Genomic DNA, 58981 nt, shown 5'->3' on the forward strand with positions numbered 1-58981 from the left:
ATTACCTTTATATAGTGATTGATAAATTTTTCAGGACAAAAATTCTGTAAAGTTATTTCTTCAAGTTGTTTGTTGTCTGGTGGAGGTTAATTCGTGTAATAGACATGTTTGACGTAGATGAACTTGTTTAGTGCAGATAAATTTGGTAGAGATATACTTTGTTGGAGATGGAGATGATTTTGTTTAGTGGAGATAACTCGTTGGGTGGTATTGAATTTTTTGATGGAGATAAACCTGTTGACGACTTGATTAGTGTATTTCAACTTTTTTCTCGAATGTCTGTCACTTTAAACAAATGTTGATGTGTCGGTTTAGATGACTTTGTCGATAATTAGTTTCGATGAAAATAAGATTGTCAAAAATATATCGTTGAATTAACCTATTTAATTAAAATGAATCGCATCATTGATTGTGTGGTACCAGGAATTCTTGTGAAATATTGACTGTCACAGCATGAACTTGACGTCTCACGAAGATATGATTTTTACACTTCTGATTTCATTACAAACTGCTCACAAATCTGGGTTCACATTATGAGTTATCACCTTTTGGTTCGGGAAGTCACAGCATGATACCTGAGGATCCTAGTTCTTCGGAATGTCACACTGAAACTTGTGTAAGTATTTCTTTTTCACTATTACAATGTCACAAATTACACTGTATGTGTGCGACTCATTTGAAGGCAAACACTAAAATACTGTGGCACTCGGCCTTAAAAGGGAAAACATAAACAGAAACCTCAAAAATGTTGTTTCACCACTACATCGGAAATTTTTGTTTCGGGAAAATATTCAATAAAGATGTTTTACTTAATGGAATAGGCGACGATTCTGAATTATGATATTGAATTAATTATTTTAACTTTATAAAATATTATCTTGATTCCGTAGTTTGGATAGAACTAATATTTTATAAGGTACACTTTGGCAAATGTATGGCAAAGTCGCTTGTATGTGCATTTCCTAAATAGATAAGTATTTTTTTATATACGTCTCGAGATCGAAATCATGACAGCGCGCGTGATGTTAGTCATGACTAAGTATGAGGTATGGCAGGTGTTCAAAACAATATAATTTAGTCAATTATTTTCGCGGATATTTGCTATTTCGCGGTACATTAATTGACCGTGAAAATAAAACCAGTAAGATAATGAGACGCGTGTGTATTAGATGTCCTTTTACACCTAGATCGCGAAATTTTCATTTATTTTTATAAATCGACAGTTTATTAGCAATCGCGACAACTATGACACGTAAAATTACCAATTATATGGTATATAGAATTAAATTGTGTCTTCGTTGAAGGAATGTTTCGGTCCTTTTCATAGAACTCGTCATGTTCGAAGGTGAAATTCTTTGTCCATGTTGATATTCAAATCAGCAGCTTCGTTTATTTTAAGATACGCGATAAAATATTGCAACATTATAAATAACTAAAATTTGGATGTTGTTCCAATTTTGAAAATGTTTATGTTCTTAAATATTTGATATCTTATTGAAAGATTACGTACTTAAAATGTCCTCGTAACACTGAACTAATGTTTTTTTGTTTTGTTTTACAGGTCACCAAGCGTGAATTCATATCTTACTACGCCGGCGTTAGTGCCTCGATTGACAACGATGCCTATTTCGACTTATTGATGCGAAATTCGTACGGGCTTAACTAATTGGAATACATCACTCATAAGATGGTAGTGGTGGCTATCTTATCACACTAAAACGTTATTGCGGACATCCTGACTCTATAACTCTTTCTTAATCGTTGTGTTTAAGATTGCATATGCTACATTTGCGGTCGTTGTTCTTGAATGGTTGTTTTGTCGGACCCATTGTTGAAATCTTTATGGTAAAAAAAGTACAAAAACAAAGAAATGTAGCCTTTAATGTTGACAATAGCTGAATAAACCTGGTCTGGATAACAAGTTGGTTACATAAAACAGCGTTATGACACTAACGACTGTTTTAAAACGCTTCCAAATTTTGCTTTAAAAACTACAAAGTAATTTCTCTTTCAAAATAACAGAGTAGTAATGGAGTACGATGTTTTATTCAATATATTCTACATATGTGTTCGACATTGACTGGAGATTACCGTCACAGCCATGATCAGAGACATTATGATATCGAATGCTTATCTAAGTGTATTGTAGATGGAACATCATTCTGAATTGATTGTTTAACTGCTTATAGTTGTATTGTTGTAGTTCTCAGGTATGTGACCTGTTGATTGTACACCAAACAATATTTCATGTTAATCAAAATCGCATTGTTAGGGTTGCTAGTGCTTTCCTAGACCCAATTGATATGTAATAAGAAATGTTCTATAACAATGAGTTCCTAGCATTAAAATTGTGATAACATGAAGGAATTTTTTTTATTATTATTTTTCTTTCCACATTTTCAGTGTTTTTAAAGAGCACAATCGTGCTTGGATATATGTAGTTTCGTCGGTTCCATATCAATTTTTCGAAAACATTTTTGCCAAGATGAAAGATCCAGAAGATCACAAGAGCCAAGGAAAATCAAATCAACCTCTTTCATTATATGGAAGTATGGAATAAAATGGATCTTTAGAAAGTTTATTTGCAAACCATAATATTCTCTTCCTACAAATTACCAACATGAATGATTCTGCATTTGACAAAAGTTCGCTCAAATCAGACGGTTTCATGTTAAATGCAAGTATGCATTTAGACTCGGAGTAACCGGTCAGTTGTGCTTAGCTAAAGTGACTAACTGAAACTAGATTACGAAAATTGCAGTTGGCCAGGTATCGGAATTTATTCTTGGAAGAGCATCTACTCCAGTCAATATGGTTGCTTTCATGATGTTCACCGTTTACACAAGTGGTCTTCGTTTCATCAAATCTGTAATTAAACAAATAGAATATATGCGATAATTTTAACAACTTTTAAAATCTGTATAAAAAAAACCTGTGGACGGCGATAAGGAAAGTAAATAAATAAAAAAGACCCATTGGCTTCAACTGTTACATGACAATCGAATAATTCCTTTCAGAAATTATTGACGTTTCAAACCAAATTTGGCATTTAAATCGGCATTGGAATTTCAGCTAAATTTCTCGCCACCAAGTCCCTACGAGTAAAATGAAAATGTTTTGAAACTAAGGCCAATGATTGCCCACTCCGAATGAGACAAACTTGTTTTAAACATATTCCTACGCTAGGGATGTTTAGCGTTCAAAGCAAAATATCAGCCAATTCCCCATTCTGGTCCCTGTTCCAAAATCCCCTTGGTTTGAATCAACTTTCTGCATTCATGAAATCACTGTCTATCCCTAGTGATATTGCAGACAAAATCTGGTTGTAATATGTTCGGGCGTTAAGGAAGAGCATGAGTTTTAAAGCAAAATCTTAGCCAAAATCTCCATTTCCACGTTAGAATTAGGTACTTCCAGTATAGTGATCGTGGATGACGTCGATGTAGCAATTGATTCTTTTCTAGGTTTCTGAAGTCGATTTCTGGCCAATAATTCGAAACAAGAATATTTTCTTATTCTGCTAATTCAATTCTGTGCTTACTTAGTGTGACACAATCAACTCGACTTGTTCGCATGGTAGATGATGGCAATATTCACCCACTAGGAGAACATGTCTCTTGGTCAATGCTTAAAATTACTTGTACATGTTTTTCGGTCTTGCAATTTATCAATTTTCAATCATACGCAAGTTATCAGATAGCAAATTGTAGACTTTCGTTATTCTCATGACTAAATCCAATAGTGTAGATATGTATGTATATGGAGAGCATTGCCTTTACGATTCAAAATGAGAAACAGGAAATTTCAAAATGAATTTGATGAACTTCATAATTTACCTCGGAGTTTAGTGTAATTTCTTTTGCATTCTTTGAGGGCAAAGTAAAGCTTTCTAATTGTAGCCTCGTCTCTAAACTTCTCCATCCAATATTCAAGTAGAAACCGAATTAAATCCAAGGCTTTGTTGTGATCCATTTCTGCTAGCTCTATTGCTTCTATGGTAACATTAAGTTCTATGAATACTATGAAATACCCTTTTAGGATGATCATACATATATCGGATAGTTCATCGTCGAATGGACGTGAATTCTGAATGCTAGCAGGAATTCCAAGATCTACAACAGAAAAGAAAATGTCTTTTTGTAAACGACGTAGAAATGTTCCTATACTTGTCCTACATGTAATTGATCATTTTACAACTAGTTGAAAATGAGATTATCATTTTCATTAGTATGTCATTCCTAGTGCGTCATATCCAAGCGAAAAAAATCAAGATAAGAACCTTATGAACCAAAACATTTTGTGTTAAATAAAAATATTGTTCATACTATTTTAGCAATCTAGAAGAAATATGTTTAGTTTCATTTTTTTTCAATTTATCAAACTGCATGAAGGGTGTGCTTGGTCTTAATAACGTGAATGTAAAATGTATACCATCGAATGTTCTTCTATTGCTTGTAAGTTGCGCAATCTCTTCCATAAATCCAGTCAGGTCAAGTCCACAGTACTCAAATGCATTTTTCACTAGCATAAAGTTTGCTTTATCTCCAAATTCATCTTCCCATGCGAACGTTATTCTTGCTATCACAGAAAGAAAATCCAGTCGTTGTCCATGCTCAAATTGTTCCCGGAGTTGTTGAACTCTAACTTCGTTCATTCCCATGATGCCAAAAAAAAGAGTGTAAGTATTCCCAACATACTTTGCAATTCGAATTATCTCCCTTGGCACTGGACATCTTCTCAGAAAGGTACGCTCAGATTGTGAAACTGGTAAACAATAAATACATTTCTTTAACCCACACGAGTTAAGAATTGCTCTAGTACAGCAGTTTTACAGCCACACATTTAAAGTCAATTGCATTGTACATCCTGTTATTATTATTTTCATCATTATTTAGTCACACGATTATGCTGTTTTTCATTGCCTCGTTAATAAAATTTTCATGTCAGAAAAATAAGATCATGCCAAGTTAAGACTGATTATTGAATCTCGTGCTCGTGATTTTTAGAAAGTTATGTAATTTATTTTATTATTCTTATTTTTTTTTAAATCTGTTTAAGTCTAATTTTGTATGTTTCAGTAAAAAATGTAAGTCGCCAGTCCTGCTTATTAAAAATACTGTAACATAAATTTACTAACCTGGTAACGAAGTCAATTTAGTTTTGTTTTGAACGAAGAATCAATTTAGTTTTTCTTTCAATATGCCTTATAATCTTTAAAATGTTTCCAGTACGTTGTATTATGTCTACATGTAAATATTTGATAAAATATTGATCACTGCATGATTTGCGTATGAAAATGTACCTGATAGAGAGGGCTTCACCATCTGTAACAGAAAAAGGATGAAAATATTAAGTGTACTAGTATTATCAAATTGATAAATAAGAAAACGGAAAGCACGGATGGAAACTGGAGTACAAATGTAAATTGGAAAATAACCATTGATAGTTTTACGTCTGTCCTTTTAAACAAATATGCATGTATTACCAGTGTTTATTTCTTAGTATCATTAATAGAAGTAATTGTTTTTGTCTGAAAAAGTCTAACATTTGATATTCGGGGTTGCCGGTAAAACTTTTTTCACTTTTTACACTGATGTCTTCAACTCCTTATACCTGTTTTCGTTCAGTAAACCAAACAGCTCTTTCCAGTGACCGTCGGGACCTCGTTTTCGTCATCTGTGTCGTCAGTAAAACTTTTACCATAATCTCGTCATTTTTCACCTGAAAGTGATCACTCACGTAATAATCAAACTTTAGGTGACCCTGCTGAGATCTTTTCATTGTAGCTTGAACAATACTTTCCAAAATGATTCGAACCATATACCCATCTCCTTCCTCTGCCTTCTTAACAACACTGGAAAATAAAGTAATCTTCATTTGGGAGTCTCTGCAGTGTAGTACCATATTCCATCGCCCACTTATTGCAAAACACGCCAACCCCTGCTGCAGATACAATTTATCGTCTTGGTTTGGCATTCGAAGAACTTCGAATCGATGTATGCAAGAAGCCAAAATCTTGTTGTACACGGCTGGAGGTATGAAACGTCCAAGGAATTCGAAACAAAGTGTTGGTGATTTGATTGTTCCTTTCTGTTCTAACAATGGTCTTATCTGATCGGGATTTGGTTCATCTAACAAACACGGCACTATATAGTAGTCGACGGATGCCTCACCTTCTTTTGGAAGTGGTTTCACGATCAGCTCAAGACGGTCTAAGTAAAATAAAATTGTATCTCGGAACTCCATGAATCCGTCTACACTCCCATGTGTCCATACAGCATCGACAAAGGGTAAGGTCAATCTTCTAGTTTTTTCGTATTTCGTAATCAGATCAATGTCTAATCCCTCCTGGCGGAATTTCACAGTGGTCACAATCATTCTGAAAGCCTTTATCAACCATTGTGGGTCCAATATTAAGCGCGAATCCGGATTTTCTAATTGAAAACTTAAAATGCTCCGTATGACATGAAGATACCTACAAAAGGAGAAAAAGTACAAACTTGATAATGTTGTATTGTCATTTTCGTTTAATGACTGGAAATAATAGTTATGGTATGAAATGCCGAAAAGAAGAGTTAAGTGTAAATAAATTGTGGTAACACTGGAGTGTTTCATCTCTTTATACATACACAAATGTTCAAAACCTGATTGAGGTTTGGATCTCCATCGTAATTACAACGTATAGAATTAAAACTACTCACTCGAGCATAGCAAGAACATCGCGTTCATCCAACGGTACCACCAGATTCTTCGCTCTGGTCTTGACTTCATCCAAAGTTACTACTTTTACTCCTTGACCTTTCAGGAGCATCAGGTCCCGTTCCAGTGTGATCCAAGAAGCTGGTAGTAGCTGCCCCCATTGCGACTGATGCACAGCCGCCTCCAGTACGAGGTTCCAGAGACCATCATACGCTGACCGTACATTTTGTGTGCTGTCGATCACCACAAACTCGACTACATGTCTGTCGAAAGCTCGAGCTATCTTCGGGTCGCTCTTGATTTTTCTCCTGACCTCTTTCCTGATCGTTGTTCTCTGGCTCTGGTAACGTCAAGGTTAAGACTAAAATGCATTTTGCTTGCGCCTTTGTATTTGCTGTACTCATTTCAAGACATCTATTTGCTTGCTCCATTTTTACTTTCACTTTCAGCGAGTATATTATTTTGTATAGTGTTCTTAAAACTGCCTTAATATCAAATGTCCATGAAAATCAGTTTTACATAAATCGTCGTAATGGTAATAAATTATAGGTTGGAACTTTTACTCGATAAATAGTAAAATATCCTAATTTAATAATCTTAAGATTTCTTTTTTTATAGAAAGACAATTGACAATTCATCAAAATCGTGTATGTGCATTTCCATATATTCTTAAATGTTCTTAAAAGGTGTATACTATCAGACGAATAACAAAGCGGAAATGGTAAATTCAGTTGACACTAGAGGATGTAGTAGGTTTTGCTATCCTCGTCGCCATTATCATAACCTTATCTCTTTCGTACCTCCTCCACCATGTCTAAATGAGTTCCAACGAGAAGCACTGGTGGTTGATATCTGCAATTTCCATCCGAAAATGTAGACAAGAATTTCAGCCAGAAGTAAACACGTTCTGAAATTATAGTATCATTGTACTGTTATTAAACCCCATGGTATCATACCATCTTAAGCTAATTTTGTGCCATAGACTTTGACAGAAAGTATATATATAAATATATGCAATTGATAAGATTTTTTCAAAGATTTCCGTTCTTCTCGTAGCAAAATCTGTTGTAACCAAATTATAAAGATAGATTGTACACATTCATGAAGTCGATCTCATCGAATTAATGGAATTCAAAGTAATTTGTACATCCTACTTACCCAAAATCGCGTCGTTCTCGAAACAGTTATGTAAACTAAAGCAAAGAAGTATCACTGCATTAGTGTTCAGGAAAATGTGTTGGAAAGTAGAAAACATCATTTCCCCACCAAAATCGAAGACGCTGACGTAAGTTTTGTGTCCTCGCTGTCCAAAATCCTCTGTTGGTCCAGTCGTCATGACAATGGCTGCTTCTGTGTGGGCTGGTGGGGTAACTGTAGGAAGGCCAGCAAAGACTGTATCCGGTGATAAAGGTGAGACTGGTGTGATCGGCAGAAAGGTAACATCAGAGGGCGTGGTTGGGGTCACGATGGAGGATGTCTGGCTTTCAACAGAAGAGGAACCACGGCTGGCTACGATATCAACATTAAGTGTACCCAATGTCTTCGCTTTATCATCCGATGTTTTGAAGTCTACAAAATAAAAACGTCATAAACATGCATTTATATTATAACTGACAGTACATTTGAGTCGGATACAGGTATGCATTTATTTTTGAGAAAATAAATGATGAATTAGTATGTACAAGGCTTTTCATATAAAATATAATGAAATTCCCAACGTCGATATCGTAATGAAACACAAAGATCGGAATAAAAAAGGCATAACCACGTAACCGTAGCATTCCATACATTAAAATTGTATGGTAACGTTTTCTTTAACTTGTTCAGTGTCTTGTTTAGATGATATTTTTTCTCTACTTACACAAACTTTTATATAGAATCTTACAGGGGTTTTCATATTATAGTTTTGAAATGCAATGGAGAGGAGACGTTTTACTAATACCAAGGATCTGGAGAGGTATAAAGAAACGTTCGCGATGAGAAATGGAAACGAATATAAGATTCTGTTTATCACAAACCTTCATTATTGAAAATATTATTTTATAAGACTAACAATAGGCGATGTTATCATTCCAAATGGCTTTCTTTGGTGACATCACGATGGTAACGACTAAAACCTTCAGCTAACCACAGCCCGGTTGACAGAACAAGAGGCCCATGGGCCTTAACGGTCATCTGACAAAAAGCAAGCCAAACCTAGAAAGTGGGTTGAGGTCATTCATTTGAACAAACTTGGTAGCCTCTCCTCCAAGCATCTTACAGGCCCAATATCAGCACTCATGGACTTTTGCTTGTTGAGAAGAAGTCGTTTGTATATTTTAACATATTTGACCCCTGTGACCTTGAAAGTGGGTTGAGGTCATTCATTTGAATAAACTTGGTAGCCTTTCCTCCCAGCATGCTACAGACCCAATATCGGCACTCATAGACTTTTGCTTATTGAGATGAAGTCCTTTGTATATTTTAACATATTTGACCCCTGTGACCTTGAAAGTGGGCCAAGGTCATTCATTTGAACAAACTTTGTAGGGCTCCATGCCAGCATGCTATGGGCCAAGTATTAGCCCCCTAGGCCTTCTAGTATTTGAGAAGAAGTTATTTAAAGATTTTGACATATTTGACCCCTGCGACCTTGAAAGTTGTTCAAGGTCATTCATTTAAATAAACTTGGTAGCCTTTCCTCCCAGCATGCTACAGACCCAATATCGGCACTCATAGACTTTTGCTTATTGAGATGAAGTCCTTTGTATATTTTAACATATTTGACCCCTGTGACCTTGAAAGTGGGCCAAGGTCATTCATTTGAACAAACTTTGTAGGGCTCCATGCCAGCATGCTATGGGCCAAGTATTAGCCCCCTAGGCCTTCTAGTATTTGAGAAGAAGTTATTTAAAGATTTTGACATATTTGACCCCTGTGACCTTGAAAGATGTTCAAGGTCATTCATTTAAACAAACTTGATAGCCCTTCATCCCAGCATGCCACAGGCACAATATCAGCAATCTGAGCCTTTTAGTTATTGAGAAGAAGTTGTTTAAAGATTTTAACATATTTGACCTTTAAAGTGGGTCAAGGTCATTCATTTGAACAAACTTGGTAGTCCTTCATCCCAGCATGCTACAGGCCTTATTTTAGTTGCCTGGGCCTTTTGATTACTGAGAAGTCCTTTGAAGATTTAAAGACATTTGACCCCTGTGACCTTGAATGAAGGTCAAGGTCATTCATTTGAACAAACTTGGTAGGGTTTCATCAAAGCAAGCTACAGGCTAAATATTAGTTGCCTGGGCCCTCCAGTTATTGAGAAGAAGTCGTTTGAATGAAAAGTTTACGGACGGCGCACGGCGGACGGCGGACGGCGCACGGCGGACGACGACGGACGAAGCATGATGACTATAGGTCATCGGACCCTTCGGGTCAGATGACCTAAAAATAATACAATGGGCGCTATTGCACCTAGTAGTTATGTGATAAAACCTATATATCGCTAAGAACTTAACATATAAGTGGTTACATACATTCCTGAATGTATCATTAAGATAATAATTGTATCTCTTCACAACAAGTCATGTATAATACCTTCAGTTTCCGATAAAGACTCGGACAGAAATGAATCGACAATAACATCTCTGAGCCTCTGGCGTGTAACTTCTTGTTCCATTCCTGGCTGCAGAAGTTTGCGTTGATTGCTTATACGATCAATGATCAGCAGATTGAGGAGGACGTCGAGCTGATTAGTGGGTTTCAATTTAGATACGTCCTGGTCAGTCATCCGCAACATCAATGTTGTTTTCCCTACACCTTCGTGCCCAAGGAAGACCAGACGGATACAGTAGGAGGTTTCTGTCCTTCCTTGGATGGCTTGTTTATATCTCTGGGCGGATTCACTCCCCATGCTGCCAAACGTTTGTATGTATTGGTGAATTGAACGATTGTCTAGACGCCGTATCTCGGGAGGTAAACCTGCAAAGATTAAAAACAGAAGTGACACTAACACATTTATATAAAGACCATCTGTGTTTCATTTACTTATCTTTAAGATATGATAACAAAATTATTTTAATCGATAATTTGATGATTGGGCTGCACAAAATGCATTTTGTTCAGTAAAGGGAATATCTAAGGATCACCATCACTGACAAGTCTTGGAAGGACGGATCAGCTCTAATTCATAATTTGACTCTTTTGTATCTAAATCTAATTTTCTATCAAAAACTGATGTTAAGATAAACTCGGAATATAAAAGTCCAAGTAACATATTTTATACTTGTATCATTTCTTGTACACATCATAATTATCAGATGTTTGTTATCTTCGCGGCTTTTCAAACATCAAACATCAAATTATTCACTGACGAGAAAAAAATAATCAACATACGGGCTATCTTAAAGACACATTCGTGACAAGCACCTTTCAATTCAAATTTGGTAAGAAATAGAAACATGTCGGGTAATGAATTAAATTGCATCCCACAGCTTTTTCGTTTTAAATTAACATGAAACTACACAAAAGTTCTGTAAAATAAAAGTGTAAAAATAGAGATACTTAAAAATAGGAGCATAGAAAGATGACAGCAATTCGAGAACCTGTTGTGTTATATCTTCTCCATGTAATATATTCCTTTAGATTTTCGTCCTCGCTTGCCCAGTCCGTCCAAGTAACCACATCTTCGTCTCCTGTACCAAATATTGCTGCTCCTGGTCCGGCTGCAGTGCAGAGTGCGTCTAGAATTCCGACACTGTGGCTCCTGTCTTCCTTACCGTTGGCACTAACACAACACCAGTGAAGGCTGGTCACAGCAACATCTTTACTACCGCGCAGAATCAGATGGGTTGTGGAAGGATGCCTTCGAACTAGCTCTTCTATAAACTCAACGCTTCCGCATTGTGAAGCAATGTGATATATAGTCATATGGTGGTCATCAAAAAGGTCACGCCCCTCACTGACCCAGGTGTCTATTTGGGCCATATCGTGAAAACGAACAGCATCCCATAGTTCTTGGTAGGTCAAGTGAAAACGGGCGTTCTTCTCAGCACACCTAAATGGAACGCATGCTGATCAGCGATTGATTACTGATGTCAAACTATAGATAAACATTCTAATGGCAGATCCCAAGTATATAAAATAGCTTCAAAGCTTAAAATAGGTTCAAAAGTAATTAGACTGTTAAGAAATGCGGGGATGTAATCGACATGTTTGAAACTAGGATTGAGGTCGTTCATCCGTCTAATACAACACGTAATAATATAATTTGATAATTATGTGTTAAAACTTAATCAAATTAAAAAGAAATAAATTTAATCTATTTTATTCGTAATACTTACATTTTTTTTATTAAACAGTTATTTCTTTGAAACTGCAAAGCAAATAGAAAATCAAAATAGTGTAATATCGACATAGAAGTTACACAATTGACGACTTCAAAAGTCAAACAGAAACAAGTTGTTAAAGCTGTCGAAACTTTAATAAAATTGTACTGAACAGTTGTGTTCGTATATACACAGCTATGTTCAGGTCCTGCTGGGCCTACCTCAGTTGTTTGAAAGTATTGTTATCTTACCAAATTTATAGAACAAAGTGATAAGAAATAAAAAACACATAATGCCAAGAAAAACAACAGAGAGCATGATGTCCGGCGATACCAGAAAGGTGCAATCATCAAAATAATTTATATATATATATTTTGATGTTCAACAAACCTTGTTAAGTTACACTGGGAATTGTGAACAAGATAACTAGTATAAAGCCTAGGGTATGTACTTAATGGCTGTTACTCGACCTGCTTGGACGGATATTTAAAATTCTGCCAATGCTTACATACAAGACATTACAGACGATATCCATGTGTCTGTGATTTACCTTTGCAAGAAATATGAGACATTTTCAAGGTAAAAAGTATACCGAAGTAAGCGTGTTTCTGTGGCTTTTAACTAGCGTGTGCGTGGTGTTCAGAAACATTAAGTTTATACCATTTGCATGAAGAAGATAATAAGTTATTAAGAAGTTGATAGACACTTCTCTGGAACAAACTAATACTACTGGTTATATATCATATATAATAGATCTATTGAATAGTTAGGACTTTTCATAATAATTCGAGAATTTTTTTAGCTTGTACAACATATAGATACTACTGACAAAAGCACACAAAGCTGCATGCCATAAATGGATTCTAAAACATTTGTCAACAAATGTCCATTATAATTCTCTACATATATCTGTATGTTTATCAATACTTAAATGAACGGCAATTAAAACAATATATTTAAAGATCGTCTTGATTTTTGGTTTTATTCAATATCTCTAACACCGAAACAACCCCACCCCCATCCGGTAGCTCAACAGAGACTTACCTTATTTGGTTATTACATGGTCAGTATGTCCAGTCCATTTCTTGTTTATATTTACAGTTCATGTTGAAACAAGTGTAGTCACCTAGCGGAATGTACAGATGAGAAGTGGAGACAACTCGGAACCTTGTATATGTTAAAATAATACTGAAGCTTATATGGAATGAAATCTGAAAACACTTTTACATGATGAAATATGGTTATTTAGAATTCAATCAGACCTTTATCATATCACTGTATATGAAAACCAAAGCGTAACACAGTAAAACTGTCTATAGCGACTGCCCAGAGGTCAGTCAAAATCGATCGCTGTACAACTGGGGATCAATATAAACAGGAGCGATAGGGGGAGTAGAAATTGTGATTATGTATATACTTATAAAATTCTTTGAGGAAGGTAGACAGTTTGAATTAAAAATTTTGAAACACCTTCCTCGTATATAAAGCGCAACGTATATCATTCCTGACGTCATATATCAGCACCAGGAAGTGATAGTCTTAAATATGTGACCTTATATTACAATAACATAAGTAATATTGTTTTCCGAACATGTTTGTCCTAGTATATGTTTCTAGTCACTTTTACTTCAAAAAATGCCAAGTTAAGTGAATAAAATGAATGAAACGTTGATAACTACATTGGCATATTTTGTGAATCATTTTTTCTTAAGTGACGAGATTTGTTTTTGAGATCACTGTGTTACGCTATTAACATTCTCATTTCCAGTATTCAAAATTCCCCCATCACCATACCTGAGTATATGACGATATTTCTAACCACTGCCTTCAATAGCTCACAACTAATGTTGCCCGTTATGAAATGTTCGAATAACACTGGCTACGTTTTAAGCCATTATAACAAAAATGGAGACGACTACTACAGTGTAGTTTACAATCACCCTTCAGTCTTTATGAACCTTAATTGGACAGCTACCGACATATTGCATGGAAATAACGACACTGTGATCAAGCACTAAAATATCGACACGACATAAATATATATAAACACCGTAAGTTCGGGAATCAGAAAAGGTGTTACCATCTAGAAATGGAAAAACAAGAGATTAGGGAAACTCAGATTATCATGGATCTCATATACCTTAATGGAAAGGTGTATCTGTTGGTTTCATTGTAATGAAATATCAAGATAAGTAAGCTGATGTAGAAAAGTGAGGAAGTTAGAAATTATTTATTAAAAAAATATGCAAAAACATCAATTAATGAATTTTCGGTACAAGTGATCACTAATAAATCTCGAGTGATTATATACAAAATAAATCCGATGTAGGACGCAATCTTGTGGCGTTACAAGCACGTCCATGGTACTGAACGTTTTGAGGTAGGCTGCTGACATGGACACCATGATACAGCATTAGCTTGAGGATACTCATGATTACTCGATTCGCACACATGTAGAAGATTAATTTTTCGCACTTTCCTTCCTTTTACATTAACAATCGATGATTCAACCCCTTCTACGAATATCGTCGGTTGTGATAATTGATTTGATGTCTTAAATCTTGTTGGTGATGCATTCAGAATAAACAAACCCAAGTTTAGTGAGACTTTATCAGTATAACTGATGTTTTGGTGAGAGAGCATCAGTATGCCTGTTGTTTTGGTGAGAGAGCATCAGTATGCCTGTTGTTCTGGTGAGAGAGCATCAGTATACCTGTTGTTCTGGTGAGAGAGCATCAGTATGCCTGTTGTTCTGGTGAGAGAGCATCAGTATACCTGATGTTTTGGTGAGAGAGCATCAGTATACCTGATGTTTTGGTGAGAGAGCATCAGTATACCTGATGTTTTGGTGAGAGAGCATCAGTATACCTAATGTTTTGGTGAGAGAGCATCAGTATACCTGATGTTTTGATGAGACTTCATCAGTATACCTGATGTTTTGGTGAGACAGCATCAGTATACCTGATGTTTTGGTGAGAGAGCATCAGTATACCTGATGTTTGGTGAGACTTCATCAGTATACCTGATGTTTTGGTGAGACTTCATCAGTATACCTGATGTTTGGTGAGACTTCATCAGTATACCTGATGTTTTGGTGAGAGAGCATCAGTATACCTGATGTTTTGGTGAGAGAGCATCAGTATACCTGATGTTTTGGTGAGAGAGCATCAGTATACCTGATGTTTTGGTGAGAGAGCATCAGTATACCTGATGTTTGGTGAGAGAGCATCAGTATACCTGATGTTTGGTGAGACTTCATCAGTATACCTGATGTTTTGGTGAGAGAGCATCAGTATACCTGATGTTTTGGTGAGAGAGCATCAGTATACCTGATGTTTTGGTGAGAGAGCATCAGTATACCTGATGTTTTGGTGAGAGAGCATCAGTATACCTGATGTTTTGGTGAGAGAGCATCAGTATACCTGATGTTTTGGTGAGACTTCATCAGTATACCTGATGTTTTGGTGAGAGAGCATCAGTATACCTGATGTTTTGGTGAGAGAGCATCAGTATACCTGATGTTTTGGTGAGGCTTCATCAGTATACCTGATGTTTTGGTGAGACTTCATCAGTATACCTGATGTTTTGGTGAGACTTCATCAGTATACCTGATGTTTTGGTGAGAGAGCATCAGTATACCTGATGTTTTGGTGAGACTTCATCAGTATACCTGATGTTTTGGTGAGAGAGCATCAGTATACCTGATGTTTTGGTGAGGCTTCATCAGTATACCTGATGTTTGGTGAGACTTCATCAGTATACCTGATGTTTGGTGAGACTTCATCAGTATACCTGATGTTTTGGTTTCATATTACGGTCTGCCATTTGATGGATAGGTCAAAACCATGAAAAGTACACAACAAATCCTTATTCATGTAACATAGCATAGTATTTTGTGTGAGCAGATGACGATGAATGAAAGTGGAAATGTAGAAATGGCGAGACATAAAAACTACAGACAACAAGCTTACAGTTAGTGTTGTAAGCAACACATGTCCCCTGCCGTGCCATAATTAGATTTTAAAGCAACTCTTCAAATACCTTGATTGGAACATGACATGGGAATCTGAAGTAGTATATAGCCCATTATCATGTACATGTCAATTTCTTTAACAAGTGTTTGTATCAAATTGTATTGTAATAGATAAATGATACAAGCACATTCTTCTTTGCAGGTGTTATCATGGAGACGATTGTGTGTTACAAATGTCTATTTTCAGGAATTGTCAATGAACATATTGTAACTAACAAGAATCAAGTCTCAACCTAATTGATCATCCCAAACTCAAGTAATCATCTGGAAACCAAACTTTTATTTTTAGCACGTTACCTTCATGGTTGACCTTTAGAAAACACAATCCCACACTTGTCTCCTACTAACCTAGCACTGTATCAAGTTTCGTCCATTAATCAAGTTATCGTCTGGAAACCAGACAGACAGACAGACAGACAGGCAGACAGACAGACATACATACATTCAAGTCTCCTTCTGTTGCCCCAGCAAGGGACTAACAATGGATGATGTGAAGGTCAGTTTATTGAGAAATGGTTTTTAAAAGCAGGTACATGTTATAATATACACTTCATTTAGACAGATGTATGAGAAAACCAATAACAGTCAACAACAGTTTTTTTTATATATATTTGTTTATACAGTATATGTACACCTCATTATCAAACATACCTAGCAACAATATGTTCAAGTTATATCAAATCTGTTCATGTCATGCTAATATCGTTTCTGAAAAGACATGATCTGTGAAAGTTAACATGTGTATGCATGAACAAATATATACACATCTCACAAATCAAAGTTATGCTATATAATGATAAGGTCAGGGCTTATGCATACCATCATTGGAACAAGAAGACACAAATGGAATGGAGTTGGCCTAACACTCATATATGTACTTGCACTTGAAAAATAAAATAAATGAATATTACTTTTTAAGTATTATTGAGTATATCAATACACATGATTTTTATGTGAGAGAAAAGAAATCCAGAGTGATAAAATTTTGATTTATATGAGAAGACTGGTTATGAATTTGATGATAAATAATGACAATCTACAAAATAATGATACATACACAACTCTGTAAGAATCTAATTCACCTGAAGAATAAATTAAAAGCCATCGTAACAAACATGATTTTAATGTCCAAAGTGTGAAATGGATAATGTCATGTATGGCAGCAATTACCTGAAACAAACATTAAAGAATATTATTTCAAACAACTTCCTGTCAATCCGACACCGTTTTATTAACATAAGAAGTAAATAGTGATCTCAAAATTTGCACAAAAGACACAAATTCTGTTACATTATTAATAAAAAGTTGATGTGTACCATTTGATATTAAAAGGAAAACAATGGTACACAGAGAATCCATCCACACTGCGAGAAGCTATTGTTTCTTCTTCTGTTTGGCCTGTAATGTAAGAATTCCATACAAATAATATCTGTGTAGAGAAAGCCACATTAGAACCGTATAGTTGATACTTTCAAGTTTCCCTAATGTTAGGAACTCCATGTATGTCAACTCTGGCTGATATCCTCTTAAACTAGTGTAAGGCTGATATCCTGTTATGACAGTGTACGCCTGATATCCTGTTAGGACAGTCTCCGGCTGATATCCTGTTAGGATAGTGTCCACCTGATATCCTTTAAGGACATGGTATGTTAAAAATTTCACCTTTTCATGCATCACTTTCATCAAAGGATTCCTTTAAAACTGTGTAGGAAAGTTTTGCCTCTTCTGAGCGAAGATTTTTCATACTGTATGCGTTTCCTGATGAAAAAGAATTTACAAAATATATAAAACCACCAACAAATATACACAGATAGTAGTTATTTCATGGGACTTTCCATACACACATATGCCACGAAAATCACTCGACAACAGTACAATTCTTTCCCGATTTTATTCTGAAGTGGTATAAAGAATTTGTAACCAGTGTCACAGAAATTAGTCAAGAAGTTGCATTATGTCTATCCACAGATAAACTCACAGGATAGACAGAGGGACAATCCTACTCCAAGCATGGAATAAAATCTTTAGGATTGGCAATAGCTTTGGCCTGCCTTTACATCAAACAAATTAAAAGGAGATGTACAGAGTAATTGATCATGTGAATAAACAGTAAAATTGGCAGGGTTATTTGTGAGTATCTAAATAACTTCAAAACATTAAATATGCCATAGTAAAAGTTTATTTTTGGAAACATTCTCTTGGTCAAGAAATTTGTAAATGACCAAAAAAAAAAGTTTTACTGACCTCTGGGGACAAAGGCTGAATCACCTGCCTCCATGACAACAGAAGTTTTGTGTACTGTCATTGTTATCACACCCCGATCCAACAGGAAAATCTGCAATGATAAATGGACAGCAGTTGTAAAATGTTTCACAGTTACAAAAACTTCTAGATCTCAGACTGCTACACTGAAATTCTTTCTTGATAGCACAATTTATCTCATCCATTGTTTGGCAATGGTATTATTTTGCAATGATAACTTCTCTGATTTTTAAAATATGTGATATTTGGAAAGGCATACAAGTGGTCTCCTATAAAAAGCAACTAAAATCAAAAGTGTACTATATGATTTGTTTGGGTGTCGTGGCCAGGTAATCAAGTCATTTAGAATTAAACAATTTGTGAAGTATAAGCTATGATAACCTTCTGGTAGTCAGTATTTTTTCAAGGATGGTCAATTGATCTTTTTAGGTAATTTCAACACTATCTCATGTGAAAAAAAGACTTACCAATTAAATAAATGTTAACCTACTTCATGAGATTTGGATTAAAAAAAAATTTAATTCTTAAAACCTGATACTTATTTAGCAAAAAACACAAACACAAGAATTGTTACATTAACATTGAGTTTATAAGATATTAAATGCAACATTTATATTTTACACCCCCACCCCTATTTTGACCCCAAAATATTCTATGAAGAGCCTCCACAAAATCTGAAGCTGATCTAAAAAATAGTCTTCCTGGAGAAAAAGACAACATGGAATGGTTATAGAATGAAAAAAAATGACCCTAATATAGGAAGAAATGTTAATCCTGGTGTTAATGTTACCACCTACCAGAGTGCCTCTGCTGACCATCTGAATTGTCTTTTCTTGTAGGGGGCGTAACAATAACACTCCAGTACCAAACCCTCTCTGGTCCAGGACACGAGACATCACAAATGGGTCTTCTGGTGTGGGCTGCTTCCCAGATGGACCAACAAATACTCCACTATCTTTACTGGCAAAACACTCTGTAAAACATCTCATCATTACTTTCCTCATCTAAGTTGAAGTCAATGCTGATATGACTTTCTGTGGCACATTGTTAACATCCCCAGTGCAAGGGATAGAACTCACATATACTCATAGCATGTATAATGATATATTATTACATTCACCAAAAGGGAGGAGGAAGAGATCAAAGACCTTTTTAAAAGTGCATCAAGGTTAAGAAAATAATAAATGTTTCTTGCAGATGTTAAACCATAACTCTCCCCCCACTCTCCAAAAAAACTAGGGTCATCACATTCATATCACCACTACCACTTACTGACACAGACTTTCTCTGTCTTAGGTTCAATCACAGAAATCATATCATTGTTGCTTACCCACAAGGACTTCTTCCTCTGTCTCCGGATTTATCACAGGAATCTCATCCGATACTGTTAGGTTCAAGTCTGATGGAATATCAACATGCATAGACAAGTTCCGAGGTGGTGACCCAACATTCTTTCTCTTCTCTGTAGGATAATGACATTGTAAAACCACTACTGTGTCATCACAACTTTTCATTTCCAAATCAAACATTCATGGATTTGTTTTACACACTTTTGTCTTTTGTAGTTGTAGAATATCTTAATAACAATCAACACCTAACATTCTTCTCAGGATTTTTGTCACATCAATATATATATATATATATATATATATATACAAATTCTGTTGGACACGACAGCTATATGATCTTTAGTTATTGTATCATGGATATAGGTCTGTTCCTGTAATCAACATCAAATTTGGTTCAAACATCATGCTATGGTATTTTTTAAAAAGTTTAGACAGATATAAGACCTGAAATATATCAGAGAATGAGTATTAAAAAGATACCTACTGTTTTGTTTCTTGTGGCCTTTTCGTAAATTTTTTCTCTTTTTCTGTTCAAGTTCCAAGATTTTAGCTTCTTGTGAGGGAATGATTCCCCCAATAACAAATCCTCCTGTAATGTCAATAACACAGAATAAAATCTACACTGGTACTGCACATAAAACAAGAGGTCTAAAGGGCAAGCATCAATAATTTGTCTTCTGATATCTTAACTACCGTACTTAAACTGACAGGAAGGCAAGATAGCCATTTCAGATTTCATATTCATCCACATAATTGATAAAGAAAGACAAAGTAAGGACAATGCCATTCACCAGATAAAATGAAAAACTTGTATAAATTACAACTAAGAGTTATTTTGGGCCTCAGTCTACAACTAACAAATGGAAACAACCAAAAATTGCATACCTGACTTTCTGTATTTATAATCAACTCGTTCATTCTTGTACCATTCCAGAGTCTGCACTCGTGTCCTCTGTGACCGCCTTAGGCCGTTAGGAGGCGATGGGTCTGGTAATACTAACAATACAGCAAATATGAAATCTTGATTTTCTACTATTTACTGGGGTTCAGGAGTTAACACTCTGAAGTTAATTGCCTCCTAACCTTCAAAAGATAAGACAGAATCCAACTTGACCCTTGACGTTTCTGATGCTTTTTCTGTTATGACTTCAGTGAATACAAGAACCAAGTAAGAAGTGTTTCCTTTTTGCCTTCAAACACTTGTTTGTCTCATTGAAGACATTGAACAAGCCTTAAGAAATTGTTAATAGCTGTGAAATCCACCTTAAATGTTTTTTACATAGTAAGTATGAAGTCTCATCATCTATTTATAATTTTTGAGAAGAAATAAAAACTTTAAACTTAGGCAGAGTGGAAAGAATAAACACCTTAATTTTAAAATGGGAGGACTAGCATGACAATATAAAACACTACAACTTACTGATCTTGGATTTCTCTGGTTTCTGGAAAGGCTGTGGTGTTTCTGTTGTTGTCCTCTCACAGGCATGTATAGGTGTAGACGACATCGAGATGTATGTTGTTTGGTCACCACCTGAATATAGACACATTGACTAAGTAACCCTTACACTAGAGTTTATGTCACTAATAGGTACATCTATATATACTGGACCTTCTTGTTGAGCATTAGACAAAATAAAAATCATTCACATTGAAATATCAAAACCAAACACTGCTATAAAAAGAAAATGAATAGATTTAACGTTATGACAATACTCTCTCTGAAATTATTCAGTAAACATACCTAATTTGGCAGTCCAATTTCAGCACCTTGTTTAGTTTTCAACAAATTAGCATCAAGATATAATGACAAATTCAAAACAGTTACTACATAAAACTTATGGCAGATCATTAAAAAAAAATTTTTTTCATGAGAATATAACTTGGTGTTGTTGAAATGTTTAACAATAAGTGAATACTTATACAACTGGTCATACCAGGGATACTGGAGCGTCGCCTATTCTTGGAGGAGACAGGTGTGTCAGATGCTGAAACCAGAAAAGTATGACATGTTCTTAAATCTAAATACGATAGCTTTCTCTCATACCAACGACCTTGAATTTGACCTAATTCCTCTCCCCCAGACAAAAGTCATATAGAAACTTCTTTTTCAGAAATATGTATCGCACATCAAAGCAAAAAAAGCTACAGGTTGTTCCTTCTAACATATTATCTGGTGGTGGCTTGGCAATGACTAAAAAATTTCAATATTCTCCTTATAATTGCTAATCATTTTAATTAAATTGTAAAGCCACTCACATGACAAGTCAGATGGGACATCATACACAGCCTCTGTCACTTGGTGGTTGATGGTGACTCGGCGGCCTTTACTTGCACTCTTTCTACCAGGGGTAACCAAGCATGGGGTCAGGTTTTCTGGAGAAAGAGAAGATTTCGGTGAGGCACCTGATATTGGAGTCGGTCTAAACCCTGTGCCTGATGATTGTTGCCTGGTTGAGGTATTTTGATAACCAACAGAAACCTCTTGTACTTCCCTAGATTCATTGTCAGTCAATTCTTGGGCAATGTCATCTTCCTTCTCATCTTCATAATCACCCTCATCATGCACATCCTGATCATCAACAATATCACTTTCATCATCTTTGTCATCATCTATGTCATCATCTTTATCATCTAATGATATCCTGCTACCTGAAATGATAACACAAAAACTCCATGGATTAATCACATGTCGTGCTGCTCCTGCTTCTGACAATCAAAAGCAAATAAAAAGTCTTGGGAAAAAAATGTAAATTGAATGCACCAAAAACCAATTCCATATGTTTGAGAAAAGTGTTTTTGGAAGATATCTTCAAAATTTCAAGTGAATTTGAAAGTGGTTGAGCAAGTCCTTGCATATTCTCTAATTCTGTTCTATTTTTGGATTTTTGTACTGTACAATGTATTGCCAATATATCCAAAAATTTAAATAATCCAAACTTGGCTGCCGTTGAACTAATATTTTTCTAACAATATGTTCTAAATATAACTTAAGAGTGTTGATTGGATGCTGATGGAGAATCAACACATTTTTCACACTTTGGAAATAATCTCCCAATTTATCTAATAGTGATCATATTTCTTTGAAACAGCTATTACTGTTACAGTAAACATTAACTCACTGATGCAAAAAATTGATACATAAATGAAATTAATACAAAGTATACTTGAATTTACCTGAAACAACATATTTGACAAATCACTATTTCAAAACCTACTTTTCTTTGATGTAGATTTCTTTGCTGATCGTTCAACTTTCAACTGACGAAATGATACACCACTGCGAAACATTTCTTCCCTTCTAGTTAAGGTGACTGCAAAAAAAGCAAAACTGACTGTGAGCAATTTATACCTAAGTAACAACTTAGTAGTTTGACTACCAAAATGTAATACAGTATATATGGTTTTTCACAAGTTCCTAATTTTCACCAGATGATTGCAAACTGAAATTTGAACTGTTAAAACTTTACCAATAAAGAGTTACAGTATGATTTTAATTCCTGTTGTTAAATGGTAAAAATATGACAAATTAAATAATAAGATTATGATATTAATTGGCAAACTTTGTCGAAACAAATCTATTATACCGTAAATATTCGCGTATAGTGCGCACTCGCGTATAGTGTGCAGGTACTTTTTGGAGATCAGATTTTAAAAAAAAAAAAAACCTACAGAAAAATTAATTGACTGGTCACTGCGACGAAACATTTGATGTGGCCTGATCCATTGATAATTAGGAAACCACAATGAGCGTGACCCTAACACATGTAATTACCTTAAGTAAACAAATTTACCCAGGTGACCTAACAAGCATTTTAATTCCTGTTGTTAAATGGTAAAAATATGACAAATTAAATAATAAGATTATGATATTAATTGGCAAACTTTGTCGAAACAAATCTATTATATATATATTTGTGATGCCTTTATTAATTTTTGTAAAATTCTGAATAGTTTTTTTTTCAATCTCTTTTATACATGTACTTTGAAAGTATAGAACATTTCACAGGAAAAACTGTTGCGGCATAGTCCAGGTAACATCTTTCTGGTATACAAGTAGAAAAGACCATCATGTTTATAAGTATATCATGAATAGGATTTTAGGGTATCATGAATCCAAAGTAAAAGGCAATTTTAATTTGATGTTGTTACAAGTGGTTACTTACTATATAGAGAATAATTCATACTATGAACAGAACCTCACACAAAAAGTCATGTATCCACTCAATACAACAACTAATTACAAAGTAGCCAAGGACAAAGGCATTCCATCAAATTAAACATTGTTGATATATAAACAGTCACATGTACTTACATTCCGATCCAGGTGTGGCAGAAAATGGTGTATAAGAACCTACAATTAAATGAAATAATTCACATAAATTTGCATAAATATATATTATACCATATATGCTATAAAAAAATCAAAAGGATTATTATACAGAAATTGTGAAAAAAAATAATAATGGACTTCTTAGAACTTCTTATTCTGGTGTTTTTCTCTTTAATTTGTTGAAAAATTTAACAATCTTAAAATGGTGGTTTAAAAGCAAATGGAAAAATTTCTATTTATATAACTGAACTTACAAAATATCTAAAACAGGTGAATGAAGCAATGTAAACAATGACTAGCCTACCTTGAGGGGACTGCACGGTGCTGGCTAGAAGGCCGAGACCTGACTTTTTAGAAAGAGAGAGCATGGGTATATCATTATCAGGAGGCACTGAATCTATATCTTTGACATCAGAATCTTCCACCTCACTTTTTCTATCTTTTCCACTTTTTCGTTTGTTTGATTTTTTATTGGACATACTTCTTTTCCTTGATGACAATTTGTTTTTTTGTGATGACTGTACAGTTGAAACATTTTCTTCAGTGTCCAAACGGTTCACTTCCTGTTCTTCAAAATCATCTGCCATCGGTGAGTTGCTATTTTGGTTGATTCCATCCGATGCCTCTACTACAATTTTTGAACAAGTGGAAGAAGTTTGAGAAATGTTTAGAGAACATTTCAATGAATCTGTGTCAACACACCCAATGCTGATTTTTTGCTTCCTTCTACCTTTAGCTTTAGAAACATTGGATTCAGACACATCATTTGTTTCATTTGCTGCCTCCTTTTTTTCCTGAATTTTGCTCTTCACTTTGGAACCTTTCTTTGACTCAGATTTTCCTGATTTCAACACATTGTTTTTCCTTGCGACTCCTTTCTTAGACTTTGCCTTTGACAGCGTTTGCTTTAATAAACCTTGGCCTTTCGTTTTCTGGTCTAGTTTCTTATTGGATGACACAGCTGAAATATCAGTTACCAGTAAATCACTGACAGTTGTTTAGTTTTTACAGATACATATTTTTTAGTTAATTTAAGGTAAAATGTTTCTACATTTTACGTAACACATTACACTGTTCTAATGGTGGATTTAGATTTTGTGTAGTAGCTTATTTCCATGCTAAGAAGGTCAAATACGACAGACCTTACAATATAGTTTTATTAATGAAAGAAGAAAATTCACAGCAGCATGAATGAAAGAGTAATTTGAACTGCAAGCCACCTTAAACTGATGACTGGGCTTCATATTTAAGTACAAAAAACATATCCCATATTCTCCTCTCCACTCCTTGTTAACCTTTGATGCAAAGGGAGCTTGAGCATCCTGTTACTTCTTCTTTGACAACTGTAATAATTATCACTTATTTCTGTATGAGATTTAAAAGATAAAAGATATGAAAAAAAATGTAAAAGATATAGTGGAGTCCCTAGATTTGAATGAGGCCCACAGGAAACCAATGAGCCATGGACTCAAACATCTGAGTCCCCAAAATCACTAGAGTATATAGATGGGCTTATCAAGGTAAATATCATACAATACATAATTACCTCTCTTTCCTCTTTTTTTTTCTCTCCTGTTTTCCTCCTGTTTCTCAAGTGCGTTTGCATCAGATATGTCTTGGTCAGATAAATATTCAAAAGGTACATCCCCATCAGCTTCAGCAGCATTGTCTACCATAAAAGAAAATTCATTTGCAAAAGTTCAAATTTTCTAGGGATCATATTGTCAGTAGATCAACCATCTATTTAAAGATTGATGGTGCCTTCAATCCTATATCTTAAGGATAAGTTAAACTAATGAAAGGCTAAGTCTGGATATTACATTTCTGAAGATTACCTATATAGATAGACAACACATTAATCTTCTACATGAAACATTTGAAAAAAAGAATAAAGCAACAGGTCCCAGCACTTTTTTAAAGAAGCAAATTTAATCCATTTCCTTACAAGAGCATTGTGATAGTAAAACCAGAGCACATACAATCTTTATTAGACCATAGGTAAAATTTTATTTTGGGTTGCATTTGTCTAAACTCAGACATAAGCAATTTTAATAATCTTATGAAATATATGTATAATAATGCATAACGCAAAGTAATCTTATCTAGAGCCTGTCAGGTAATAACAATGATCTCATAATAGATTCAAACAATGTGGACAGAATCAATATCACTTCCACAAAAACATGTACTTCATCCCAATGGTTTCAGCAGCCGTACATATATCTTACCTGTATCTAGAAAGCTATTGTTTCTAAGGTCATCCTTTGATAGACGAGTTGGTACAGATATAGATTTCTTGCTGTGCTTGTCTTGCTTTTTACCAACACGTCTGTTACCCGTGACATTTAAAACAGGAGATGAAGTAGATCTAACCTGAGGACTATACTTTCTACTATTCCTACCAATCCTTTTAAGAGGCTTTTTAATAACACTTCCTTCAGTTTCAACCAAATTATCCTCTAAAGCATTGTCAGAAGTATTTCCATCCCTATTGATATCCACACTGCAAGACGTTTTCCCTGGAAGAGACTTACAGGATCGTCCTCTCTTCTTGGCAATTTTATTCCCCGAGTTGGTAACCACAGGTAGATTTGTCACATTTGGATCATTATCACTTTTAGCATTATCCATTTGGCTCCTTTCTAATGTTTCATTTGTTTCCATATCATCATCACCTAACACAAATGTCCTTCGTTTTTTTATAATATTTCCATCTGAAGGCAAATTCTGATCACCTCCTGGAGATTTTGTATGTTTCCCTAACATCATGATAGACTTGCTTGATTTTGTTCTAGATTTCATTTTCTTTTCAATTTCTTTTTCATATTCATTGATAATCAAACTGCTATTGTCAGAATCGTATAAATATTCCACTTTTTCAGGTTCATTTATCTGTGACACAACTCTCTTTCTGGAAGATGCTGATTTTCCCTTTTTGGACTTTGTTTGTTTATCACCCAAGTCTTCAGATCCTTCATTCTCCTTGTCTATCACAACACTTTGATTTGAAGTTTTACTTGGGAATGAACTTTTTCGTTTTAAGGTTTTTAGTTTTGATGTCCTTCTTGGTTTCTGAGATGATTCTTCACAGCTCTCATTAACTTTTGTAGCAACTGTTGATGAAATTTGTGATTTCCGCTTCTCAACTGATTTTACAATTTGTTCCTTCTTTGTCTTTAAGCCATCACCAACAGATTTTCGCTTTAAGCCATCACCAACAGATTTACGCCTAAGACTTTTCCGTATGGATGTTCCATCTGCATATTGAGAATTTTTCTCAATGCTTTCCTCCATTTCTTTGAGCGATACAGTTGGTCCAATTTGTGACTTCCGTTTCACTCCTGATTTTGCCGTTTCCACTTTCTCTGTAACTTCACTCTCACCAACAGTGTTTTCCTCTTCCCTAGCTTTCGATGTACGCTTCTTATTTGACTTTCTCTGCTGTGAATGAGATTTCTCTGCTACTTTCACACCTCCCTTAGATTGCTGTTTAGTTTTCCCACATTTTGATAAAGAATTGTCATTTACTTTTCCGAACTCTTCTTCAACAGCTACATCATACGTTGAATTAAGAGAATCTTGAACACTGCTCTCTTCCCCCACTACAGAACTCCTTGTTGACTTGGTCCCTGACTTGTTAAAGGGATTACTATTGACCACAGGGGATACCTTACTACCCCTCCTGTAAATAACCAAAGGTTTAAATTGAGAAAATCTTTTGTCTTGAGCTTTAAAGGAAACCCGTTTTCAACATTTAAATTCAAACACCAGCCAACCAGCATTTCAAAATTCCTTGATATTCTGATTTCAACATTTTTAATGGAATTCATAGAAATCTTAGAAATGCATTTACACTAGCTTTTTCTCTATTCTAATTTTTATGTGAGGCTAAAAATAACAGAAAAAACAGGATAGTTAAAATCTGTCTTTTCTATTGTGACAGCAGTGCATCTTGATACATTGTATGTAGGACTTGAACTTTTCCTTCATGTAGATGGTGGTTAAGTGAACTTATTATAAAGGAAATAAATGTATCATGTTTTTACCTTTTATTTTTCTGTACCTCTTTCTTCAGAAAGCTCTTCTCTAATGCCGAGAACGATAACCTGCCACGTAAAATATAAACAAATATAGTTGTATCTGGAGTACCTGGGTAAAATAGATGTTGTACTGGTGTAAGAGTCCAATACATTCAGGTGTTAATGCAATGTGTAAATGCACTAGATCATATATATCTAGGGTTAGGTTATACTATGATCAGATTAAAAGGACATTGATCATACCCATACAAGGACTGTATTATAGCAAATTAAGGCAACCCACGAGATATCACATGCTGCAAAAACAAACCTCCAGGACAGATCACATATTCAAACATTCACAGAGAAATCAACTGGGTCGTGACACATTTGACCCTACATTTGAATTTTAGAAACTGTCAGCTTCACTTTCTAGACTTTGTGTGACACTTACGTTATCAACAATCAGTTTAATGTAGTATTTGTATAACAAAAAACTGGCAAAATGAAATCTATTTTTATCTAGATCAAGATTTTTTTTTAACAAACCGTAAACAACAAAATATAGATTTAGTCCAGGGCCGTTTACATTTCTGTTTGACCCAGCTTGTTTGTATTTGAAATAAGGGAAGACCTACTGGTTTTTTTCTTTCTTTCTAACGAACTTCGATTAAGCCTTTTGAGGCCTGTATTATGTCCAGATGCCTGAAATGCTACATTTTAAGTAAGGATGATCTGATTTTTGCTGCATTAAAGAACAGACCCTAGGTAAATGTGAAAACAAAACACTATAATTTACTCACTTTTTACGTGTTTTGAAGCTTGGAATTGGCCCTGTTGAATCCAGACTTGGTTCATTAGTCTTGGTTAGAGAGCCCGTCACATTTCCCCCTATGTTAATAGTACTACTGACATAACTCTTTGTTGACTTTTCTGTTAAAGCTGTGACTTCAGATGTTTTGCTCATGACTGTGGTTGTCTCTGTCAACTTTTCAGTGATAGCAGTAACTGTTGTTAGTTTGTCAGAAACAGGTATGTCTTTGGATATTATATCTGCAACAGCAGGCTTTTCTATCTGTTCTGACAGCATTGTATTATTCCTGGATTTTTCTGTACTTTTTGTTTTAAACTGAATTTCTTCATCAGAAGACATTTCCTGGTTTTCCAGACTATCATTGCTTGGACCTTTGACCTCCTGGTCAAATAATGTTTGACTGTCTGGTCTACACAAGGATTCTGTGTTGACACAGCTATCAAGCATCTTGTTTGTAGGTGTGTCGCCTTCTCCATCAGAAGACTCTGTGAAAGAAAATAAAATCAAATTAAATCCAATCATAACCTAAATACTATAAGACAGGTACATGTCTGAAACTAACTTACCGAATATCATAAGTTTTCAGAATTTCAGCATTAAGTACGAGTGAAATTTTAATTGCTTTATACTTGACAAGAAATTCCTGCAATGACATACCAATTGAAATATTACGGTATTCAAATTTAGAAGACTAGAAAAACGTTCTGAGTGGACATCTACATATTCACATGAAAACACATGTGAAACTTCCTCAGCATCTTACAGCAGGTTTTGAGAAAAATAAAACCAACAAAAAAATGCTGAACTAAATGGCAGAGACAAAACAATGCAACAAAAGTTATTAGTCCTGTAATAACAATTTATCAAAAATGATTATCGTCAAAACCATCACAAATACTTTCAAAGAATTAACAGCCTCACTGTTATTTTACATATTTCAGTTGATAAAAAACTGATACTGAGATCCACTACACTGTCATTCAAAAGAAAATCTCCATACAAAAGAGTTTCACATTTCATGTAAAAAAGCAGTTTTACAAACTCATTCAATTTGAAATCTTTTCCTTATTTCATTGAATGGAAGAGATTTACAGCTTTCCTTACCACAGGTAGGTGTAGCTAGACTGGCAGCTGAAGGAGTGCTGTTTGTCTTGTAAATGGATTCACTACTGCAATGAATCAATTAACTAATAAATCTATTGCTGAAGATAAGACAGATTTCTGGAATCGATTCACAGAGGAAAACTGATATTGTCATCATCATCAACCACAAAATTTATAAAAGCAGGCAGGCATTGCTGTATGACTATATGGATGGTTTCATACTTGTGCTAGTACTAAACCGATATCTGACCCAACAAAAATGTTTTCATATTAAAAGACAAAAAATTCAATTAATCAAGAACCGAAAAACGGTTTACATGTGCACAAAAATTATAAACTGTGATACTCAATCGCTTAAGAATATTAAAAATAAACATGTTTAAGAATATCAACTTCATTAAGTCTTTATATTGAATTTGCCAAACTACAATTAGGTTTTATAATGCATTACTTGGATGAAGAAGATGGAAAATAAGTTTTACCTGTTGTAAGAGACTTGATCATCTGACACAGTTGAAGGTATCTACAAAGATAATATGTAGGAAAATGAGACTAATACTGTTATATGCTGTCAGATATATTTGTACATGACAAATAAAACTGTGCACAAGACAGTAAAAAACATCCGTGAAAGGGAAAAAATCACAATATCAATTAGGGCTGTAACGAGTACCCGGGTCACGCTGTTTCAATCCTGACCCAGGCTGGAAAATGTGTGCCTGGTTACCCAAGTTAGTATTACATAGTACCATGGTAAAGTTCAATATAAAATGCTTTCAAGTACCTCTGTACTCTTGTAGGCTGTCTGTTGATACGAAACAATGTTTAATATGCATGTAAACATATATTTCTACTGTATGAATTGCTACATTATTGCAATGTAAGTTGACACTTCCTTCAGGCCGAGAAATGCACAACAGACTTGACCTGACACTCGGAATTCCTTGGTCATGTGCACAAACTAACCATCGTCAGTTTAACAATAAGGCTTCCCTGATCGAAGTGTATGATAATTGTAACTCTACAAAGTCTGAAAACACATTGTAGTAGTCATTTTCTTGATATAGTCGATAATATCCGGACTACCATGTTAAGTCTAAATCATGTTAGTTAGCCAAAAATACTTGAAAAATCAGCGTTTATCACTAGTGCCATACTTTCTTGAAGTTGTGGTGATCATGTTACGTAAAGGAGTAGATGCATTAAGGGTCAATTTTGGCCCCAGCATAGATTTTCTTAATTTTTATATCATGCAAACATGGACATATGACTTTCTTGAAGTTGTGGTGATCATGATAAAAAAACAAGATTTTCTTAATTTTTATATCATGCAAACATGGACATATGACATTGATAAAAAAACAAGACAATTCGTTGCCTAGCAACGGGCCTGGAAACCAACCTACTCTTTACCGTCTATTTGCACATTTTAGTGATATTTCACTGTTTTTTTTTTATTATTTGGTGAAAATATTTAATCAATTTTTACATATCAATGGTATGATTTAAAAATCATATCATATTTGTGATCAACCATCATATATTACATGTTTAAGATTTCCTAGCAACACAATAGCAACCAAACTCTCTCCATAGCAACGGATTGTAATAAATACAATAATGGACACAGAAAATTGATGATAATACTCAAGGGCTGTTTAGATTATGATACATCTTAAAAATGTAAATATGATGATACAATAGAGCATATAGGTGGTATTCCACAGTAACCATGTCTTACCATAGCAACTAAATCTTTCACCATAGCAACGGTACATGCAATAATCAGTACATCAATTTGTCAATACTTCCGTACACGGTTATCTTTATATTCTTGGTTAATTTGAAAAGGATATGAAATCAAACATGTTACAGTTAATGATTCTTACAAAAGTTAAAAGTTATTTCAAATAAACATTATGCACTAACAAAATACATTGTCATTCGAGATTAAAGCCAATTCCTCAGTCGATCAAGTGACCATCGTGCATTTGTATTTACATTTTTGGAGATTCCGAAATTTATATGTAATTTACATGGCTACATCGGTAAAGCTGTGCTGTTTTATTCCTCCGTGTTACCTTCATCATCACTCTCATCAATACTGATTGGGTCTGGTGTATAACTGGCATCTTGTAAATATTGTGTCCAGTCCTTACTAAAGTCAAAGGACTTGTCTAAATGACGTGCAAATCCCATATACCATAAGATGGATGCAACATGGGAGCAAGTCCCAACCACCCTCGCCCCAGCACGGCATGTACAGTACCATCCTTGCACATTACAATCATCAAATGATACCCACAATTGGTAAAGTTTTGAGGAAAAATGTCGGCTCTGTATCTTGGCATTGATCAGATTAGCATCTACTTTACAGATAGATACTTCATATCCTCCCGTTTCGCTCATATGTTCCTGTGTGTAGGACCGTGCCAGTTTGAGCTGATACACTCCCAGTGTCAAATTCCGCAGGTCTTCTTCTGTCAGAACAGGAAATATGATATCAGTTGTGGTCTCCATCTTCTGCCACTTACTAGGTCGATTGAAAAGGCCTTCTCGTTCAATTCTCTCCCAAAGAGAATTCTGCTTCCGTGACAAATGCAACATTTTCGATCCTAGCAGTTGATCTTGCTCTGCATCCCCCGTGCTTATTGGTGTACCGAACTTGTTGAAGATTGCACACACAATCCTGACAATATCGCCTATGTATGGAATCTGTGAGTTTGGCAACACACGATCCAAATATTTCCAGGTTTTTAACCGTCCATTCACAGCCTCAACGACCCATCTGAAAAATAGTAAATAGATGCATTTTGAATGTGAATAAATGCAGTATTCAAATGCATATGATGGTAACTATATCAAATAAATTTTGTTTTCAATTTCGACATCTTCTAAATGGACAGGTTTATGCAGTTCAACTTATAAAATCGAAAGTATCTAATTCTCACTGGGAATTACCTTTAACCATTTTAATGATATATTAATACAAATAAGTTATAAATATGTTGTAAAAGCAATTGGTAAAGTTAGTAAAATGTTACTCAGAACAAAGAGAGACCTTACCTTATTTTAGTAACAAGCCTGGAAGCGTTGCTTTCTCCGGTAGTGTGCTGTTTCCTTTGCTTGGAAAAAGAAGGCATCTCTGTTTGTATTCCTAGCTGTTGTAGGAGGTCCATGGAATCTCTAAAGCCTCTGTCAACCACAAACACATCATTTTCCTGAATCCACTCCTTGATTTCTTGAATGTTGGAATTTAAAATCTGATTCAGGATGCTGGCATCATTGTTTTTGGAATCGGCAAAATAGGGACCTAACACGGACACTATGTAACCTGTTGTGGTGACAAACATCATAGGTTTTACCAACGGCCGGTGCTTATGCATGCTGTAACTCCTCCTTTGGAACATAAATTGGCCACTCTTTTGTATATAAATGTAGGTGCCATCAATTACAAGAATGGCTGGTTCCATAAGTCCTCCAAACAATGTTTGGGCGAGTGGTCTTGTGTGTTTCAGTATAACATCTTGTCGACTAACATGCTGAAATCCCAAATTTGATGGAACAAAGTCTTTCGCTAGTGCAACTCTTGCCGATGTTACTGCACGTCGAATAGAATCTTTTCCAATGTTAAAAACTGTTGATAGGACTTTATTTGACATGCCACTTTTTAGTTTAGTAAGAAAGATGCCGACACAAGATTTAATGCTCCTATTCTTTGAAGATCGCACAGAACCAGCACAGTGAGTACACAAATCGTTAAAATGCTGTGTACATAGTCCAGTTAGTGTAATGAAATCTTCATTCGAAAGGGCATGCGGTGAGTCAAAGTCAATGCGTTTGCTTTGCTGTGTATTTGCTACATCTCTAATCTTAGAAATCAATGCCACTATTTCAGTACGATTAAGAGAAGATAGGTCACTTTTTATAGCAATGTTTTCACAAGCATCATTTTGCAATAGACCATCCTCGATATGATGACTACAACATCTTGCTCCGAACGGAACTAAAACCCCTTTTCGCAGGAAGAGGTCGTATTTCGCGTCACGAGATATTACCACCAGTTTCTTTGGGTAAGTATTGCATACAAAACATTTTTTGTGGCTACTTCCAGTGGATGGGATTGAAAGTGTAATATTCCGCGGCGATGAAAGGATGTTCTTTGTTGATTTATTACAAGGGGCTTCAACTGAAGAGTGGTGTTGAGCGATGTGTGTACGACGCTGTAGTATTGAGCGATGACATGACATACGACACTTTCCACAAATGACATCTTCTTCTTTTGTTTGTATCATATATGTTTTCAACAAATATTTTCTTAGTGAAGAGTTTTCCTTGCCTTTAGTGAAGCGCCTGTCCCCAGGTTTTGTTCTCTTAGAACAAACAACACACCGAAATTCTCCCTTTCCAGGCATCCTAAACAAATAGATACTAACTATATTAAAATATGTCCCAAACATCAGAAACTAAAGGGCGTCTGGGCATTTACTTATTGTATGTTGAATAAATATGAAACATTGTATCCATCACTTGTTGTTTATACAGTGTATCATGCAATACTGATCTTCATAATGTTATTACAATGATTTATCAAACATGTAAATTGATGTGTTAACAGGGACCCGAGTCAGATATGAGCATTGCTTTGACTGGGTGTTAAATATTTGTATTACTTTACTAGAAGTCAATAATTGCTTTATTATACAGTATATACTGTATGAAATAATAAAATAATAGCTATTTTAGAAGCTGGTAGCTGGACTCATATGAAGTAATCGAAAATGTTTATCATTGTTCTTCATAAATAGCCAACAAGGAAAGACTGGACAAACAATTGGTGGGAGACAGACAGTGACAATTACATTAAACACATGTATAATAGAAAAAAACCTGTTTTTATTACAATACATATATCAGTCACCTTTTTAAAAATAAAATATTGTAGTAGAAACGGAAATAAACATGATAATGAGAGAATTCTCCTCCAAGTATTTCAGATTTCTGTTACTTAACAATTTGAAGCATAGAAATAAGATTAATTCAGGAACTTCCTAAAACACTTACATGTAACTTCAAGAATCTCCAGGCATTTTCTCGCTACTCTCTGTCTCCTATTACGTCACTAGTAAACCTTAAAGAATGAAAATAATGAAAATAAATAATCTATTAATTCTTAAGTTCGGTGAAAAATCTGATTTTTACAAAACTTTATTTTAAAGAGTAGCTAATGTATATTATGCCAGTGTCAATCTGTTTTAAAAAAATATATATCAAGCCAGTGTTTCGTATGTTTCCCGTAATTTGTTTTTGGTAACAGTACATGTAGCATTGATACTGGCTATACAGTATATCTGGAGCATATAATCACGTTTATATATACATGTAAGCATGTACATGTATATACTTCATTTAGTTATTCAGGGATGTGCCATTATAACAAGAGTTCTCCCGAAATATACAAGCCAATAAACTAACTGCAGCCAAAAATGAAGCTAGGTCAAAAATATCAAATAGCCACAATATAATAATGTTCGATTCATTGTGCTGACGAAACTTACAAAGCAGAAGACTTACGTTTAATTTCTGAATCAAATGTATCCATAAAAATATTTGAATTCAGGTCCTCAGGATCGTTATGTTACTGGGATTCTTCAAAAGAAAATATGCATGGTAAGATTTTTCATCGTATTAATTTTATAATAGCATAAATGAGAGAAATTATACCTTAGCCCATAAGATTAACACTTTAGTTTCTGCACGTATATGCTGATTATTTGATGCTAGCAAAAGTAAGTCCGACGCAAAACATATATATAGAAAAAAAACTACCCCTGGTCGATAACAATTCAGCAAAATGACGCGATGTAAGAGTTACAATATCTCCAAAAGAAATATTTGTAACACCAAGACTATCGATGCAAATATAATTGTTTGTATTAGAATGCAAGGATATTTATATGGAAAAATACATGTAGCAACATGATATAACGTCCTGAAAATATTCTAATATTTATAATTATTAATTCTATCAGTACATTATTGATGAATATAACTAATAAAATCGAGAATAATTGAGGTGAAAGTTATAGAAAAAAAATAAGAATAAAGAATAATATGTTGTGTGCCCGCGATTTGAACTCGCCCCGGCAAAACTACACCTTCAGAGCATCGCACCTTCACCATTACACTACAGCGGCTGATTACGTCACAGAGATGATTTTGTTAGTAATATAAATCAAAACCAACACACTTCGGATGTACACTGATTTTATTATGGGTGTGTGAATTGACACTTTAGTTTATATCTCGTATATAGGAACACTTTCTCATTTTTATATGTTAGTGTATGTTTTGAAAACAACACTGTAGCAAATACAGTTTTGCCATTATGTTTTTTCTGACGATAAATCCCTGCATTTTGTTTGGTTGCAAAATTCTATTTTTAGACGCAGACTCAGACAACGTTATTATGGAAAATACCGTTTACTAACAAAAAAAGAAAAGGTTTTATTTTATTTTTTATACTTGTTATTGTATTTTTACTTACTGCATACTTATCAAAACACTAGGAATATCTACAATGACTATTTTTTCGAAGTCAGATCTGACGTCTGCTCATATGCACAAACGTAAACAAATCACGACAATGTCGCGAATACACAACATGGATATCTTCTACATAATATTGTTACATACCTGTTAAAGAAGTAGACAACTTCTACAAGATGTGCAGATGTGTTGACAGCTCTTCTACGTATACATACTTCAAATGTAGGCTGAAACTTGCAAGATCTTCTATGCGAGTTTAGACTAACGTACAATGTAGCGCATGAGACTCGGGCCTAGGAGATTGCAAAATCTAGGAGTTGTTACCATGGATATTTTTGTCATTTTTCAAAATACATTTTTTTTCATTATTATTATCTAATTTTATTAACAAACATAAGTCAAGTCATTTTTCATGTTTTTGTCTTTTATTTCAGCATCCATTTACTTCCGCAATCTTGTAGTCGGTCTCGACGCTAACGTTACGCTGGGCAACGTCAAAATCTCACCAAAATCGTGAAATGTGGTTACAAATTCAGAAGATATTTGTTATTTTAAATACCTCCCCAGGCATGTACCAAAAAAATATTTGAGCATCGCAAACATAATGTGGAAATTGTTCTCAATGATAAATATAAAATTGGTACACCCTTGGGGAGGTAGTTAATTTTTCGTTCAAAGTCATAAAATATCGAAAAAAATCGTGACTTTTTGTAAACGTGACGTTTTCCCGCGAAATTTGTGACGTCATCACACGCGTTATGAACCTATCTTTATCTGCATTTCAACTGATAAGTTGTTAAATAACACAAATGGGTACATGATTAAAGAATTTTCTAACAATTAAAAAAAAGATTTTTTGAGGCCAATTTTGAGCCAAAGTGCATCTACTCCTTTGTGGGTAACTGGGTACAGGTCAGGTTTCAATGATCGAGTACACAGGGCAAACACTGTGTACCTAAGACACCCTAATATCAATGGGATTATTTAAACTTAAACATCACTGCTTAAGAAAACCTTTTAATATATAAGATTTCCAAAAAGAATAATGATAAAAAGAAAGTCAATCAAAAGTACAAGGTTATCTTTTTTAAAATTAAACAATTCATTATTGTCTGAGTTGTGGTATAATGATGAAAAGACAGGTTAAAAACTTATGTGTGATATTCAAATAATCCAAATTGCAAGATTTTGATTCTCAAACAGATTTAAGAAGAGGCAGCTTTACCTGTTTGATCATGTGATTTTTCTTCATTTTCTTTAAGTTTCCACTCACACTAAGACCCATTGCACATTACCATTTAGACTAACAAGTGATTTGTGGAACTTATTAAATAGTTCATACTACAAATTCAGAGAAAACTTACACAGCTATCAGGATGGGCTGAGTTCTCCATGGCAACATCAGTGCTATCTAATCCTACACTTATACGACTCTTAGACATAAACATACTCTCCGCATCTGAAAACAAAGAAAGACAAAATATTCCACAAACCTGACACCAACAGTCTGACATCAATAAATGATAACTGACAATTTTTTTTCTAAATAACTTGATACCATTTGGTACATATATCCTACAAATGCAAAGATATCAGTTTTGTTTTCATTTCTACCTAATATCATTGTCTCTATATGTCGGTATGATAAACTTGGATTCTTTTACACAAATTTAGTTACTGAAAGATAATTTCTGTAACCTGGAAATAATCAACCAGCTCTACCAACTGAGCCAAAGAATATAGCTCTAACAGCTGAGTAACCAAGACTGTAATTAACACTATATAAAAGCCACACCAACCCCCTCCTTTTACATTGCGAATCTTCTTTCAAAAACTCTAATTGACCAATTATTCAGTTTCTTGATAAGAATACATAGATAACATAATTGTCTTTGTTGAATAATTCAATGATCATTTTGAATATGTGCTTTTTCAGTTCAAAATGAACTTAAATTTAGTATACTTCAAACAAAAAAGCATATAATGAATTAGAAATTGTTATATGAATGTACTGGCTATATAATACTTGTGTTTTCTGTCTAAAGATACAAAATATGTTACATTCTAAACAATTGGTTTCTCTCTTTAATGGTATATCCAACACAAGATCTACAGTTTTATCTGTTATTATCTTTACTGAGGAAACTGTGAAATTACTGCTACACAAATTACTACAAAATCTTAAAGAGAGTTCATGTATTATTCTTAACATTTATACTTCAAACACAAAAAAAAAGGAGAGAGAAAAAAAAGAGATACTGACCTGAGGATTCTGAGAAGTAATCTTCAATGTTATCAAAGCCATGACTGTTTTTAGTGATCACCTTCCCTGCTAGAACATCCTTCCCTGTCCTCCTGTTGATAAGATAGCAATGTTAGTGCATGTACCAGGAAGTCTCATTAATATTCCAGGAACCACATAAGTATTTAATCTCTCTATCAAAGACTGTTATATTTTTTGTTACACATGTAGGTAAAGCCAATAAGTCTGTATTGAAATTTTTATACAACTGTACATACCTTCCAATGTTTTTGTTCTTGAGCCATGCAAACATATTGGAGGACTGACTTGATCCAAGTTGCTGAGTGAGAAAGAAATATGTGACATTTGTGCTTGATGAAAACTTTTTCATGAGAGGTCAGTCTTTGTCATCTTATTTCATTTTTTTGGACAGTTTTGGAAATTCTTAAAGTTATGGATGAGATATAGTGCATCAAGACATTAAAATACTTTTTAGAGAGTAGGATTTCCATAGGTTCTACAAATGTTTGTATTAAAGCAAATGAATCAAAGGAAAGAAAGTAATTAAAACTGTGTTGACAAATTAGAGTAAATTATCAATGAAATGTATACCTCTTCATAATCTTAATCATGTAAACTACTTTCAGCTACAAACAAATAAATTCAGGAAGTAAATGATTCTTTCCATAACTATATATTTAAGTCTGTGATCATGTAAAAAAGTAAACATTCACTTTAATAGTTTTATATATCTGTATCCAGAAAAAAAAACTTTATACAATAAGGTATTTGATGTCAATGTGTATACATGCTTTAATACCTGGTATTACTGGGTAATATGCCTATCACTTTGGCAAGATTTTTCTTTTGTTTATTTTGTTTAACAAGGAGCTGGATTATAATAATATTGATATTTTGCTCTTATTGCTTGTCTTTATTCCTTATTTTACAACTGACCCCTGACTGGCTTGACTCAAACTTTGTACTCTGAGACTGAGCTTCATTTTCTGGATCTTTGTTCTCATCGATAGACTTATACTTAAACTCCTTAGAACTTCTGGTCATCCGAGAATTATTAACTGTCAAATCTTGTGTGAAATCTGCATCTGCAAGATGAACAAACCTAATCTAAGCATTTCTATCTAATACAGTACATTATTATATCAATCATCAAATAGTCTGAAATTCTACATAAATATTCAGATGAAGAAATACATCTTCAAGTAATTTTAAGTAGTAATGAGCCAATAGAAAATAATTGCAGTATTAAGTGTTGTTTAATTATTGAAATTGATCATCAGTTAAAATCAGATATGCTTCCTGATGTAATTAATTACATTATCAACTGATTGTGTGTTCAATATTCATAGAAAGTGAATGCATTCTCCACTGCAGTGATATTTTCTTTTTTTTTGTGACTTAAGCTGAAATAACTCTCTTAACTAAAATTTGCATAAGGATAATTATTATTGTCAATTAGCATCTTTATGCTGCATTACATGAAGTTTGTTCTTGCTAAAACACAAGAAAATATAAATATCATGGTACTTATGATTGATTATCAGGTATGAAAAATTACAATCAATCATTGCCTCCGATGAGGTTAAATAATTAGATATTCAATTAAATTTGACCACTGTCCCATCACTAATACCCATGTCATGAAGCACTGAGTATTGAAGCAAGAATATGTGTTTACATGTCACAATGTTCAACTTTTGAAATAGTAATTCAAACATCTTTGTTTGAACTAACATTTTTCGCTTCATGTATAGATCTTTAACAAGACTTTAATTTACAGTCAAGTGTGATTTAGTTTTGTCTTGTTATGGTTAATGAATTATTGATGAAATCCTAATGATCATTTCTAATGGAGTGAAATAGACTGAATTACTGCAAAATGATAGTCAATCTCCAACTGAGTGTTCAACCTATAACAATTTGCCACTTATACCTGATTCTGAATAGTAATCCTCCAGATTTTCAACTCCTTGCTCATTAACTCTGATAATTTTTCCTGCAAGAAGGTCTTTTCCTGTTCGCCTACAAGGAACACAAAGTAAAACAGAAAAAATTACAGCAGAAAACCAATAACTGTTGTACCTGGCCAGTCATGATCAGAAGCTACAACTGCTCAAGGTAACCATGCAGTTAAGACAGGACTTCTGTAGAATTTTATGAAAGAAATTTACTCTTAAGAATGTTAACTTTGACAACTCATAATGCACCTAAAATCAAACACTTGCATGTCATATTTCTTTTTCAATTCTCCTTGATTCAATTGATTCTTGATACAGCTTACTAACACTAACAACTGACATTTCATCATATCTATGGGTATGACAAGAGGATTAATACATATCTGTATGCATTTCACAACATTTTTGTAATCTGTACATACCATCCTATATTTTTGTTCTTCAGTGGATTGACAAAGAAATCTTTCTTCTTCTTCTGAAAAATAATTTTCAACTGAATTAAGAGAACAATATGTACAACATTTTTTGAAATACATTTATTTTTTGAAAATATTACAATCAATTCAATTTATCTTAAGGAGGTACTGCAATGAAGTAAAATAAGGTTGATACAGACAGGGGAGAAATTCAGTAAAATATTATTTCAAAAATTTCTCCTATATGTATCATGACAAGGGCAGTTTTCTTTGTATTAAACAGAACAGAATACCTACCTTAGGCACATTACAATTAGAAAAAAAATGCATGAAAACCATGTATCTTTTATATATAGACTCTGGTCTATTTTACACAAAATCCTATTTGTAGTGTGTCTCTTTGCCTTTGATGACAGGACTTTTTCTGCGGGCACCGTGGGGGTGGATATGGGCTCAATCCCCAAATGTATTTATCTCATATGGTTAAATTTCTCAAATATATAAGATATCATAAGATGTGTCATCTCCAGTTCAGGACTTATATATATGCAAGTCCTGTATACCAGACTCAAAAATACATTTTAGATATTACAATTATTATGCATAGTCCTCTTGCAAATATACATTAATTACACAATTTGATAAGTATGTGATTGCAATTCTGTAAGTAAAGGAGATTTTCCATTGTTTGTCTAATTGATTTTAAAATTTGGTTATATTATTTGCTGAAATGACATGTTCATGGTATTTATTCCCAAATGGTTGTTGATTAAACTGAAGACGAGTGGGAGACAATCCTAGGTAGAAAAACCAAAAATAATGAGTTTAGGACTCCATGTATGCAGCTTACAGTGAAAACATATCCCAAGACATTCATATTGATTATTGATGCAACATCACCAGTGCTTTGGACAAATCCAATACTAACAGACTGAAATTCAATGAATAAATTGTGAGCAATCTGTAAACCTGGGCCCGTATTCATGAAACCGTTCTCATGCTTAAGCATGAATTTTGTGCTCAAGCCTTATGTCTTGTTAAAGTTAAAAATTGATAAATAAGACTGATTTTGCCAAAGATTTAAAATAAATTTTGAAGGGACTTCAAATCAAAGTTTAATTCAATGTTTATATTTGACATTTGTATTATTTTATATGATTTAGGCGAATTATGAAAAAGTCTGCTTGAGCACAAAATCTATGCTTGAGCATGAGAACGGTTTCATGAATACGGGCCCTGGTTTCTCGCGATTTCAATTTATTTCGTAAACTTTGGTCTGTTATAAATGTCGTCAGAAAAATATTCTCAGATGTTGACAACTTGACATAACAATATCCCACATTTTCGAATCGACGAGAGTTTCCGAAATAAATGCATGAATCAGGAACATTTCTAGTTAAAACCAGGAAACAATAACATGAAGATTTTACCGGTTTCCCCATAGCTAGAACATGTAGTTGAATCCTCAGAGAATTACACTTGTTTTCGTCTTTTGATTATACCGCCTTTTTCATTTTGACCCATTTTTCAAATGAACGGAAGTGGCTTTTGTATCAAAATTTTAGAGTTTATTAGTATGTCATTATCCGGAACTGGGACTAAACTGTTTAAAAAAGTTCGGACTCAAAACGTATACTACGGTATGTTATCTGCATACAAAAGATATGATTTTTACCGCTAAAGCATTGCGAGGTACATCAAATGATTATATTGAAAAAAAAAGAAATCAAAATAGTTCCGTTTATGGTGACCAATCATATTCGTTGAAAAAGAACTTCCGCGGGAGCATCAAATGCAAGATCTGGCATAGTGGTAAATCAACTTCAACGTCAAATGTTTAATGTAATCTTAGGATCTCCATATAAAAGAGCATTTTTGTGATCCAGCAAAGTTGTTTAAATAGTAATATAACCGGAATCTACCGGTCAAATCGGGGACTGAGGTTAGTGGTATTTACTGACCATTTGACAGAAAACATTTTACCATGGAGGCACAGTGTTAGACTTCCAAACTTCTGTAACACACTATGAAAATAGGTCAGTGCAAGAGCAAACGGATCTGTTATAGGTTCCTAATGAGTAAAATATTTCAGAGATTGCTAGGATCTTTACTGCAACATTTCAGGCATATTCTAAATTAGTTTCATTAATCTTAGAAACTTTGGTGATATACTTTCAGAAAAGTCCAGTTATGAACACCTTTAAGACAAAATCATGAGTGGACGACAGTTTGTGGATACACTGATTCAACTTGGCTACCCCAAGGCTGAGAGCCTGGACCCCCAAAGCTTTGAGTGGATGTTTGAGGGGGATGGGGTAGCGCCATTTCTGGACTGGTTTTGTAATAACGTAGGCAACACCAATGTACTTCATCCCAAAGATATTCAGGAGTAAGTCTGATTTTTGTTCAGGAAATTACTAATAAATTACTGTCAGCATGTTCATAAATTTTGTGTAGATTTTAATTTATTTTTTATTGTATTGAAGCTTACATATTTATGTATACATGTGCATTGTACTAAATCCAAATTGTTGGTCTCTATATGACATGTTATATATATGTCATATATGTAGGAAAATGAATTGCAACTTATAATCTGTAATTAAGGACATCAAAGTATGATTCACCAGATGAAAAGAACAAGTGGTCAATGCTTAAAATATTCTTAGTCAAAGTTGGAATGGGTTTAAAGATGTATCATTAGCTTGAAAATGTACTGAACAGTTATATCAGGGCAGGATTGTTACCAGATTGATGCAGCATATACTAAGTCTTCATAAAAATGATATATCATTTAGTATTGACAAATTTAGGAAAGACTTACCATCCACTCTGAAATCTGCATTGATGTGTCACTGAAATTTGATTACTCATGCAGGTATGAGAAGCTTAGAGATTCAGAGGAGGGTATTTTACAAGGAAGTCAGCTGGAGGAAGCTTTACGATCTGTCACTGTCGGCGAGGAGGATAATCTCACTGATGACCAGCTCAGGTCAGTAACCAGCCATGCCCCAACATTTTTATCAAAGTTTATAGAATTAGTACTTTCAACTAATTACATGAAATCAAACTTTAAATGAGTTAAAAGTAAGGACTGGTTAGCCTATTGTCAGTATGATGCAGTCCAGATGGGTGTCATTGTGCCCTGTCCTGGTTATTACATTTCAGAGTGATGGACAGTATCGTCATATGAACTTGGCTTTTGTGAAATCCAAAGCACAAACAATCTACATAAAAAACTGCTTATAAAACTCCTACCAAAGCGAAATGAACCTGAATAGATTGGATATGAATTCAGAAGAGATTCTTGTTTGATCTGACTTAATCATAAGACTCATAGGGAAGAAATGCATCATTTTATGAGTTTGCACTGCTAAAATGGGTATTGATCAGTGAACACACACTTGATGAAAACTTGAAAAATGTTTCAAAACGGTTGCTGGTTTTCATTTCTTATTTGGTGAAATTTGGATATGTTACATTAATACTAAAGTATAACACCTTCCCATCCTACTGTCGTAATTTTGAAATTAATCCCAAATATTTTTTGCCTACCTATAGAAAGGCCATTAATCAGACTGAGCATGACCTTAGGATAAAGAAGAAGAGAAAGCAGGTTCTAATTCAAAAGAGGAATAAGCTGAGGTGAGTATGATAAAAAAAATTATCATATGTACACCAGCTGCTTATTTAGTACATATGATTTTGAATATTTTTCCCTTGATTTTTTTAACTGATGCAAACATTTTGTTGATCAAGACGAGACATATATAACACTAAAATGTGTCCACACACAGGAGAGTCCTCATACTTATACGTCATCCACATTTTGAATAATATCTAGCCATAGTTGTGTTGAACAGATTCTTCAAATTCATTACAATTTTATCCAGAATTTGAATTAATTACTCTCTAACTTTTGCATATTAAAGTTGATATCTATCTATGAAGAGCAAGTAATCATTTATAACCAGTATTTTGCATCATCAGTTTACATCAGACAAGTCTTAGTCATCGATTGTCCAAGGTCAAGAGCACAGAGGCCAAAGTCAAATCTCAGTTTAAACACTGTAAGGAGCAATGCCGAACGGACAGCACACAGGTATTTATACTCTTGAACCTGTCTATAAAAACCATTCAAGGGAGGTGAGAAATGTAATCTTTATATAGTGGCTTCAGTTAATGTGAATTTCATTACATTTGTACTCGGACCAGTAGCCATTATAAACAGGTAGTTATTGTAATTGTGTGGTCTTAAAGGCAGACTTGGCTGTACTTATTTATACGTAAGTATACTGGTATGTATGTATGTGTTAATGGAAGTTTAAGAATATTTCAGAATAGTAGATTTTTTTTATGTAAGTGTCTTTATTTCTAACTTAATGTCATAGATATGTATGGATTTATATACCTTGAAACTACAGTCCTTTAAGATGATTGATACTAATATTTCTTATTTTGTAATTTACTGTCACTTGATTGTAATTATATGATTAAAGATATAAAAATACCCAGCATCTTAACAAATGAAGTATAATTGAACTTTAAATAATGTACTTCATGTCCAGATGAATGCCAATGTGGAAAACTTGGTCCGGTCTGTTGAGGATCTTCACAACCTGTACAAGTCTGACAATGGAAATAACTCGCCCAATTTCCTGTCCCAGATATCACTTGGTGAATATGCAAATGCAGAGGAGAAATTTTCACAGGAACTGACAGCTTTCACAAAGAAACAGTTCTTTGAGGTATAGAGATAATTGTTCAAAGATACTAGAATATACAGTTGACTTTCTTTGAATGAAGTTGCTGGTATCTCCTCCCGTACATTACATAATTTAAGATTATATGAAGAAGGATATCTTTCTGGATTATTCAATAAACATTAAACATTCTAACTTATAAAATGGACAGTAATATCATAATGGTCTCAAGAATTCCCTAAAAACTCAAAAAATAAGACACAGTGTATGTAAAGCAAATGCACTTAAGTTTATGTAAGAAACTACAGACTTCAAGATAGGCTTAACTTTGACATCCACTTATTAACAAGTTTTTAAGAGTAATTTTCACAAGGTTCAAGAAAAAGGAGGCAAGTTAGGATTATAATGACAGAATTTAAAAAATTATGGTTTTGTAATCAGTGTCTTGCTAAAGACAGACCACTGTGTTAGAATAAGTATACAAGATGTGATGTCTATACAGGGTATATCTGAGATAGCTGGTGAAGAAGAAGAGGTCTCACGATACCAGATCTTGGAAATCAGTGATCCAGACAGTTTGCTCATCCGTGGGGAGCGACAAGAAGTCAACCTCAGTGAATGTAAAGAGCTTGCAAGGATACAGGATCTGTAAGTTACTGGAGCTTTTACAGAAATGAAGTTACCAGAAAATCTTCGTACAAATTTCCTCAAACTTGGCTGGAGTTTCTAAAATTACAGATCTTTTTCATGACCCTCTTTTATCAAGGACATTTAAAGTCCAGTAAGAAATTTATTTGTTTTGGCCAGAGTAAATATAGCTTTTTTGGCAATTGAAAAATTAGATTTGAGAATCTGGATATTTCTAAAATGTAGTTGCTATAAAAACTTCATGTTAAAGTTAAATATGTTCTTGTCCAATACTTTGCACATCAGGTCCCATTACTTGTGTGCTGAATGATCAAATGATTAAAATACATCTCATTTTATAAAGACTTCGATACATGACAGGTATCCCAAGAGTGAGTCTAAAAGAATTGATGCCTTAATGAAGAACACAGTAGCAAGTCAGTGTCTAAAATGTGCAGAGAATTTACTACATTCAATCCAAGCTGGACAGTTTGGAACCAACATACAGGATATAAAGTAAGAGACACACCCCTCCTCACATTCATATTCATGGTGATTATATCAGAAATGCTAGATAGTAGTTATGATAGTTCAATGACAGTTTTACCAAATATTGGTCCAAACATACATAATACTTGCATGATAATGCTGTGCTCTTGGTTACTTTGCTTGAATAAAGGTATGAATAAGCTCACCGTTATCTGGTGCTGCTCAGTAAAATACCAATAAATGTAATATTATTTCATTATTGGGGATGAATGATAATGAAGTTTACAATGAATATAAATTATTTTATATTTCATTGAACCATGCAATGCACGATTTACTACAATAAGAAGTTGACAAACATGTATTCCAGCCCTATTATTGCTATTAAACAACTATAATTTTGCATTACATATTATCTTTCTGAGACACAGGTTGTTTACCATAGATACCCTTTCATGGCTTGTCAATTTGTTGGTATAAAGTAGATGTCTTAAATACCATATCACATACCATTTCCTAATTTTGTATGCAAGAACTTCTTGTCATATTGATCGATAGATGGGTAATTAAATGAGGTTGTATTCCCCATGATATACAATGTTATGGCTTTGGTTAATTTTTAGTTCAAAACTTTTGACAGAATTTCTGAATAATTCCTACTGATTGATGAGTAATGTGTCCTGTTTGATATGGCATTGATGATGCATTGTATGGCATTTAGCCAATGGATATATTTCAGAAGTTTAAGCGGTATGATTTTCTAGTTTTGCAGACTGTATTGAGTTACTTGATGTAGATGTATCATAACATCAGGTTCTACACCTGATCAAATTCTAGTTTGCGTAGGAGTAGTGGGTACATGTCTTCTAGTCTACATATTTTATGGTTCTGTTTCTATTCCAGTAAGCAGTGTCAGGAGAGACATGAAAATGTGAGTCAGGTTAATCGAGACCTTTACAAGCTACGAGAGACTGACATTCCCTCCCTTATCATGGAGAGCACATCCTCCCAGGTAGCAAGGATACTGACAGGAGACTACAACCTGAAGCTGAGTCGGCAAGACTACTTTGTATGCAACCAGGATCAGGTAAGTCTACAGAAAGTTTTAGATAAACTTACTGCTAATTGATACTGGGACTAGGTTTAACGGATAGATTATGAATAAACCAGTTGTGTATACTTGTGTATTATCTTCTAGTATAGGTGTGAAGGATGAGGGAATGATATATGCAATTATACTTTTTGTTGTTTTTTTATACTAAATACAAATGGTCACATGTGGGCATGCAATAAAACATTTTAAATGCTCTGCGTAACCTTATATATCACTGCTTTGATGAATATTGCTATTAAGTATATTCCCAGATTTACATGGGCATTGAGAGTTGAAACTTAGCATTGGTCTTTACTGACCTATTGGAATTAAAGTCTATTTCATATATGCATACAAGTATCCAGATTTGAAGTCTAACAATTTTTATTTTTTAGATTTTTGCATTGGTTTTCCTGACCAATTTGGGAATTTGCCACCTGGCAGAAATTAGCAATTTTTATGCTCCTGTCAATTTTTCAGGGGAGCATGTAGTTGCTGTTCTGTCCATCTTTCCGTTAGTCTCCGAAGCTTCACTTTGTCTACGGTCAAGTACAGACCATGAAACTTGATGTATACATTGGTCTTACTAAGATGATAAACAGTGTACCAAATTCAGGGTCCGCAAGCTCTTAATTACAGACATTGTGCCCTTTGCTAAAACTTCATGCCCAGAGCCTAAGTTTGCTTTCATTTCACCTGGGAAAGTGAAACTTAATGTACGCATTTGTCTTGGCAGTGTTTGAAACTGAGGGTCTGCAACCCTTTTTTTACAGAGTTATTGGCCTTTATTTAATTTTTTGTGCATGGAGCATAACTAACTAGGATAAAGAAACTTGATGTGAACATTTGTCTTACTAAGAGGATGTGCAATGTACCAAATTCAGGGCTTGAATCTTCTCAATTACAGAATTATGGCCCCTGTCAAATTCTGTATCCAATATACTGGTAGTTGTTTTCAGGAGCATTCATCATTTTCACTCATATTCTTGTTTGTACCTGGTATGGCAAAATGGAAAGTAGTGAGGGAAATGTGAAACATGGACTGCTGTATTAGGGGCAAAATTGGAACATGGACTGCTGGATTTTATGTCCACATCAAAATACCATATTTAAAGATTTTAGCAATTCTGAGATTGGGAAAAGTAAGCAATAACTACAGTAAGGAATACGGCCTTGATTTGGACCCAAAGATCTTGTCAGGAAAGAGTATTGTATTTTATTTATAAATATCAGATTGTATGTCATGTGACTTCAGGTTATCAGTGAGCTGGTCAGACAGCGGTCAAGAAATGAGTTCTTAACAATGGCATTTGAGGTGGAGACTCAAGGTCACCGTGACACACATCGCTTGCTGACAGCCATCCGACAGCAACTACAGTTACAATTACACTCTTGGTCTAGTCGAATGGTAAATAAGCTTGTCAGTAGTATTGTATTGTCAAATTAATATTGATGAAAATATTGAATTAATTTAGAAAGCACATGTTATGTAGTAAGGGGTTTGTGGAAGAATGTTAAACAAAATAACTCGCAACTTCATTTCTGTTTACTATCAGAACTATTATCAAATACTCTGTATATACATTTTGTAAGAAATCAAAGTATTCTGCTACAGAAGTGTTGAAAAATTTATATAATTGTATCTTTTAAACTGAGAAACGGACCGGTCATTGCTGGCATGGTTGTGTACATTGGAAAGCTACTTTACTCTAATTACTGCGGATGGTGTGGAACAGGTCTCCCTTATGTTGTTCCATGAGGTAGCCACCAAAGAGACCATCCACCAAATAACCCTTTCTATTCATGGGGAGATAAACCCAACAAACGTATCATATAAACTTGTTGATGTTTCAGTCAATGATGGAGGAACCATCCCTGAGTGTGTCAAAGTATGAGCGAGGAACAGTGGACTCCAGAGACAAATTTACATCACGGCTTCACCATATGTTAGGTAAGTAAATGTTTTAGAGGGTATGGTGGCTTTTCCTCTCCTTTCAAGGCTTTTACGAGATATTTTTGACTTGTGTGACTGATTTTTTTTTCTCAATTTTGAAACTATTCATCCTTGCAACCTTTTAGAAGTCTCGATAAAGCCTTTTCAAAATATACTTACATGTACAAAGAATTTCCTCATGCCAGAAAATGGGAGTCTGGTTGGTAAACTAGCAACAATTTATACATTAATCTTCAGAAATTTGGAAAATATAGATTTAAAATGTCACAATTTGGGTACTCTCACATTAGTTCTATTGTTGTTCTTGGCCAATTCTTTAGACTTAGGTACAATAAAAGTTCTGTTTGGAATTGATGTAATTATGAGAGGTTAGTTATGACATACTCACATTTTCAGTTGACAAGGGTGATAAAGGAAGTGATCAACTGTTCCTAACCTTTAATGGGCTGGTTGAAGGAGCGCATCGACTGAAGTGTGAAAGTGATGCAGCCCAACACACACTGATGTCTACAGCAGTCCGACATGAAAACAGACTAGACTTATTGTAAGTATCACACTGTCCATCAGAACCTGATGACGATATACCTAGTATATCGAAACATGTCAACTGCCAATAAATCCAGTTGAGATCTTCTGACAGATGTTGTCTGGTCATCTGGTCTGTTTACTTCCATAATTATCCTGACCCGGACCCTTTATTTCATCAGATGTTGTCCGGTCATCTGGTTTGTTTACTTCCATAATTACCCTGATATGGACCCTTTATTTCACCAGATGTTGTCTGGTCATCTAGTCTGTTTACTTCCATAATTATCCTGATACGAACCCTTTATTTCATCAGATGTTGTCTGGTCATCTGGTCTGTTTACTTCCATAATTATCCTGATACAAACCCTGTATTTCATCAGATGTTGTCTGGTCATCTGGTCTGTTTACTTCCATAATTATCCTGACCCGGACCCTTTATTTCATCAGATGTTGTCGGGTCATCTGGTTTGTTTACTTCCATAATTACCCTGATATGGACCCTGTATTTCATCAGATGTTGTCTGGTCATCTGGTCTGTTTACTTCCATAATTACCCTGATATGGACCCTTTATTTCACCAGATGTTGTCTGGTCATCTGGTCTGTTTACTTCCATAATTACCCTGATATGGACCCTTTATTTCACCAGATGTTGTCTGGTCATCTAGTCTGTTTACTTCCATAATTATCCTGACCCGGACCCTTTATTTCATCAGATGTTGTCCGGTCATCTAGTTTGTTTACTTCCATAATTACCCTGATATGGACCGTGTATTTCATCAGATGTTGTCTGGTCATCTGGTCTGTTTACTTCCATAATTACCCTGATATGGACCCTTTATTTCATCAGATGTTGTCTGGTCATCTGGTCTGTTTACTTCCATAATTATCCTGATACAAACCCTGTATTTCATCAGATGTTGTCTGGTCATCTGGTCTGTTTACTTCCATAATTATCCTGATATGCACCCTGTATTTAATCAGGAATCCGTCTACAGAAGAATACCGACCTTCACTAAATCCAGGACACTCAGACATTGGATCTCATTTCTGTTGTATTGTTATATTTTGTTTAATATGACTCAATGAGACAATGACTGACAACTTTTTAGAGCTTTTGAAAACCAAAGTTATGCAAATGACTGAGTCTTGACAACAGTTCCCTTTTTGGTGAATGGACAAAATAAGTCAGCTGTCAAATTGTCAGGACACATTTTTGTTCCAACGGCACTCTTATGTTGCAGGCAGTCTTAGGGACAGTTTAGATCTCATCCATTTAATCCATTTATCAGATGTTAAATTGGTATTGTTATTCATTATCTACAGCAACTTATACAATTTTCTACTACATATATATTCTGTGATTTGAAAAGTGATTGCTTTAAACCAATTAGGAATCTTTTAGTTAAATATCAACACATAGGTTGACAACTGGTCAAGGACCAGGAACCACCATGAGAAATTATTTAATTCAAGTTATGATAAATTTGCATTCTATCTGATATTAACCCTATATACAATTTCTTTATTGTCGAAGTCCTCCTGTTGATTGCTGACTTGACTGGAATATCCATTTAAAAAGATGATAATTATTGCAGAGAGAGTAATCTGATGGCCTGTCTGGATCTGGTGTATGCTGGTTCAAGTACCACAAGTGGTCAGCCAACACTGATACCTAGACAATTGTTGGACTCTCTAACCACACTCGACAACTTGATAAAAAGACTGGAAAAGTCCATCAAAGATGTGGTCAAGGAATTGGAGATTAAGAAACAGGTAGTTGAGACAACCAAGAATGAAAAATATTTCACCAAAAAATATCACTTTAATGTAAATGTAATTTAAAGCAGAAATTGAGAAAAAGGTCTAACATAGATGTTACATGAATTTTTTATTATTGAGTTCTGTTTCAAAGTACAATACATCTGATTGGTCAAAGTGGTTGAAACATGATGGAAGACTAGCAAACAATCATCATTTTGTCAAAATAATTTCCATTAACTTGGCAAATGTGTCAATACTTTAAGATATGAGTATTTAAATTTCAGACGCTGAGGAATGATCCCCTCCTTCATAGAGAGAGAAAGATGTTTGCATACTTCTTCAATAATCCAGCCAATATGAAACAGCTGTTTGATGTACTATCATCTCAGCTGCAAGCAAGTCGAGTCAACTGAAGGAGTAGAACACTACAATGATGTGACATTGATCAAGAAATAGTTTCTTAAACTCTAGACTGAATCTGAAAGTGCCTTCAAATGATCACAAACTTAGAAGTGTTGCTACCTTATTCAGTATTTTGAAGGATGACGGATGAGAAATGACAATGCCAAGAAATTCCTAAAGTAACCAATTATTGACTATTTATTCTTTCTTGGTTTTCAACATCACAGAAATCATGTTTATGATACATTCAATTAACTGTATTAGAGGACTTGATGCATTTAAGCAGTATTTTTTCACTATATTTGTTGTACTTCCAAAGCATTGAATTAAGGTGTAATAAGATCCATAAGTTTCTATTTGTTGTTTTCATTACAAATACTTTATAGATGGTTTACCAATCCATTCATATACTAAACTGTTTAAAATGCTTTGACATTAATTGAGCCAATATGTTTGCAAGATACTGTAGAATATTATTGTGAAATTGTCATGAAAGCAACAATACAACATATGAAAAACCCAATCTCTACTGAATGCAGTGTAAGAGGTGGTCCTGAAAACACTTTACCCCAGTTACTTTGAATATTGTGTAATGGTCCACCTGCATGTTGTTCAGTGAGGTGGCAACAAGCTACTACAAGAAAACTTACCTCAAAATGACCATAGCTCTCTATGGGCTGATAAACCCTGCTGAAAAAATAGTGATGTTATTTACGAAAGATAGAAACAGCTTAGCTTTAGTTTGGTGTTCAAGAAGTCATCGTCCAGTTATGGTATGACCATTTTGTGATGACTACAAATTACCTTATAATTTTATAATGAACACCAATTCTACACCAGTTCATATCAGGGTAGTCGTCATTGAAGCTTAAAAGGTTAATTATCACATCTGACTTTTCCTGCAAATTTACTTATTTGATACTTATTAATATGAATGGGAGTAGTGAAAATTAAAGAGTTGCTGACATTCTTTTGTTAATTCTGTTATGATACCAATGTTCCATGTATTTCCTTGATTGAATCTTATCGAATTAAAGCAATTGTATTGGCTGGAATCGGTTCTCCTGTCATACCCTTCAGAGAGTTATGGCCCTTTGATTCTGATGTTTGTTGATGAGCGAGGACTTGGCATTTCCTGCATTAATATTTTTAATTATTAATGCCTAAGCTGTTGTTATAATATTGTTTCTAATTCGTATAAGTATGTGATAAAGGAAATTCCAGAAAAAGGACTCAAAGAAATTATTTAATTGATTAAAATGTTGCAATAAATTTCCCTACTTTCTAGAGGACTATAATACCTGGTATATTAATTGTTGGGTTATACTTTCAAGATGAATTTGTAATTTAACTACATTTGTAATTTTATTTAAAACTTGCTACAACACTAGAGATTTTTGTAAAGTGCTTGCTTGTGTTCATTTAAGTCCTCCAGGTAAATGCTAAAAATTGCCTACTGTTCCCCTTGTATAATAAGACTTATAAGAACTTACTCTAGTTGGAGCATAGGACAGAGAAATCTCTACCTGAGGAGTAGATTCTTGTCTTTGCTGAAGGTTAGACTGTCAGGTATCTCCTCCACTTTTTTCTACCCCTTTTTCCCCCTTAAAAATAAATAAGCAAATAAATAAACATGCAACATTATAATGGTATAATCATTAGGCCTGGATGACAATTGTTAATTACATCAATGACCCCAGCATGTCATAAAAATGAGGTCATTAGCAATTTCAAAAACCTGAAATGTCACTTCCTGTACGTGCAGACTGTCATGCAAGATACCTCTATCTTACCCTCACTGGAAGTGTAGATATTTCTGTTTGGTGGGGTAGGATAAAGGCATCATGTGATCTCTTTATCGTCTTTCTTTTCTTATAGTTGCCACCTTTGTGAAGGAGACTTTTTTCGGGGCATTTGCCAAGGCTGTGATATACTGTGCTGTTTAAAATGGAATGCTTGTGAAGATGTTCAATTTTCATGGCTTTAGGTGATTAAATAAAATGGGATTCCAGAGGGATCTTCACACCATTGTTTATCTTCGTTTGTTCTTTAAAAGTTTTATCTTTTCCCTTCTTTCCTTTCATTTCTTCTTAAGTATATGAATTTTGAAATCATTTTCAAGAAAGAGGCAAGAATAATCTTCAACTGTCAAATATGAAATGACAGGCCCAAAATCAAGGATCAAGGGAATCCTACATATAAGTTTTTCAAATTTTGTGAAATTTTTGTAAAATTCAAGAAAAAGCAATAACAAACTATTCCTGTCAAAATCCCAGATGATTTCTGTCAGCCATTTTGTTTTTCTGATCAATCCTAAACTCAAAAGGGTACAACTAGGGACCAAAAAGAACCTACATATGAATTCTGAAAAAAGATCAATTCTGTACTTAAGAGGAAATTGAGATAAAGAATTATTTTAAGGACTGACAGATAGATGATGGACCACAGATGCGTGGCAATTTGGATTGCACATCATATTGTGTGCTAATAAATAGTAATGATGACTTCAGATGAAAGAATTATGTGAATAGGGTAATTGAAATTTAACCACAAACATTCCATATCATACAGAACCAAATTTAGTAAAATTGCATGGTTATTTACGCTCCCTGCTCAGCACTGATATGTTTAAAAGTGTACCCTTTTAAGTTGAATCCATGTTTTAACAATATCAAGAAACTGCCTGCCGAAGTTATTTAAAAAAAATTCTAGTTTCTCAAAGAAACATAAATTTTCCAGGTCGCAGTCAGAAGGATTTTCTTTAACTGACCTATAACAATCTTATGAATCATTTGAAAATAGACCAGATTGCAAGTTATGAAAGTCTGAGGATACATAGGGGGAAAACTCTATTCCCTCCAAAATCTAGGTTAAAGAATAACAACACCAACATATAGATCATGTTTGCTACTTTAGTTCATTATTCGTGACACATGTACACTTCTAAATATACAAACAATATGTGTCATATAGAAGTACAATACTTCATTCTCTCTATCCTATATACAAACAATACAACATTTTTAAACAGTCATTTGTTGTCACATATGATTACATCACTAGTAACTACAGATATACAGGAAATATATCTCTCTTGGTATGAAACACTAATGAAAATCCCTATCACCATGTGAACTACTAACAATCATAACAAACTGGTCTATACTGTTCAAAACCTGACACACCCCGAGGAGAAATCTACGAGGGATTTCAACCAGCACCAGGATCTTTAACAACAATCATTAATCCAGATGAAACAATACTGATAAAAAGGTGTCAATCCTTTGCTATTCAAACAGAAGATGGGAGTAATCATTTCCTATTTAAATTCAATCAATGTGATTATATGAGTTCTTTTTTGAAATCCTGGTATATGCAGGCACCCATAGTTACACTAGAATGACAATGTATGTTACACTTCACAATTATGTGATGATTTGCATTACACACGAGTGTAAAAACAACATATACATCAAGGCTTTCAAATTTTGAACAGCAATCCCAGAAATTTAGAACTACAATTATCATTACACTAAACAAGTTAGTTGATTTCTGAGCCAATGTACAACTTCAGTATCACACTTTGCCAGTGTTAATTTGATGATTATGCATGATGGCTTGGATGGTATGTAGGGATTAATACTTCACAGGTATACCTGTGTAGGTGTGAATATCTGACAAGTCTCCTATGTGATATCTAATACACAAATGTCACTAGATACTGTTTTTGTGGAAAACTCGGGAGGGCCTCTACATATACAACTATACTTTGTGAAATAAGCATATCTATATATGTAATTGTAAATACATGTACTTAAGTTGGAAACTTCAAAATACAGGATTTTTTTCATCAGTTTGAAAGTCTAGTGCAGCTTCAATTATCCACACAATAAAGATATACCAAACATATGATCTAAACTTATGATTCTGTGGCAAAATTGGGATGATGATGATGATGCTAAGGAAGAGGTGTGATGTAGTTAACAAATCACATTTTTCTCACTGCACAGTGTATTTCTTAGTGATTAGGTGATACCCTGCAGTTACCAGATTATAGTCTGACACTTGATATACTCTTACTCCTGCCCTCTATGCTGATCACGGGTAAAACTGGTACAAAACTTTGGAAATCAATACCAGTAGTAGAGGAAAACAATATTATCCACTGTCTATATGGTCTTTAAAATCACAGAAATTAGAATGAAGCCCAGTTTTTGATTCAAACTTCACAGAAAACCGGCTTATATGAAATAGGAACATCATGTTATTCAGTTTACAGACTAAAAGTACATATGTATTCCACTTGAACATTTCAGCAGATGAACTATCTTTTGGTACTTGCACTCTCCCTCAACTTCTCTGTCCTTCTGGACAGTTCATACTGAAATAGTTACTACATGTACTGCTGTATATTGCTTAGTAGGCCCCAGAAATAGGTATTTCCGTAATATTGTATCATATCTCCCAAAAATATTATTTGAGCAATTAATCATACACTGAATACTGGTAATTTTACATGGTATAAACGAAACAGTAATGTTTTGAGGAGACCAGCATCCCCATTGTGATAAAGTAATTATTATTAGGAATGAAAAGAATTTTTAACAATTACACTGTCTTGGTACAGCATTAAGAATTCAAGCTGATGAATATAAACACATTCATATAAATATATTGTCTGACTGCAAAGCTTTGTCATTTATAACACATGTAAATGCCATATCAAGGCAGTTTTATATTAACATTTACACTACTTGAACAAATAAAAACCTATGCTTTTCATAGAGTGATCCTTGTGATGGAACAGTCATATCACTACAATTATGGCATTATAATAAATAAGTGGGCATTTACAGTTGTCCTTTAAATCACACTTTGCCAAACAAATATAAACACATTTCCGATAAAAATAAGGTTCCAAGCAAAACTGATTACATGTTTATTCTGCATCAGATTTCCTTTTACAGTTAACTCATGACTATATAAAATGAAATTCATATGTTTATTATATCAACAAGAAAGAACTTAATGTTGACACAATGAAAGTTAACAGTTCCATCTGAAAAATGATAGAAAAAAACTGATATCATGTATCTTCTTACGCAAATATGAAGGATTCTAAAGGGTACTTTTCAAATGTAATACACTTTCTAATTTACCTAATTACTGTTATTCCAAATAACAAGTAAACAGAAATAGATGCACACTTTTCTCTGCAATACCTTTCAATCCCTACAATACAAGTACATTATAACTGGGTAATGTCATAGACAGTTGATATGTACACATTCCTACAGACAAACCTAAACCATTATGATAAACACTTATTGCACTTGGTATATATATTTCAATCTCTAATGTAATTTATATAACAATACAGCACAGGATTTCTACAATGTCTATAGCTGTTCTATACCAATACATACACACAAGTCAGTTAACAGACACCTGTTATCTACCAACCTAATATATATATTTGATAAACTTCTTTTCTACAAAAATCTTTTCCGAATAAATAAGCTTTTCAATGATTTACTCAGACAGTTGTTAAAATTTTTGGACCTGTACGGATTTTTTGTTATTGATTTAAAGGTGCTTTATCCTCAAGAGATTTCAGTAGGTAAAGAATATGACTGAATTAATGTTAGGTAAAAATTCTAAGGTGTGTGGTTTGGTCCCTTTCCAGCAGGGTAGTTTGAGTTTCTCAGGAAGCTGATATTACTGACCAGCCTGTGGTGTCATGATTGTTTCCTTGGCACAACACTAATCTCTGGATAGCGTATGATGGACCTTCTGCATGATGTTCCGTGAGGAAGCCACCATTAACTATAAGGAGATCCCACCTCAAAACGACCCTGTCTGTATACTGAGCAATAAACCCAGAAGTGAAACAAACAAAAACTCCTCACAAAGGTCATACAAAAAGGTCAAAGTCATTGAATAATATTACAACATATAGTAATCTCATGCTGTGGAATGAGTTCAGTGATTCCGTACTCTGTACATTTAGGATGTGATTTATATGCAACAAAACTGCTAGATTTTTCACATACAGACCAGTGTAAATAACATCTGATTCACTGTGATTAACATCATGTCTCATTATCATTGTTTATAAATCTACGATAAGACGGTAAACACCTGAACTTGTACTAAGTACGTGAAGGTAGCAGTTACCATTAATTAATTCAAATTACAGAGAACTAGTTTCAGCTTAACAGCAGTAACTTTCGAATTATCCCCTTGATTCTACAAGCTAGATTCTTCCCCATTCCTCCTAACCTCATAATCCCAACTTGTGCAGGTTGATAAAAGATAGT

At 34.3% G+C, this 58981-nt stretch overlaps 4 protein-coding genes across 4 annotated transcripts; 1 reads left to right on the top strand and 3 right to left on the bottom strand.

Moving 5' to 3' along the window:
- Positions 1 to 3825: 3825 nt before the first annotated feature.
- On the bottom strand, positions 3826 to 14437 carry LOC132560082 (uncharacterized). The gene is made up of 10 exons (XM_060224739.1): positions 14356 to 14437; positions 11283 to 11750; positions 10276 to 10659; positions 7858 to 8268; positions 7500 to 7606; positions 6702 to 7039; positions 5614 to 6475; positions 5303 to 5324; positions 4432 to 4764; positions 3826 to 4112 (listed from the first exon to the last, which is right to left on the bottom strand). The coding sequence occupies exons 1-10, from the start codon at positions 14435 to 14437 to the stop codon at positions 3826 to 3828; spliced, it is 3294 nt and encodes a 1097-aa protein (XP_060080722.1).
- Positions 14438 to 17607: 3170 nt separating this feature from the next.
- Positions 17608 to 42544, bottom strand: LOC132560083 (uncharacterized). Its single transcript, XM_060224740.1, has 25 exons — positions 42533 to 42544; positions 41109 to 41161; positions 40662 to 40750; positions 39665 to 39813; positions 38986 to 39047; positions 38729 to 38820; positions 37830 to 37924; positions 32983 to 34289; positions 31998 to 32704; positions 28802 to 29297; positions 28026 to 28085; positions 26208 to 27661; positions 25526 to 25648; positions 24284 to 24940; positions 23962 to 24000; positions 22865 to 22960; positions 21906 to 22298; positions 21584 to 21634; positions 21070 to 21180; positions 20535 to 20645; positions 20134 to 20238; positions 19631 to 19762; positions 19098 to 19273; positions 18283 to 18373; positions 17608 to 17796 (listed from the first exon to the last, which is right to left on the bottom strand). The coding sequence occupies exons 1-25, from the start codon at positions 42542 to 42544 to the stop codon at positions 17705 to 17707; spliced, it is 6753 nt and encodes a 2250-aa protein (XP_060080723.1). The 3' UTR covers positions 17608 to 17704.
- On the bottom strand, positions 31702 to 33428 carry LOC132560072 (uncharacterized). Its single transcript, XM_060224727.1, has 2 exons — positions 32983 to 33428; positions 31702 to 32704 (listed from the first exon to the last, which is right to left on the bottom strand). Exons 1-2 carry the CDS (start codon positions 33387 to 33389, stop codon positions 31981 to 31983), a joined length of 1131 nt encoding a protein of 376 aa, XP_060080710.1. The 5' UTR covers positions 33390 to 33428; the 3' UTR covers positions 31702 to 31980.
- A 400-nt stretch (positions 42545 to 42944) lies between the features above and the next one.
- Positions 42945 to 54667, top strand: LOC132560070 (HAUS augmin-like complex subunit 3). The gene is made up of 14 exons (XM_060224723.1): positions 42945 to 43044; positions 43281 to 43491; positions 43981 to 44094; positions 44664 to 44747; positions 45093 to 45204; positions 45671 to 45850; positions 46308 to 46453; positions 46814 to 46948; positions 47825 to 48008; positions 49270 to 49422; positions 49869 to 49965; positions 50365 to 50512; positions 52094 to 52271; positions 52544 to 54667. The coding sequence occupies exons 2-14, from the start codon at positions 43316 to 43318 to the stop codon at positions 52670 to 52672; spliced, it is 1836 nt and encodes a 611-aa protein (XP_060080706.1). The 5' UTR covers positions 42945 to 43044; positions 43281 to 43315; the 3' UTR covers positions 52673 to 54667.
- Positions 54668 to 58981: the final 4314 nt, after the last annotated feature.

Source organism: Ylistrum balloti, unplaced genomic scaffold (genome assembly GCF_031769215.1).
Source record: "Ylistrum balloti isolate Yb309-2 unplaced genomic scaffold, AGI_CSIRO_Ybal_v1 Utg371012, whole genome shotgun sequence".
Lineage (NCBI taxonomy): Eukaryota > Metazoa > Mollusca > Bivalvia > Pectinida > Pectinidae > Ylistrum > Ylistrum balloti.

Excerpts from the sequence above, each read along its gene's own strand:
- LOC132560083 (XM_060224740.1), bottom strand. Across the intron at positions 40,751-41,108 it reads AAGAACAAAAATATAGGATG|GCGAACAGGAAAAGACCTTC; the intron begins GTATGTACAGAT and ends TGTTCCTTGTAG. Across the intron at positions 25,649-26,207 it reads CAATAGCTTTCTAGATACAG|ACAATGCTGCTGAAGCTGAT; the intron begins GTAAGATATATG and ends CTTTTATGGTAG.
- LOC132560070 (XM_060224723.1), top strand. The coding sequence starts at position 43,316 with ATGAGTGGACGACAGTTTGTGGATACACTGATTCAACTTGGCTACCCC. Across the intron at positions 44,748-45,092 it reads CAAAAGAGGAATAAGCTGAG|TTTACATCAGACAAGTCTTA; the intron begins GTGAGTATGATA and ends TTGCATCATCAG. Across the intron at positions 48,009-49,269 it reads TTGTATGCAACCAGGATCAG|GTTATCAGTGAGCTGGTCAG; the intron begins GTAAGTCTACAG and ends ATGTGACTTCAG.
- LOC132560072 (XM_060224727.1), bottom strand. The coding sequence starts at position 33,389 with ATGGAACCAGCCATTCTTGTAATTGATGGCACCTACATTTATATACAA. Across the intron at positions 32,705-32,982 it reads AGGCTTGTTACTAAAATAAG|ATGGGTCGTTGAGGCTGTGA; the intron begins GTAAGGTCTCTC and ends ACTATTTTTCAG.
- LOC132560082 (XM_060224739.1), bottom strand. The coding sequence starts at position 14,437 with ATGAGTATCCTCAAGCTAATGCTGTATCATGGTGTCCATGTCAGCAGC. Across the intron at positions 10,660-11,282 it reads GAGAAGATATAACACAACAG|GTTTACCTCCCGAGATACGG; the intron begins GTTCTCGAATTG and ends TAATCTTTGCAG. Across the intron at positions 7,040-7,499 it reads ATTTAGACATGGTGGAGGAG|AGCCAGAGAACAACGATCAG; the intron begins GTACGAAAGAGA and ends TGACGTTACCAG.